General features: G+C 38.4%; 1 protein-coding gene across 1 annotated transcript; it reads right to left on the reverse strand.

Annotated features, from left to right (window-relative positions):
* Positions 1 to 15,923: 15,923 nt before the first annotated feature.
* PPP1R3A (protein phosphatase 1 regulatory subunit 3A) lies at positions 15,924 to 50,508 on the reverse strand. Its single transcript, XM_065861086.2, has 4 exons — positions 49,691 to 50,508; positions 28,623 to 28,681; positions 28,372 to 28,508; positions 15,924 to 26,142 (listed from the first exon to the last, which is right to left on the reverse strand). The coding sequence occupies exons 1-4, from the start codon at positions 50,482 to 50,484 to the stop codon at positions 23,650 to 23,652; spliced, it is 3,483 nt and encodes a 1,160-aa protein (XP_065717158.2). The 5' UTR covers positions 50,485 to 50,508; the 3' UTR covers positions 15,924 to 23,649.
* Between the last annotated feature and the right edge of the window lie 21,581 nt (positions 50,509 to 72,089).

Consider the following 72,089-nt stretch of genomic DNA (forward strand, 5'->3'; position numbering starts at 1 on the left):
ATAGGCGGTTCCAGGAAAGAAGTGCATTGCAGAAGTAGTCTGAGAGTAGGTGCTAGAATGTAACTATAATACATCAGAAAAAAGAAATGCGAAGTCAAAAAAGAATGTATAACTAATACAAAACGTAAATAAGGGGCAAGATAAAATCATATTTATTTTATAGTCACTATTCCACTATGGAAATATTTATTATTAATTTGAGTAAAACTAAAGATGTTACTAAAATGGGAAGGTTATTTTTATATACTTATATCGCTTCAGTCATATCAATATACTAGCTTCTAAGCATGCAGGATATACTTTGGATTTTTATTTAGTCTGCATGTTCTGGAAAGTCAGATGTCATGCTCTCCAGGACCTATTTGGATCATGCATGTTCCTGAATTAATGTGAAGCACAGATGCACTGAACATGTTGAAAATATTTAGTTGTCCAAAGCTACACAGCAAAGCTGCACACTGGTAAACTTATCAGGTTTAGACCCAAGACTGGATACAAGACCAACTCAACTGTGAAAATGCAAAAATATAATTTACTGACTATCCAAAACTAACATTATAAGTGTCGTGGAAGGTGTAGTCAGTGAAATAGTCATGAGATACATGGTGCTTTTCCTTATGAGTCAGACACAGGGCTTGCCGATGCTGCCCTGGACAAGTAAAGCTTCTACAACTCATTGCGGGCCCAAGACTGACAGACTGTGAAAGGGTAGTCCAGCTATTCCGTTTTTCTTCCACTAGTGAGTTAATTTTCATAACTCCCACTTCATGGGTGAGAAAGTGGGCTACTGAATGTTAACAGTATTTGGTTTATCTGGGCTTCTAAACTGAGATTGTTCTGCATGAAAAAGGTCGGAGTCTACCAAAATGACAATTTCAAGGACATTGAATATAGATTGTCTACTTCACAGGTAAAGCAGCAAAAGCATTTTGACATTAGGCTCAAATGCCAACAACACCAAGCTTCAGATTTCAAATTTGTGATATGATTTATAGGGAGCAACAGATAGCATGAAACAGAATCCTCTCCAATGAAAACTAAAAATCAAGAGGCTTGCATATCCCAGCCCACAAGTTAAATCTCTTTCTCTCTCTCTGATCCAAGGTATGGTCACATATTTCTCCATAGCTGAACAGAATAAGGGTGATTGGGTCCTCGTGTCCACAAGAATGTAAAATTCAAGCTCAGGATCCTGCTAATACACATACACTTAGAAAGATTAAAATGGTCTTGTGTGCTTTGATAGTTGCTAAGAATGATGGATATGCAGTGGCTTGTTTGAAATGTGGTAGTTGACTCCATTTGTGTGTTACTAGATGTTTGCAAAGTAAAATGAATTTCCCTAAAACATATTTGCTCAAACCTCCATGAAAGGGTAATTCTGAGGAAGAAACGTCTTTGTCACCAGGAGAACATAGAAAGCGCATTCGTGGGGCATTAGCTGCTTGTATATTTGGGTTTCACTTTAAAGATGATGTGCCATGGAGACACTCTAGGCCTAGATATAAGCCAGAGATCAAGGAAAAGGACAATCCTATAAGGCTGCCTTGAACAAATGGAGCTAAAAAGTGTTCGAGTGAACACATGGATTCAAACTTGGAAGTCCTATAAATGCTTAGTGGGGGAACTTTGCAAACCCATACCAGCCTGTCAACCACTAAAGGTTCATCACCACAGTGAATTTTGTGATTGCTCCATAGACAGTATTTCAGCTTTTTTTTTTTTTTTTCACTGAAACCAGTATTTTTCAAACAAATACAACAGATTCTTGTTGCCTAATTATACGTTCAAAAGGTCCAAGTTGAATACAGACAAATCACAGCTTTTGAGTTGAACATAGTATTTCAACATGCAAATATATCTTGGCATTCTATACAAGTTATAACCACACTTTTCCCAACCACCATGAATTTGTCATAAGTATCCTGATTTTATACAGTCAAAATCAGTGGGAACTTTTGCACAAACTGAGATGAGTGGTGGATCAAGCCCTGTGTACACTGACCTCATCCTACTCCCAACAAGACCTAGAGCCACTTTTGCTTTCTATATCTGCAAGGTGATAACCAATATGAGGATTCCAGGAATGTCAATTTCGCATTCTACATTGAAGTTGTGTCAGCCACAAAACTTTTTGAGGCTGAAGTACCGTAAAAGAGCACAGTAAATACAAGTTTCCTTTCTTCTTATGCCCCCACCATGTGCACACAGTTGCTTGGGTTTGAAGCTCCAGCAAATAATCTGACAACGCAAACATGAACCCTTTAAGTGTTTAAAATATCCTGATTACAACAGTATTAAATCTGTGTCCCTTTACTTGGGAACTCTGGTCTTGACAGGGACTAAAATGACTCTAAACCTCATTTCTTTTTCACACAGAATTTCATAGTTCCTGCTGTGTGGCATCTACCACTAATCTGACATGCCAGAACACTGGCAGAACAAAGAGGAAACCATTGTAAATGTATTTATTTTTTAAATCTGCATAAAATGGGTATTTCAAGGATGCACTATTCAATCTCTGACTGCAAAGTTTTGTCACCCCTAATCAGTCTTCACTGTAGAATTTTATCAGAAAATGCAGAAAGAAATAGTAGCATTTCATAACTGCATCTGGAGGTAATAAAGTGTGGGTCTGTATGAGGAAGCTACAACAAAATATGTCAGGGCATGAATATCAAGCACAGTGACTGCTGTGCTCTAAGACTCTATGTAGATGCTCTTCAACACTAAGACTTCATTTTTTTTCCAGTTTTACTTAATCCATTTTCACAGTGGACTCCTACAGAGGAATTAGTGTCCACATAGAGAACTATTCCTTAAAGGTATTCTGAGATATTTTCCAACTAGACAAGCACTAACTGTTAATATATTTTAAAATATATATTTCCCCATAGTAATAAAATAACAAACCTGAGTACTTTTTCAGAGGAAATTAGAGTTCCTCAGAGACTAAATCACCCCCATCTGCTGTTTTGCAACCCATGTTGTATGGCAGCCTCTCCTACTTAGACATGCTAAAACAGTGCATGAACAAAGAGCAACCCTGGCACATGCATACATTTCCCAAATTTACATAAAATTAGAATTTCCAGAACGCATAATGTGCCAGCCATCTCAAAGTATTGTTAGTCTGACTTGTCTTTGAACCAGGTTGGTACAGTATCGATTATATATGAAAAAGGCTGTTACTTTCCCTGTAATACATGCTGTTTTGCAGAAAATGTCACTAAAATTTTAAAAATGTGCCAGACTGTTCATATAAAGTGGCATGCAGAAAGCAGGCATGTTCTATTTTTTTCATTTAGGAGTGAAATTTTTGATGAAGTTTTTGGTGTTCCATGCCTAGAAAATGTGAAATGTGAGCAGCCAGCCATATTCCCTGAAGCAGGCAGCTGAGTTACCTGTTTCACTAACCAGAAAGACTCATGTGTTATCCATCAGGACAGGGATTAGCTGGTGAACCATGTCACTTCTAGTTGGGACATTTCAGATACAAATATTATGATGCTACTGTGTTAGTTAGTGTCAGAATTTTAGATTAATTTTCAATATCTAGAAATTTAATCCATAACATGAATTGTTCCAGTTCTGGTCTAATGAGTATTACTGGCATATCACGTCTTTATTGCAGTTATTTTTAAGACAGATATGTGAGAAGAGGGACTACACAGAGAAAGCATTTCCCTCCACTAGGAGTAGAGCAAGCCAGCCCAAACTGTATCCTGTCTGCTGAGGGTATAATGGGAGATTTATCATGAGAAGTTTATTTGTATTTCAAGTTTCAACAACATTAACAAAACACCATAGATTTTGGTAGAACTCACACTGAGACAAAATACAGTGCAAATTGTTTGAAATCATTAATTTTACCGATATTATTAGTAAAAGAAAAATTCTGTTCAGAGAAACATTGCCTTAGCATATATTAAAAAGGTACCCTGACATTTTTTAGAGATTTTTAGAATAATGAAACATGGAACATTGGTCATGTTCAAAACTGTGTGTTTCCAAAATGAATCTCAGTGTTTCTTGAATCGCCTCTTGCTCTGAATTGTACCAAAAAGGCTAATAATTCCATTTTGATACTCCATTTTTATTCTATTAAAGAGTGTGTTTTCATATTCGACTAGTTTCAATTAGCACATTTCATAGCACAAAAATGCCATGGAATGGAAATGTAAAGAAAAAAAAAATCAAGATTCCACTTTTTTGTATGTAAACATTCCCACTAAACCTATGGCTGGAAATAAATTTCAGGCGTTAGGTGTTAATCAGAAGTAGGCTAGTGGAGTATCTCACAGCATGTTGTTATTTGTGAACTCAACATTTGTAGTTTTGATACTCAGCAGCATTTGAAGGCAGCTGGGAGACGTTTTCACAGCCTCCAAATCTTCCCAGGAACTTCTGTACCTTTATCTTGGTTTTCAGTTCCAAAGTAAAAATAGATCTACTTATTTAGTTAGTTTTGCTCTTTGGAAAATATTTCTTAGTGCATACGACATAGAGGTTTTTTTCAGTTTTGCCCATGTAATGGTACTGTAGATTCATACCCTGACCTTACTGCCATAAATGTCTGTCTTTGAAGTTGAAGCTTTGATGCTGAAAAAGCTTGCACAGACATTATGCAGACATGTTCCTTTTGTCCTTACCAAATAACTTCTAAAATCAGTATACTTTCACTCTATTTATCTGTTAAACATGACAGGAGTTTGGGTTTTAGCGATTTTTGTTGTTGATTTGTTTTCTTACTTTTGCATTAACAAACTTTCATTTTAGTGAAAAAAACTCACATAGTCAAGGAAGTTGAAGTTCTAGGGAATCTTTTGTCTTTTTTTTTCTTTTTTTTTATTTAACTATTCCCAACCTAGTTGGGGACAAAACTTTTTCTAAAGTTGCCATGTGAATAAATAGGGTATGTAAAGAGCAACCATTACGCATTATTTCCTCACTCATGTGGAAACCCCCATAACTCACTAATGAAATCACCACTTGTGAGTCTTTCCTTGGAACTGGGTTAATCATCTTTCATGGTGAATTTTATGTCTCCTCTCTTCATGTATACGACTATCTCATCTGTATATACTGTATTTATATTTTTATGGTCCAGTTTCTCATTTTGTTGCATTATGATTAAATATTCTGAAGGCCTTTTGGATACAGAAAATATGTCATGATAAAGATTCTACTAGCCTAATTACGACAAAGATTCTTAAAGATTACTGACAAATAAAAACAATATTTTTTGGTTTTTTCACTTTTGCTTCCAAGTCTTTTAATCAGCTAACAGGAACAAGCCTATCAAATAGGAAAAAAAAAACACCTATTTTTATTTTCCTTTTCTAAAATCCCCTAGAGACATAATGCAAACTCCAGCTTGGTTAATGTTTTCTAAAATGTTTCACTCTGTGACATGGCAGCTATGCAAACTCTGCTGGAATAATACACTTTACAGTAGTAAACTGGTTTCAGATTAGTAATTTTCTGTACCATACACTTCTATTTTATTTTTGGTACTCCATTCTTCAGTAGGTACTACTTACAGCAAGCAAGAAATTCAATAAGAGATACTTTCAGTATTTTTATACAGCCTAAGGCAGCTCAATTTTCATGAAAAAACACCATAATAATGTAGCATTATATCATGAAGTTTAGGTGGTGTTTCTGCACAGAAGATAATAATCACGAGGGAACTGTGACTTATCCACTTCAAGTGATTTTATCTGTCTTTCGACCCATTGCTATTTCACAGGCAGAAAATAAGTCTGAGTACAAATATTGTATGTGAAATTGTACTTCTCCTTATCTTGGGAACACTGATATACTTTTCCACCATATCTGAATTAGTTTTACACAGTGCCATAATTAGGTTTCCCTTACAGAGTGCTAAACTAAACACCTGACCTGATAAAAAATGGGAATTACCTTCAAAGCCACACCCCACAAGTTGTATTTCCAATGTAAAGCAGATATTTGAAGTACATAGATGCCCGGGTGAAATGTTCCTGGATACAGGTGAAATTTGTGTTACAGAATCCAAGACTCTTAAATACACCACAAGCACAGCATTACAAACGTACCTTGGGAGGCCTGCAAATTCTAACTCTGCTGTCCGAGTGGCCACAACAAGGAGCACTTAAAGCAGTTTCTAAGGGCACTGACAGGTAAATAAAGGCAAACCCACAGCAGCCAAAGATGAATCACAGAGAGCATTTTGGAAGGTCAGAAAAAGCCACCTTCCTGAAGAGGAAGCACCTACGTTTACATAGTTGAAGGACTGAAGAGACATTAAATGGTGTTCTGCCTCACAGACACCCTGCCTAAAACTAGCAAACATGGGACCAAGACAAACAGGCCATGCAGTCGTACTTGAAGTCCTTTGGACCTATCAGGACATGGAAGCTAAGGAACAACTTAATAAATTATGGGGTTTATGTATTGTTTTGAGATATTGATATCCATGATGATCTGGTGTTGCTGTGGATTGTCCATGCTGCAGACACAGGCAACAGGCACGTGTGGGAGAGCATCACTTCCCAGCCCTGGTTTGTGGGTTCAGGAAGGTTTTGATTGCTTTCCATATGGCTCAGAGATGGAATGAACAAACCCAGACAGCTCTATGGAGAATGAGCTCATGCAAATCTGCAAGGCACTTTCAGAGCTGGAAACACTTAGAAATGTCACAGCAACAGCCAGCTGATCCCCCTGGAATCAAGCTGGCTCATGCCACGTTTATTTGCTCTGACCACATAGGACCTGAACTGATTCCATGTTGTTCCAGGAACTTTTCTCATGCTCCATGGCACTCTCTATTTACCCTGCAAAGGACACTTTTCATGTGAGCCCAGGACTATTAGGACACAGGAATCGTCTCAGGACCAGCAGTTTGCCCAGCCTGGCAAGTTTCTTTGAATGCAACACAACTCCTTTCTAGCTCTGTGGGAACCAGGGAACATCCAGGAAAATGAACAAAACCAGTAAACCCAGCTGGACCCAATTCCTTTCTTGGACGGACAGCAGAGTGCCTGTAGTCTCTTCAGCTATTTTATCTGAGTTTTAAAGCAAAATCAAGCACTGGCTGCCCATTATTTCAGATACGGAAAGCTGTTATTTCTCCAATATGCTTTTGTATTGAATTAACGCTACTGTGCTTTAAAAGGCTGGCAGGTGACTGAACTGCCCTGTAATGGCTTCAAAGAGAGACAGATTCAAGTGCAGAAATAGATTCTGGCTTGCCGAGGTGACTGCAGTGAATTGGTGCCAGAAGTATTGGCCTGAAGGAAAAGAATTTATGAGGTTCCACAAAATCAAAAGGACAGTTGAAGCCTGAGGTGCAAAGAAACGAGGCACCGCAGTCATATCTGAACCTGCATCTATGTGTGGTTTCCAAAGAAAATGCTGGGCTCTGTGAGTAGGGGGAGAACTGCAGAATCAGACATCAGACACCTCCTCAGCCAGCAGCCACCATCTGCCTGGAGCAGCAGTGCTGGATCATCGTTACCCTGTGATACTTTGTGACTGCAAAATTAGTCAGTTTGCAAAGAGCTGAAAGTATGAGTAGAATCCATGTAAAAGAAAAGAAATCACATAATAACTCTCAGGATGTCAAAACCATCAAGGTACCTGAGATCAGTTCCTCTCAACCACCAGAGGTGACCCTCCGTTGCTATTTCATTCCACATAGGACTTCAGCTTTAAAAGACAGTGTTTTCTTGCTAAAAACAGGGTGCTGGATTGTGCAGCTCTTCCTAGCTCTCCAGTCTGGGTGCAAATATCTTCTTTTATCTCAAATGAGACAAGAACAGCACCTGTCTTGGTCTCTTGTGTGGTGGGGAAGCTGAGCACCTCCTAGGGCACAGGTGAGTCATGTCTCAGATTGGGGCAGTGAGCGTCTGGAGACCCCAGGCATGTCATTGATGGTTGACTTTTAGACATGGATGGAGTCCTTCTTTCCAAACACAGTTGATTAAACCAGGTCATTGCTATTACTGTGCGTAAACATTTTTTAGTCTTACTCTACAATAAATGTTGGAAGGGTGGTTGTAATATCGACTGGAAGTAAGAAATCATCACCCTGAAAAGACTGAGGAAGACTGGTCTAGAACACAAAGAGGTTATTAAGGCCTTTGAAAAATATACCACCTGAGCTTGAGTCAATAGCCAGCAAGGTAATTAATAAAGAGCAAGACTAACAATATATTTGTATTCTCTTTGTGTACAAAATGTAGCCGAATAGACATAAAATCCATCCTGCCATTGTCTTTCTCTTCCTGTGGTTGTGATGGAAAGGAAATGAATGGATTTAAGAGTGGTTTCCTATACAGTGGTAGTCTTGTACAGTATCCCATTAACATTACAGAATAGGATTGGTACTGCAATGAATTATCTAGACAAGAAGCTCTGTACATACTTCTCTATCACTCATACAGGGTATGTGACTAGACTTTCATACAAATTCACCAGCTTTTCACAGAAATAAAATGTAAAATACAGCTACTGTAAATTCTTTCTCTAGGAAAGCTAGAGTCCTCTAGGTTTTAAGAATACCCATTTTGAGGAAAGTAAAATGATTTCTGATTAAGGCATTTTATGCATTTGTTTTGAAATGTTTGGTTTATAATGCTGTATTGCAATAAATCTCTCACTTTATATTACATTGTTGGGATGCATGCTGACAGTTGATTTTAGAGCAAGCCACTGCTGACAAGGCAGAATGCCCTCTCCTTACAGCTCCAGCTGCATGCTTCCTTCCTCTCTTCGTATCGGAGCATCCTTTTGTGTGGTCAGCTGCGTTCAGTTAGGAACTTCTTTGTTTTTCTGGCATTCTAGGTGGACCCTGATCTGAGTAACAACTTATGTCTAAGTAGATGCGTGCAAACCAAATCAAGTTTGCTTTATTCATATTCCAAGGTAAGTTATTAGCTCAGACACACGTAGCTACTCTGTTTCAAAGCCAGAGTTGTGTTCCAGCTCAGATATATAGATATAGATATAGATATAGATATAGATATAGATATAGATATAGATATAGATATAGATATATAGATGATATAGATGATATAGATGATATAGATATAGATACAAATATAGATATAGATACAAATATAGGTATAGATGATATAGACATAGTTATCTGTTTGTACATACCTTGAATGGTCCACTCCCAAGCAAGTTTTAAAGTTGTTTTAGAGTAACAAATGTTAACTTTGGGGGTTTAGCCAAAACAAACACAAAATCAGACAGAAGCAGGCCTTGCTGATAGCCGGTCTGCACAGTACTGTTCAAACAGCTGGAGCTCCTGCAGGTCCCGGCGCCGAAAGTCTTGGTGGGAAAGCATCAAGGCATTGCAATATGCATTGCAAGGTAAAGCATTTCAGCCACAGGGGACAAAAGATTTGCAACAATCGCTGTGTGCCATAGTGTTTTGAGGTCCTTAGAGCCTAATGCAAGTGATTCCCTGTTTACTGAAAAGACAGCTGAAAGAGAATCAAAATTATAGAGTGAAAAAATACAGGGCTGCATAAGCAAAGCCATTCTGAGTTGTCTGACAGTTCTGAGCAGCTGTTCATTGAATTTGGACTCATGCATTGACAATTCCTTTATTTATATTCCAAGTTTATCATTTAAAAAATGTTGCCAAATGCCACTTATATTCAAGTACACACTTTTTTGTCTGTGAAGTAACACGAATCTTTTGGAAACAAAAATACGGAAGGAAATGAGGACCTAGAGCAAGAAAGTTGCCAAGAAAAAAAGTGTTGCAAGTGTCCAAACCATAGATTACAAGAGAACCAGTTCAATGAACATTTTTTCCCTGTACAAATATTTGTTTAATCTTCCATCAAGTTCTTTTCTATATTATTCCCATTTTCTATAAACTGCATTTTGCATGCTTTAAAGGTGATTACACAGGAAACAAAATCATATTTTAGAATCTCTGAGAGGCAGGATTAATGAGTGGCTTAACCTCAGTTTCTTCGAATGGGCATTTATTGATCCTCACAATAACGTAAAGAAGTGAATGATGGAGAATTCACTTTGTCTAGCTCACTTCTCTGCTGTGGTGGACTCAAAAGGATTGAGGCTAATGGTAGTGAGACTGTGAAAGTAATATATGAGACCAAAGAAACTTGTGTCATTTAACATGCCAGGCATTCTTTGTTTCCTCTTACAAACTTACCTTTGCAGTTTGCAACTCTAGGTACACAAAGGCTATTTTAAAATGCAGAATTTTAATAAATTCACACACTAAACTTATGTGCTCACTTTACAAGGTCAAAAGCGTTTTATTTTCACTAACTCAGCTTGACTGTGTTGGACATTTAAAATTCAATGTATGTTTTTTCCACCAAATCTAGTACATAAGCATCAGCAATAATGATTTGGAAGCCACAGTTTCAGCTGTTATTCCTAATGTGACTATAGCTATAGAATCTAGGTGGAGTACTGATAGCCTTGTTAAAGATTCATGCAGTGCCTGGGACACAGCTCTGTTCTGTAGCTACATCAGTGCTGCTGGGCTGACAAATACAACATTGTTTGTCTCCCTGTGCTGTGACTCACAAGCACATCTCACAGTAACAAGTGTTCTTTCATAAAATAAGTTTCTGAGCACTGCAGGATGCAACAATAATTTGTGAAATAAAAATAACATCAAATGAAAAATTAACATTTAAACAAACCATCTGTAAATCTCATTCTCATTTAGCTTGGTTTACTGTGGAATTAGTAATTACAATATCCAAGATCAAACTGCTTTGAAAACACTGATGCAAACTTCAATTTATGCTGCTATGTCTTAATGTGAACTGTAACAATTCAAGAATTATTCAATCACTATTCACTATGTGATCTTATTTGTCCTAATTTTATACAAGTCAACATCCTAGCTCTTGGAAAGGATCCTAATTTACACAGGTGTGAGAACAGTAGTGGGCCCTTCTGTGCTAACATTGCAGGTGCAAATTCTGCGCTATGTCATGACACACAGTGCCCTGCTGACCACGTGACTACATCATGTGTGAGACATCACAGCTAATATTTCCAAAAGCAGCTCCTGTGCTCATCAAAGATGCCTGGTCCATATTCGATTTCAGCTGAGCACCCGAAATCACAAAGCACCTTCACAAATGTGCCAAATGTTATTCCTCTTTACTGACATTTCACTTGCCAGATGCCCTATCATTTTTTCCCACTGGCCAGCTTAAAGTCACCTCTTGACCTGACAGCTTGCTGGAAGAGCTTGTGCTGCAGCATGTCTAAGCCACCATGGAAGAAATGTAGATTCACTAAAGAAATACATCCATCCAAGCAAAATCTTTGCTTCTCATTCTGCTTGTTGTTTCTCGGCTACCTTTTGAGCAACTGCAAAGAAAGAAATGAGCATTACAAAGTATATTTAGTCCAAACTACAGGTCCAATATGTCCAGAACTGATTTAAATCCCAAGGGGAAGATTCTGCTATATTCACAGAGTTCTGCTCTGCTCTTAGATCCTGCAAGATCTCGTTGCTAACAATGCGTGTGAAGAACAAAGGAAATCCACACAGACCTTTCATGTGAGATATGCTAGGATATACGCTTGAGGACATAAAGCTGGGCTTTGGTGAAGGAAGCCATAATAATAAAGACTTCAAACAGCACACTGAACCTCAGCATCTCCCCATCCACAGTCTGTGGAAGGCAGGGGCTGATGCCATGCTGCTACTGGCAAATGTATTTCCCATCACGTGGGCCCACATTGCTCCAGCTGCGTGCAGGCCTTAGGCTGAACTGCAACCACCATCACCACCGCACATGGCTGATCCTCCACACCTACTTCTGACCCTTAAGAAGCTGTTTTGGTCAGAGCTAGATGCAGCCACATGTGGTGCCACGGGCTGCGTGTCAACAGGCAGCAGCATCACTGCCAAGAGCTCATAGAACTCACTCTCAGACGGCCAGAGATGTTCTGTAAGATCATGCATGTAGGGAAAGGCTATCGGAGGCCATAGAGAGGTGGGTAAGGCACATACTGTGACTCAGTACTCAGTGCAGCAACTGCACATGGATCTTAACTTGTTTTAACTTCATTTTTTCCCCATTTTATCCTTTGAGACTCTGAGATCAGCTTTATTTTGGGGCTGTCTCAGAATGGTCTGTCTCACACTTAGTGGAGTCATGTTTTGACTGGCGAAAGCTGTGTCCATATAGTTAAGCTGGTAATAAACTACTAACTTAGAGTGTTTTTCCCAGTTAAAATAAAATCCACATTTTTTTTACAGAAATAAAAATGTCTTGCAACTTCCTAATCACAGCTTTAAATGCCAAATTCTTTCAAAAATCATTATAAGCTAGCTAAAGAGAGAAATGAAAAAAATGTTTTATCGTAATTATACAACTATGAAGTTTTCTAATACAGAACTATTTCAGAATTTCCATTTGTTTAAAGTGCCTTGTAGATTTCTCCACAGTTTTTAAATTGCACAAACACCTGTTTGAAATTAGCATACATCCAAACAAGAAAAAAAGGCATGCATTTTTGACAGTGAGAATAATTAACTGCTGGGAAAGACTATCAAAGGATATGATACATTCTCATTCACCCTCTTTAAAACCTGCCTCTTTCACAGGCAGGTCTGTTTTTAAAAGACACCATCCCTTATCCTGGGATCATTTATTTGAAGTTCCACTACCTGTGCTATGCAGGAGATCATAATAATGATGGTCATTTTTTGCCAGAGATGTCAAAGAACATTTTGGCTCCTGGGACACTCACGTAGCAAGTCCCTGAGCTCTGACTCCTGTCAGCTGCCACCAGCCTGTAATCCCTCTTTCCTGCAGATAAAACAGCCAGCAAGTTTCAGATATATTAGTCCCCATTTGGTCTGCAACTGTCACGTTGCCCCTAGTACAGCCCTCCACCTGGCCTGGAAATCTCTTTACTTGTTAGAATAAGAATAATATAGTAATTGCTCTGAAAATGTTTTATAAAAGAAAAAGTTATCCCACATATTTTTATTAAGATGTAAGAGCCCAATTAGGAGGTGTTTTAGCCATCTTTCATTGATTTCACTACCCCAATACCTTTAAAAACACAGCTGTTTCTTCTTAGACTTAAATATTTGGACCTTCTTGCACCAAGAGTTGTTCAAATACTGAATTAAATGTTGTCCCAGCCCTGAATAACTTACATACCTGCTACAAAGCAGTGAGCCAAATTCCACTCCAGTGCAGAATTTTCCCCATTTCTGCCCTGAGTATTCCATCCCCTACTGCTCTGTCTGGGACTGATGACTAGACCTGCCTCGCACCTCAATAACCAGAGGAACCGGGAGCCTAGAGGATGTCCCGGCACTCACTAAAGGACAGAGCCAGTTGCTTGAGGGTTCATCACCTAAATCCAGCCTATCTTATTCCCAGCCTCCAGGAACTGGATGAGTATAGATCCTAAGCAAAGGAGTTATTGCTGGTCTAAACAGTACTTATAAGTCAGGTAGCACAAGGGGACAAAGGGACTGTGCCACAATGGCTTCTTTCTGCTTCCTCTCTATCCTCTCTTCTGCTTTCTTCTCATTCCACAGCTCAGTGGAGGCAACTGCAGCTCCCAGGCAGCAGGCAGGATCCTCAGAAACTCTCCTTGCCGTATCTGTAATTTTATTCAGCATTTTTAATTTCCCCTCAGTTTCAACGGACGAACATGTAGCTGTGGTCTCAAGTATGTTGTTATGAGAAAATATTCAGCCCCAAATACGTAGTCTTCATAATACAGAGCATAACTAATAATAGCAAGGAGGTGGTGTTAATACGGTGCAAGGAAATAGATTTTCACTGTAACAAAGACTGCAGCCAAAATTACCCCAAAAGTCATGCAGTATGATTTGTTAGACCTTCCAGTCACTCTCAGGCAACACAGAACTACTCCACAGGTTGTGTCCTGCGCATGTAGTTTTTAAATAAGCATTTTTTGTCAGTGCTGTCCAATGCTCAGATTTTTACTGAATGATTTTCCACTAATACTTTGAGAGAATTAATTCTAAGTATCACTGTGAAATTTTCATCAATTTCTTGAAATTGCAATTGTATAATTGCAAAGCAACATGGTAAAACTTATAGTTTGTACATTTTTTAAATGTAGAAGTCAATAAGAGCAAATCCGTGTAAAAAAATTGTCTAAAGTTCAGGCATTCCAGATTGGAATTTGTAGAATAATTCACTTGGCATGATTTTAAGCCTCTTTGGCCACCTTCAGTTCCCCGGCACCTTCACCATTAGCCAGTCAATATATAAGTTATTTCTTCCTTTACTCCAAGCGGATGTGGGCTCATTGTGCCAAAATTTGCACCAACCAAAGACCATTTCCACATCTCAGTAGTTCAAAGTAGTTCATCCCAGGGAGAGGTCACCAGTCACGCTTGGCAGTATGCTTGACCATTTTTGCCCAGAAGAGCAGCCCTGTGCTGACCCAGTGTATGAGCTGACCAAGCCCCTCCTGCCTGCAATGTACCATTTAGAGATATCTACAGTCACAGCTCAGCTTCTGCAGGAGCCTTCATGCCAAGAGGAGGAATTATAGCATGACTAATAAACAGCTTTGCCTTTGATGACAAATAGAAGGGAAAATATTGTGAACACAACAAGGTAGGTACTGGAAGGAGGACCGCAATTTTAATGTTGTGGTTAGAGGGGTTCTCCCTGAAATCTTCAGGATCTGTAATACTGGAAGAGTTTCCTTCCCTTTAGAGAAGAAGCCATTCAACAGACATGGCAGGGTCAGGAGTTTGACTTCTCTGCTTTTGCAGTCACTTCTGTCTAGACTCACCATAGCAGAGCTCTATCTGCTTGACCGCCAGCACCAGCCCATCTGGCACCTGTCCATTTTGGGCCATGATTTGCTTACCACTAATGTAATGGTAATTAATTAATTAATCCTAAGGGGTTTATTCACGAATGAATAAAGTATCTGCCATATCTTTGTATAAATATGCCTTTGTGCTAAGCAGATGTAAGAAAAGCCAAATGAAGTCTCCATAATGTCAAACTGAATGGGAGTGCTTGTGGAATATGAACATTTAAAAGGACCTAAGTATTAAAGAACTGAGTACCTGAAAAGGAAGCTCTCTTAATTACAGCCATGATGTTGAGACAGAAACAAGGTAGTTATTGAACGGGAACTGCAAGGCTTTATTGCTAATTTAATTAAGAGCAACATTAAAATTCTATGGCAAAATCTTGTCTGTTCTCATGCACCAAGGCTGAATAATACTAGCCTATATTCAATAAAGGTCTCAGGTGCCTGCAACAAGAATTAGGTGGAGCTGAGTTATGTAAAGTCAAAGTCATAATCCAGTGACCCATGATGGCTTTCCATTGTAAGCCTGGGTCCACAGTGTGCCCCAAGTTATGGTTTCCTCGTTATTCTCATCAGGAGATCTGACATTAGCCCTGGTGTCCCTTCCTCTCAGTGATGCCAGAGAAGAAAACATAGATGTGCAGAGGAGTGGTGGGGCAGCCCAGTCTTCCCCAGCCTCAATTTCTGACCAGGAAGCTCTCTGGGGGTAAGACTTTCCAGAGTATTGGCATCTCTTTCCCATTGTGTATACTTGGCCATGGCTTCTACCTAATTCTGGATTTATTTAAGCTCACCAGGTGAATTTCTGTTCAAAAGAGAGGTGAGTCCATAGTCAGTAGGTTTTTGAGATGCCTTTCTGAAACAACTCATTTTCCGTTGTATTGGATAACAAGCACAGAAGCCTCACTCAGGGCTCTGGGTTGCACTCCCAGCTGGTGGGCACCTGAGCCCTCCCCTGGGTCAAGCCCTGTGAACTGTGAAGAAAACTTGTCCACAACAGTATGGACTGGCTTAAATATCTCACAGGACAAATAAACATCAAAATTGTGATGCCTAGTGCATTACAAAAAATGTAGCTTTTTATCGACACAATAGAACATGGTTTAGCACTTGTTTATTAAAAAGTCAATTAATGAGATTACAGTTGTCATTAATCTAATTTATAATCAATGTTTATTGAATGTGTATGTCCTTGACTTTTGTAGAATTAAAAGGAAAGTACACGGCAAGTCATGCTATTGCCTTATGCAGTATCAGACAACACACTTTTGAAAAATCACAATATTTGCTTCTCACTTGATATGTCTACACTAAAAGATGATGTACAGCTGCAGGTGTATGTCTGTCCAGATCAGCTAGTCTAAAAGGTCGCAGCCACAGTTGCTAGTGTTGAGTTTCTTGAACTTTACGTCTTGCAATGTTTGATAAGTACAAGATAATAACAGCTTCTTTAAACATTTCTTCATGCCAAATTATATATCGTGTAATGAATAAGACAGTGTGCTCCTGTATGTGCAGTTCACCATAATCTTTTAGCATAAGATTGATGGCAAGTGTTTACGCTCTGGTACATAATTGGCTTAAGCAATTAATAATGATCACACGAGCGAGTGTGTGTGAAACATGGAAGCAGAATACCAGAAAAGCCGCTGTTAGCACGTCCCAACCACGTCATCCAAATACTCTGCATTTACAGCACCCTGCAAGAATAACAGGGGCATTGCCTTTGCACCCAGGAACAAAGCCTTCATTAATTTGCTTTCTATTACTGATTATTTTGTTATTACTAATATACAAGGAGGGAAATGAAAAAGCTTGTCTGGATTTGTGTTCTTTCCTGGAGTGCAGCATGTCTTAGAGAACAATGATGTGTTGATCACAAGTTCAACCTGACTCAGAAGAAGGTAATTCTCCAGTTTCTGAATCTCTTACCTACTATGGAACAATGCAGACACATGCTTGCTTCTTACTTTGTCTCTCTCTTTTCCAGTTCTGTCTCTTCTTTTCTTCCCTCTGTTTCATCGGTTTTATTAGTTATTCTACCATAATTCTACAAAAATACCACATTATATGAAAGGATTAGACACTAAAATTACATCACAAAATTGCATAAAAGTTCTAGTTAGTACTTAAAAGGTCCTTTTATTAAGCAAATACTTTGCTATGGATAAATCAGTAGTTTATCAACCAGTATTTTTCTTTCACACATAATCTCTCATAAAAGCCTGACTTCTGTCCCTCATAACATGAAATAATGATGGGTACAAGCCAAGTGCCCCTGTGACTGCTGCATTTCCCAGAGGTTTGTCTAATTCTGAGGATGGTAAAGACATTGCCTGCCATATCTAACTGCCCAAGCTATTCAACAACCAAGATTATTCAAGGAGGTAAGAAAGCTACACAAGAGGTCTCCTACCCTTGTCATCTATCAGTCATGGATCTTGGCTCATTCATAGTGCGGAGGGACAGACGGGCATGTAGTTTATACGAAGACATAAGGACTTTCCCCCAAACAAGTCACTGTTGTATTTAAAGAGTTCAGGCTACTCCTAAGTATCCCTGATTGCCCTGGGAGTTGAAAGTATCCATCCGTAATACAAAGGCCTTAATTAGTAAGCTGGCTCTTTCACTCTCTGTCACTTGGCAGTTCTCATTTCCTCTTCAAAGACACCAAGTATGGCAGTATGGAGCTGTCTTGTCTTCCCTGGAGAAGGCAGTGCCAGGAGCACAAGCAGTTGGCACACTCAGCCCCAGAAAGATCCCCTAGTGGAAAGGAGAATAAATTTCCAAATAAATACAACCAATATAGTGGTTCATCTATGTCCTGTGATCTCCCTGCCATCACACATATGCAAGGCACGCTCATGTACTGTGGTCCCAGGAAATCCAAATGTCCTCCTGCAGCCATCTAGTCTAAAAAGAACTTAAAGAAGCTCCTACATGTCTCTGAGCTACACTAGGCACCACAGGCATGGTGGGAGCTTAACTATCTACATATATTTTTTTATTTCTGCACCAATAACTGCAGGCTGACATGTACTCTTGTTTTGTCTTGATGCACATGCCATTGGGGACTGACCTGTATTAATGGCCACAAGGCAGATTCATGGCTCCAACCAGAAGCTGTCTCTCCCTGGAGGGCTATAGCATCCTGAGAAGGAGTGCATGTTTCTGGTCCTCAGAGCAATGCTCCAATCTTGAATCATTGAATATTAAGGTCAAGGGCAGGATATTCTCCACTATAATTCAATTAAGTGGTATTTGATAAGTTACAAAAAGAAGTTAGCATATACTTTAATTTTTACTACTTTATGTAGCTAATACGGTATTTGTGTTATCATCTGTCCAATCTACTCAGAACTTATTAAACTTTCACTTCTCTAGAGAAGGCTGTTCAGAAACTTTCCAATTAACCATTCTGTTTATTATTTCTCCATTTACCCTTGAAATCTAGTTCTCACCTTTCCACCCACTTGTCCTAGTGCCACCCACACACATATGCACACACATATCTCATGCGTACCACCAAGTCATACATATCTCCCTTGTTAAATGATTCAGCTCCCCTAGTTCATACCTCCTCAGAATGCAGAAATTATCAATTCCATGTCAACCTACCCACACCGTTTCATAAATATTATCCTCACTTGGCCATATGTAGCTTTGGTCAAATAATCTCCACTGATACCCAAAGAAGACCTGAGCTCTGGATTACCATCTCAACCCTGAAGTGCAACTCTGAACCTCAGAAGCATCAAGACCTCTTAGATCAGTCCCATCACTATCCATGTACCTCTATGGCTTCCTTTGCAGACAGTGCTCTCAGAAGAGCTGCAAGTCTTCAAAAGCTCAGCTGAGATTCAAAAAAGAAAATAGTTGTCTGACGTGAGACTGTGCTGGGATTTAAGCACCTTTCTAGGTCTAAGACAGAAATCCACAAATTCCACGTATCTTTAGACATTTACACATTTTGCCAATCCAGTTCCTTGGCCCAGTCTATGTAACCGAGCAGAGCAATCCTGATGGTGCTTGATCAGTAGGTGTCTGACCTAAAAGTACAGTTACAAGATCAAGTTCCTCAAAAAGCACAGTGGGCTCAGCCATGGGAGATGTTACCCTTTTTCTTATGACACCTTAATGGCTAGAACAATTCTTCAGTCCTGGTTCATGAGGCATTGGTGTAGGCCTGGAAGAGTGACTTTATAGACTAAGCTGACCTCACTGAGAAGACATGAAGCTCTTGGTGTCAGTTTCGTGTTTTATCTAAGTAGAATTTCACATAAAGTACACAAGTCCCAATCTATGCTTTAAAGAGTTAAACTTGTCCTTTCTTCAGTGCCAAAAAGCTGGGATTGTCTTCTGCGAAGTGTTCTGTTTCTGAAAGCAGCAGATTAGGTTCCTCAGTGCACAAGAGAGCTGCAGAATATGAAACCTGACTTGATAAAAACGTGTCCCTGCAACCCAGCATTAAGTGTTTAATTTCTGTGACAGGGGAAGGGTATAGAACCCAACTCAGCCATTGGGGTTTCCTATTAGAAAACTTTGGCAGGTCCATATTCAACACACTGTCTCTTTCAATTCTCATTCACAAGTCAGATGACTAGAGAGTTGAAGTGTTTTATTCAGAGGTGCCACTAAACACCTAAAATTTAGTATAGTGACTCCAAACGTTACCATATTATCCTACCTTTAGGGATCTCGTTCATACTCCGTCATCCTAATTTTTCATTTCCAATGCTAAATAGACCTTTAAAGCCTGTAGCCTGTTTCTGTAGCCTATCTACTGTCAAGACAAAAGTCACTAATGGATAAGAAGCAACAAAAAGTTGATAACAACAAATATTTGAAGCGTTAATGATGTGGTCTGTTGTCGCTAACTCCTAGCAAGGTATCTGGGTACAGAACTTCCTCCCACTCCTCTCCCTGTTGCCACAAATTTAGGTTTTATTACATTCAACAGATTACAGATGCCACAATATGAAAACTAATGTAATTATTGCAATTACAGTTCAGATCATAGCCATGGGACACATCTCTCATGGTATGGGATGTGCATACCTCATATAACTGTAGTAATGCAAGCAAACCCACTATATTAATTTTAATCTCTGTATTATATCTGAGTTGAGCCTTTCATGACCATGGGCCTGCCACACAGGATCATACCTTCTTTCTGTTGCACAGCCTAAAGAAATAACTAGAAACTACTAGGAATGAAAGTATTAGCTAGAAATGTTATTGAGGCCTAGTAGGCAGCTAAATATGAATCATTGCAAAAATGCAACACATCACTCATTACCTTTTACTTGTAAGTAAAAGCCGAATATTTTGCCAATGTTTTAAATGTGTTGTTTTCATACTATAAACAGAAGTAAGAGGATTTTTAAAAGATAGTTTATCAAATGATCAACAAAAAAGATAAAATTATTTGCTTTGTTGTTTTAAGTATATAAATACTTAAAAGTTCGGGCACCTGTGTTCGCAGATCAGTCTAGAGTCCTATTTTGCAACCATAAGGTACGATATGCTAGCTAAATAACTTAAATATAGAACATAAAATCCCATTCCAAATCTGAGAAATGCTAACAGTATTCCACTTGTATGTAGATGAAATATGTTTATTCTAATATTCAAATATTTACCCTAAATTCCAACTTTGAATGACTGTACGTGTTAAAATGACAGCCCCAGATGTTTAACCTGTTGGACACAGGAATACAGCTGTTTGAAGGTAGATTTCTGTAGAAAATCAAGTAACTTAACTAAATTTTAGTTGATATTTAGCAACAGGTTTAAGTATATTATGACACACACTAAAAGCCCACTAATTTTTAATGAATGTCTGTATTAATAGATCCTCTCTATTTATCCTCTGCATTCTTTTTGCAGGTCATATTGACTCTCCTGGGCAATCTGTAACATTTTTCTGCCATTCTCGAGAGGCTAATTCAATCCAATGACTTTCTTTCACCCATAGTCCTGGGCCCATCAATTATCCCTGACCCCTTTTCTTGCTCTCCAAATCAGCTCAGCTAGATCTTTAAAAACCAACCAAATGTTTTGGCTTGAAATAAATAAGGGAAACCACTTCCAACTTGCACATTGCATACAGAGGACCACCATACAAAGGTTCTCATGGCTCCAGGATAAAACAAGAGAACAACAAAAGATTCCTCAAAGCACACATTTCCTGGAGTCCCCAAGATTCAATTAAGAATGCAACCAGGCTTTCCCACTTCTGTGGTGGCTGAACTGCTAAGCTCTGCTTGCAATAAGGCAATAAGGAACCCACCTGCACACAGAGGTCCTTGCAAGCCCTGGGGACCAGAATGCTCCTGACAACAACAGTAGCCTAATGATTAAACTACATCCTGCTGGATGGAAGAGCCAGGTTTGGTAAAGTTGAAGATATTCAAACATGGGTTCGAATCTTGTGGTTTAGCAGATAGAACATTTACCTAAGAGGACAGGAACCTGGTTTTTGGTCCTTGCTCTGAATTTTATGAATTTTGCTTTAATAAGGTAAATTAGATTGAAGAAGGTTTTGAATTGAAAACCAAATCTAAATATTCCTCTTACTGGCATGGTGTTTTTAACTATTAGACTAAAATGTGTCTCATGTGCTTGTTCTCTCTGGCCCCAGGAGTTTGGTACCTGACTGTATGTTGACAATTTCAGTAGGACATATGCAGGGTGCTGTCTTCACTTTTTTAGCTCTCCAACTGAGGACCTTGATCCTGTCAGAATATATCAGACACTACTCAAGAGCTCATGCTGTACTGGGAAGCAAAGCAATATGTGACATCTCTGTCCCAGTGAAGCTGAAATTTTGAACCACTTAGACCAGGGACTTGTCACACTCTAGAGAGTGAACCACCAACAGTAAGGGAATGTCATGCTTTTTTTGAAAAGTGCCTATAAGCATCAAGAAAAGGCTAGGTTCTTTTAGCATTTGTGGTCTTCAGGTAAAGAAGGGCTTGTGATCACGGTTTTGGACTTACACAGATTCAACATCAATCCTACTTTAAGTCTAAGCCTAAGCTTTTTATTGGATCTAGCTCCTAATGCCTATTGAATTAATTTCTTTATCTCAATTAATATTTAGCTCCTACACACCTTTGAACATCTGGACCAGTACCACAGTATCATTCTGTGTCACTCCTGAATGTCTCTAGCCCAATACTGTCATTCATTTATGGATTGCTGTCAGAAGTTGTCAGGGTATCCAGCCAACAGCATGCACACCAGCAATAGAACACCCACACATTTGCTCACTCTGCTGAATGCACTGCTCCCAGTGTGCTCCACAGTACTGTCCCCCTGGAGAACATAAATGCCAAGATACGTCGTGTATCAGAGTTCCCTAACATCCTGAAACATGTAAATAAATTTTAGAACTATTGTAAAAGATTTATTTCAGAGCTAAGCAAAGAACTAAAAAACTTCACTATTATGTAGCTTCAGCTATATGTTGCAACTAAAACTTTCACAGTTGATGTGGTATTTCACAGTGGCAGTGAAACAAATATAGCTTAAAACAACACTTTTTCCTTCTTAAATTCTAGGCTGTCAGTAACATTATGTAGCCTTGGTGTTTCTTTCAACAGACTACCTACGATGGCATTTGTGACTATCACTCAGAATATTGCTGAAATGCAACATAATCTATCTATTCTTTTCTTTCTGGACAAACTTTGTGCATGACCCAGCTTGGGAGACCCACGATGATGGAGCATCAGAGCCACCTGTGTGCCTGCCCTGTGGGACTCTTGTGTGGAATCATCCTGGGCTCTCCTGCGGGAAGATACCAGGCTTTCCTGCTTCACCCAAACCACACAAAGTAGCCTTACTGGAAGTCTGGGCTATTCCCTGTATTTTCTCCTGGTGTTTGATTAGCCTCAGGTAACAAGCCATGGAAAAATGCAGTAAACCTAATTCAGACATGCTCAACACAGTCATGGCACTCCTTTGTAAAATTTATTTAATGCTTTGTAGATATGCTTAAGCAACACGATGAAAAAATGTGATTCAAAGGCTTTGTCTGTAATAACAATCCAGTGAAGTTCTCAGTCATGTTACACAGTCCTCATTTACAAAACCAAAAACATTTGCGCATGTGAGTGAATGGTAAGAAGCCTGTGGCTGTGGCCTTCAATCTCTTCAGGGTAGAAACAGCGTATCTATTCTGCTATGCAGTCACATCCTGAAAGTTACATGATGTTACCAAAGTCAAAGCCTTACATTTTTCAAACAGTGATACAGCTGGAGCTCTAAGTCAAAACAATGAAATATAAATTTGGAAAAAAAATGTTAACCTATCAACAGATGTCATACTTCTTAGAGCATTGGCTAATTACACTAGCAGATTATCAACTGAAATGTCAATATCAAAATACTGACTTCGTTTTTATACTGTTCCTTGTGTTATGTATGACACAAAACCTTAGAAAAAAAATCCCAGAGAAATATGAAGCTTTACTGCAATAGAAATTAATGCAAGAAAATGGTGGTTTTAAGTACTAAAGAGATATGAAGCATTGTTTCTTCATATCCTGCTAAGGAGCAACAGCTGTACCGGATTTTAACTTGACGTGCTTCAGAACTCATATTCATATAGGTATTTAATGATCCAAACATAATGGTCCTATATAGTATAATTACTTACATGAAGACTCAGCTTCATATGTAATCTTTTAAAAAGATGCTTCAGTGGAAAACTCACTTTGGTTCTAAAAATGAATAAGCTCTTTAACAGTGAAAATGCTTTGGAGGGGTTGGAGACTATTGACCATGGATCTTGAGCACAGTTGACAATAAATGTTATTCCTTCTTGACAGATTCCTTGTTTCTTCCTCCTTCGGAGTATAGCCAATACAAGGAAAACAGGTAGAGTGCAAGACAAACCATCAAATCATAGTGGTAGAGTGTTGCAGCAAATGAAAGAAAGAAGAAGAAATAAAATATTTTGCAAGCAATATGTTTTAAGCCTGGAAGCTCACTAGGTAACTTAAGTGCTTCACTCTTCTGGTTAGAAACATCTGCAGAATCGGAAATGTGCTGGCTTTCCTTCTGTGAGTCATCAAGCCAGTTTAGCGTTTTCTGCTCAGTTATTAAACGGTCAGATTGAGAGCTTCTCCCTCCAGCTTCTTCAGTAGGCTTACTAATTGAAACCTCTGGCCTTGATGACTTCTCTTGTTTGAACTCTGCTTGATGGAAACTTTGACCTATATTCCTTCCTCTTCCTTCTCTAGAAATCTCTATGTCTGAAGCTTCAGGAGAGATGTTTTTATTAATAGATGTCATTTCATTCGGTACACTTAAATTGTATCCTGACTCAGCAGCAACCTTGTCAATGACTTTGAATTCAAAGTGTCTATACAGATGCTCCCTATCTCCTGCCACAGTGGCCCCTTCACCAGATGCCACTGAAGAGCTTTTATAATGGTAACTTGGCACAGCATTTGTACCAGAAGGTGGCATTTTTGTTTCAGCTTCAGCACGTGAATAGGAAAGTGTACCAACACGGCTTTCTTCCCTACAGAGCACTTCTGCTTCCTCACTGTATAGATGCTTCTGGACACTTGGGGGATATTTAGATACTTCTGAATATAAACCTTGCTGCAAATCTGCTTTCTTTTCTGTGCTAGAAGCCTTTACTGCTTCTCCTCCAGGTAGAATATTGCCAATGTCTGGTTGCGCTTTGGCACATTTTTCCCTGCTATTGCGTACAGACATCGTTTCTCCTTGCAGTGTCTCATGTACACGTGCATTATAAATACCTAAAACTGATTCCTTTTCAAATTCGGTGTCATATAATACACCCACTGTGTTGAGTTGACAAAGAGCATAATGTGAACCATCATTTCTCCCTTCATGTGTATCAAATGCTGTTTCCTTTTCCTCTGTGGGCCTGTCACTTAGTGCAGTCTCTTGAGGTAGCTTAGCAATTACTGCTTTTTCACTGGCAGACATTTTTTCTGGAGCACTTTCTGATGTTGTTTTAATTATATAAGCTGTACCTGCCTCCGCTTCCTCTGTGATACCCTTCTCAGAGACAGAAGACTTTTCCTTTGTGGAAGCCGAACCCCAAGCCCCTGTGCTCCCCCTCGCTTCCCACCGAACCTCGCTACCCCATTCGTGCCACCTCTGCTCTGTGGGATTTGCTTCCCTTTCCTTTCCTATCAGTCTTCCTTCGTTTGTGTTGTCTGACTTTCCTCTGTCTTTTAACCTTGTGAATCCTCTGTGTTCCCAAGTGTCTTCAGCTCTCCTTTCATCCCACGGAGAGGATGCCGGGGGATCTGCCTGTGCGGGCCGGGGTGCCTGTTTGTTGTCTTCAGCTGACAGAGGTGTTGTGTTTAACGCTTTGGCGGTGTGTTTTCTCTGTGACTTGAAAGGCTTGGGTGCTTCCTCCTCACCGATTAGTGCTAAGTCTGCTATTTCAATGACTTTCTTCTCCTTACCTGCACCAGTGTTACAGTTCTTTGCTGACACTTCACCAAATCCTTTTTTTTGTGTATATTGGCTTTTTGCAGAATCTATTGAGGCATCATCATGTGCGAAACTGTCAGCATATAAATCTCCTCTTAAATGTACCTGAACTTTGCTTTCAGTCATCTCGATTTTTCCTTCATTTTTGTCAGTGTCTGACAACAATGATTCCAGAGTTTGGTGAGACATTTGTGGTGCCTGGTGCACTGGAGCTGGATTAGCATTGCCATCCAGCGTCCCTGCTACGTGTGCATTTAATTGCATGGATTCATCATGCTCTGGAGAAATGGTTTCTGGTCTCGTTTCACAGGCCCCTTTCAAGGCATCAGCAGCATCCTCACTGATGAATAACCTCTCCATCATCTTACTTCCTGAGGCACTATCTGTTTTACCTTTTGAAATATCTATGTGGCTCTCTCCTTGTCGGCTTGAGACAGTAGTCATAGTATCGATAGCCTCATTCTGTTTTGTCCCAGGAAAATACTTTGCTGATAAAAGGCTTTCACTGGTACCAGTACGATCCAACGACCGCTCACCGCTGTTTATCAAGCCAGCAGCTACTTCCTTTCCTGATGACTGAGTATCATAATCTCTTAGGGAATACTTAACTTTATCTTTTAATTCTCCTCCTGGCTCTCGTGAAGTGTTTTCGGATGAGGAGCTGATGGGCACAGGGTGTCTCAGTAAGTCACTGCTGCTTTCTATACAGGTTAGCTTTTTCTCCAATCTTTCAGTTTCACTTGGAAAATTAACTGGTTCTGTTGTGTATAAATTCCTCTCATCTCTGGAAGAGGTACCTCTAGCTCCTGTGAAGTGCTGATTTAGCTGAAACAATAGAATAGAAAAGAATGATCAAAAAGCACTTTGCAAAAATATGCCAAATTAAGGAGGCAGGATTTTGTTATGGAAAGTTTTGTTTTCAGTAACAAAGCTTTTATGGAAACGTGTTCCAAACCATTTGCAAAATTTGCATTGTATGTATTTTTTAACATAGGTAATGAGCTTTATGGTGGTGCTGAAAGGAGCAGGAAATAAAACAGCATTCAGAACCCTCTCTCTTTATTCATGAGTTCAGTAAGCTGCTAGTGCATTTTATACAAATTAAATCTGAAGAGAATATTCCCTTAAAGGGAGGCTAATTCATTCTCTGCACATTCAGTTCTAGGTTTGGAGAGAGGGAGGCGAGTGGGGGAGGATTGGCACTTAAATTAGGGCATTGATACAGTACATCAAAGCCTGGTAATGTACAGTATTGTCCAGTAAAACAAAGACACATTTCACACTGGCAAATACTGTAAGGATTATCTGTGCTTCATTTCTCCCAGGGACCATTTTATAGACTTCAAACCAGACTGTTTTTTAGACAATCTGGTAAGACATGAGTTGGAAATGAGATTAGCGAAGTAAAAGGCCAGAAACTAATCACTCTCCCTCCTAGCTCCCAAATATGATATTGTATTATTCAGCTATGCCTGCTTGTCATTGCACTCTCTTCTCACTTTAGCACAGTCACACTGATAGCACTGGCTGATCAATTAGAGGCTAGCTTCTCGGGCACCCCTTTATGCGTTTGCACTTGCTGTAGATACCCCATTACAGTTTCTCTTATTAATATGTTTTCTGCAAAGCCTCTGCAAACTATTAATAGTAAAACGTCACTCAAAGAAAAGTGAGGGAACTAATGTCTCTGCAAATTCTGTTTTAATGACCCTCTGCCAACCAGTGCTCAAGTGCATTTGAGTTCTTCAGTGATGCCAACTGTCAGGATTTAACAGCGAGATGCCTGTGTTTTTTTCCCCTCCTCATAACTGACATTTGCATGATCTCAATAATTATATGCAAATCTTACGATTTCCCCTTCTTCTCACATAAGGCTCATGTTACTTGTCAACTGCACAGCTGTCTTGTGAGCCAATGCCTGCGCATTTCAAAGATTTGGTTGTATTTCCATCTATTATAAGCCTTCATTGTTTAATTCATTAAAGGGCACATAGTGCAAATTAACATCTAAATTATAGCTCCCCCTTCATTTATTGTATGGACAATCCTGGCAATTGATAAACAAATGGTTATATTTGATCCTGCTTTTTGTAAAAGGGTGGACTGAGAACAGCAAGGAATTTTAGAGATCTTCCTTTTAATGTTTCACCATTAAAAGAAAAAAAAGGAGACATTGACTTTCAGGCAGTGAAAGGTCCCACAATAGGCAACAATTTTCAACTTTTTTCAAGTAAAAGACAAGAAAAAATTATATTCAAATAAGAGGAATTTATTCTCTATCAATAAGGAAAAAAAAAAAAAAAGAATGGTTCTCATCTTCCTCTCCTGTCTGATTCAGCATTCACATTTTCACAGGTGATAGCTATTATAATCTATGATTATGAATTTATGCACCCAAATGATATGAGCTGAGAACAGACACTGAGAATAATAGATTGCTGTACGTGTCTCATTTATTGCCATTTTTTCTTCCATACTGAAAAATGCAAGCCAAACCTCACACAAACATGCACATGCACAAATCCAAATAGACTGAATGTTCACTGAGTGTGAAATTTATTTTAACAAATTTTATGTCAAATACTGATATAGAATAATCTGCTACTATAAATATAAATATATTTATTTTGCTCATATAGCATGCTACATAGTTTTCCTTTGAAAACCCCCAAAGCAAACAGTACTATAAGTATGAGAATTTTACTAAATACCAAGCATTTATGGAAGAATATTCCTATCCTAGAAAGTAGGAGGAGAGTTTTTTTTGAAATGCTACTCTTCTAATTCCTTCAAACTGTCATTTAGAGCCTCTGGTAAAGGAGTAAAAGGGAGAGGTAATTAATTTAAGACTAGAAAAAGTTGCTGCACTATAGTGAAATCAGAGCACCTTCTATTGTTGAATCAGTTAGAGATTCAATGAAAGTAGAGACCAAGGCTTTACATTTGTAAATTAGTACATCAGTCAGCTCTGTTAAAAGGGAGCATTTCACCAGCTTTGAAGCGTAAATGGATTCATATCATTTAATACTGTAGATATAATTGTATAACACTTACCAGCAACTCTAATTCTTTTTCATCATCTTCGTGATCATCCTGGTTGCATTCTGCATTTTTATCCTTCATATTTTCATTAGCTGGTTTGGTGTCTTTATCTTCTGCTTGTGAATAAACAATGTCTGGGATGTTTGCATCTGAAGAGTTAACAAAAACATACTTGAACCATTTACATGAGGTTGTTTTTCACACTATTTTTTTTTTAATTAACATGTGCAGTAAGGAAGAACTAATTAAACCGGGTGTTGTACCTGAAGTCCTTGAATTATTCCATGTGTCATTGTCAGATGTTGCCAATATTTCTTCTTTGCTGTTAAACAAAAAGAAACTTCCTGTGTTATTCTGCAAAAAAAATATTGTTCTAATTTCTCTTAGACTCAACTGTAAAGACTACTAGTTAATTACACAACATTTTGAATGTTGTTTGATGTTCTGAAAAGAACAGCTTTATAAAAGGTAGGTTTTTTGAGTGACCTGATATTAAGTCTTGGTCAAAGAGAGAATTGGCCAAGAAAATGAAAATGTGTTGACCTTCAGATTACATTGCAAAGCTGATGGGTTTTCCCAGGCCTTTTCTGAGAAAGCAGCACAAAGGTGATTAGATGGGTCAGTGACAGGAGAGCGTAACTTTGGGGTCAGGCAAGGGTCTGGAAGGATATACGTGTTCAAGAAACTGGGCCTCTCTCTTGCTTATATTTTTGAAATATTTGTGTGTATACAGAGATTGCTGGAAAAGTATGTATTTGTTACCTGAAATAAATAAAAAAGATTCTCCCTGTGTGTATACAGTATAAATCCTGTTGCTAAGCTGTGCCTGGCCAGCAGGAATGAATTCTGCTTCCCTGCAGCTGGTGTAATTTCTGTTGTTGCTTTGCTGGCTGTGAAAACAAAGGCCAGGTCCAACATGACAAACATCTACAGAGAGATGCTGAGTGCCTACGGTCCTCATCAATATCAATGCAAAGTGATAGCAGTTTGAATCACGAGGTTATAGGGATGTAACCTTTAGATGAAAAGGAAAAAAAAAAAGTAAAAAGAATGTCACTTATGTAAAATGTAAATTATTATATCACTCCTAATGATTTCTCTATGAGGAGCAATTTTTTTTCTGTAGGTCTTAAGCTATGCGTTTTTCAACCAGCCGTCCACCTCTGTTACTGAAAATTGCTTTCTAATTTTCAAATATTAGTCTTTTCCCTTTCTACTTTATCTTAGTGTCTTTCCTTTGAATTGATATAACATTAACTCTGCCACCTAAATGTTTAATTCAGAATGAGGTTGCTAAATTTATACTCTGTTAAAAGAACCTAGACATCGACTGTCACCAGCTTTTTAAAATCCAACCTTTATAGGGAATGCCAGACTAAAGAATACAGAAGATCGTGTCAGTCTAGCATCTGATCTCTGGCCACCACCAGATACTTCGGGGGAAGATGTAAACTTCTTGTAGGAAAATACTTGGAGTAATTTGCACTACCTTATTACATTTTCTCTTGGCCTTTTGTTGCTAGAAGTTGTCCTTGAGAACAAGATTTAACACCCTCTCAACAGTTCTTTTTCACCCTTAATTGCAATAATGCTGAATATTCTTGCTATCCATATGAATGTCATGTCACACTTGAATTCTGGTACACGCATAAGCCTCCACACGTTTCTCACTCTCCCACTCACACAAAGATTTACTCTCCCCTGCCAGCAGTTGCTATAAACTGCATTTCATCCTGAAAAGGCAGGCAGAGCAAGGTCCCTATTTTCAGTAGATCTGTGGGATTTTTAAGTTAAACCATTAATGTTTATTACTTATACACCATTGTTCTCTTTTTCTTTTTCTTTTTTTTTTAATCTAATCAAATGCTTGCCTTAGTGTTACGTCTTGTTCGAAATTTTCATCTGCCCTTTTGCATCTTTTTCACCCACCTGCTTCCATAAGCCTAGACACTGTGTAGGTTGGGGATTAATCATGACGTAGATGCATTAAAGCATTTAGGTGCTAATACGATGTCTGCAAAACCCCCAAATCAGTAGCCAAGACACACATAACACATGAGCTGAGTCAGTCACCCCAAAATAATGATCCCAAAACCACATGGGCATAGCAGGAAACCTTCTATTGCAATCCAGTGGAGAAAAAAAAAAATATCTCAAAGCTTTGAAGGTTGCTGACTACCTGCAGTGTTCAGCGATGTGGATGCAACTTTTGGGAAGCAGGGATAGCATCCTTTGCTGCTAGAAGAGGCTCACATCTACTTCTTAAAGGAATGGAGTTTGACACGTATTTTTCTTTCAAGAAGCATTCCCAGAAGAAGGGGGTAGATGTTGATGCTCATATCTATCATAATAGTCTACTGGTTGCAAGAGCTCACATCCAACATGAGTGGCAATTTCAGCTTCTATCCAGCCCTGATGTGATTAAAAACACCACAGCACACACACCCAAAAATTACCCACATTACTAGGATGCAGACCATCGGGGGAGAAACTGAAGGGCAGATTTACCTACTGCTCTTGAGGTTGGATATACAAGCAGGATCCTTATTCTTTAGCTTACTCTTCATTCCTTACAGAAAAGAGAAACTGGATTCTGTCCCCTGTTCCCTGTGTTCCCTAACCAATGATTATTTTTGGTTATTTTTCCTTTTCAGTGTAAAACATAGACCAATTCTTTTAACAAGGGTGCTAAGGAGTACTTTTCTGAACCTTTAAATGAACAGGTGTAAAGCTGCTTCAAGCTGAATGCTTATGGGTGTGTACTGGCATGGTGTTTACCTTATCCAGCCTTAGTTGTCTAAGCACCTGTGCTCAGGCAGTCATGTGCATCACCCCTATCATCAGCTGTGAGAGATTAATGCTTCCAAAGGGAGATTCATTCCCTCTGTCAAGGACATCATGAGAAAGATGGAGCGACATATCCTTCCAAGGAGCTTCTCTGCCTCTGGAAGAGATTGACCATAAAGGGAACCTACAGTGACTGCCTTAGGCTGGAGTCATATGTTTTAGATAACTGAAACTGGCTGAGTGAATCTCACTTTTTAACTCTAAATTCAAACTGGAAACTAGATATAGAGTTTTAATGGCTGGGGGTGTAACACAGAGTACATGGTCTGAGTCCCTCAGTTTTATTTTTGTTGTGATCAGAGTTAAATTTGTCCTTAACTCTTGTTCTAGCAGCATCTGGAGACCTGGTCCTCAAGCCTATTTTCACAACCACAACACAGGTAATAAACAGCAATGATTATACAGCCTGACAGCCTGGATCCATGCTGTAAGGCTTGTAACATGAGTTCTTGAATGTTGCACTGAATTTTATGAAGATCGCTGGTTTATAGCCCAGTATTTGCACAGGTCTGTCCTACAAATACCTGGGTACAGTGAAAGTCAGTGTAACAGTTATTTTTTCTTATTTTTCTTCTACATCAGAAATATCTGCCCTCATGTAATTATTCTAGTGGGAAATCTAAAATTAACCTAAATTGAGGATATTGATACTGCAGTCTTTGTGAATCACGAGGACCATAAACCAATAGTAGTTTAACAGCACTACTGCAATCTAAGAAGTGGCATGAAGATGCTGAGACTGTGGGTGGCTACAAATGCAGAACAATCTCAAACATATATATACACTCTGAAGACTTAAATACTCCCCAAAAGCCAATAAAAATTAGCCCTTTCATCAAACAGCAGCAATTAGATGGGAGAAAAACTCTACTATCAAAACAGATCATCATTTGACCACTGTTTTTCCACAGCGTGCTTTCCCCTTGTGGTCCATGGAAAGCATTTGTCTAGTTGGCATGTTTTTTGACTGACTGTTTTTTCTTCACATTTTTTTCTGAAAAACTTGTAGCTCACTATCAGCATTCCATTGTAAAATTTTAAATTATAATATTAATTCAGGTTTTGTTTCCAAAATCAATCATCTCACTGTGTTGTGGGGGTGGTCTAAATGCACATACATTGTGTAGTAAGAGACACCAGATTTGTGTTCATTCAAAAATGGTTTGATTTTGTTTTGTTTTGTTTCATTTTTTAGTGAGCTGGGTATTCTAACAACATAATCTGTAAAAATTAATTATATTAGCTGGCACAGTTTCCCTCCAATGTAAGTACCTGTATACCTGCAGAAGTTCAATTGCCTTTTCTCCTTCAGATGAATGGGGTATATTTTCACAAAGAGCAACAGGAACCTAAGATTTTCTACCAGCTTCAAAAAAATACTTAAGCACATATGATTAATTCTTGATGGAACTAATATTCACTTGGACTGAGCGATAAAAAGAAACCAAGAATGAAAACAGGTTATCACAATAATTTTGCATGTAGAAAAAAAGACGGGAAGTTCAGGGACTAGTTAGCATGACTAAGAGGAATGAGAAGTTGATGTACGTTATACAAAGGAGTTCAGAAATCCCAAAGTTACTTGGAATTTGCATCCCAAACAGAGAAAAATGGTTAAATTTGAATCCTAAAGATGTGAGGAGTAAATAGAGAATATCTAAGTGTTGAGAAAAAAAGATTAATTGGTCAATAAACAATATTGCTTTGACTTCAGAAAGGGTTGGGTTATAGTAAGATATACTAAGGATTTGGATTGCATCTTTTTAAGTTAAACAGGAATTTTTTTAGAAGTGAAGTTTGATCAAGATTTCAGATAACGTACTAATAACCCCACAATGAAAAGTCTTCTAAACTTTCCTACCACGGTGTTAATAGTGAGGCAGAATCTTCTAAGAACAGAGATCTTACAGGGCATCACTCAGAGGAAAAGAGATTTAGAAAATGATACTATTTTATCCAGTCTGGAAGCAGAACTTGGTGTTTAAATACACTCCAGTTAAGACAAGCAGATAATCTCCAACACAAAATACTGAGAGACGGAATAGAAGAAATCACACATTAGTTTAAAATCTTTGTTACTCAAATCTGTCAAATTGGCGCTGATACTACGGCAACAGTATCAGAAGAGCAGGAGAAGTAGTAGCTATATTTAGGAAAAAGAAGAGAAGTAGTGTCGGGGCAACTGCCTGCCCAGGTGTCTTCAAAAAGTTTTCACAACAGATTTAGAACAAAACTTAAATGAGATAATAAATACAGATAAATGGAAAATGGCATAAAAATGCCGATCTCGCCTGATAATATCTGTCTTTGGTAAGATTGCTATATTTCCCTTGTCTAAAAATCAGTTATCTATTCTATCTGGACTCCATTAAAGCATTTGTTGTGCAGCCACAAGGGAAATTTATTAATTAAACTGGAGAAGAGGGAGATGAGTATGAGAGCTGGGCGGTGGGAGAGGGGCTCAGTGCCAAGTGGGGCGGCCCCATGAGCTGCACTGTGCAGAGCTGGCAGACATCACCGAGGAATTGGAGAGGACCGGTCATGTAATCAGGCTTAGTCAGTCATGTTATTACAGACCAAGGCACAAAAAGTCAAAGTTAAATTAAATTCGTAGCAGATAGGATGCTGGGAGACACCACCAACGCAGAAGAGGATTGAAAGAAATGGGTGGCCTGGAGGATCAGAATAATACATAAGGGATAAAATTCAAAATTATAAAGTGCCAGGTTACACATTTGGGGACTAGAAAGAAATTCTGACACAAAATGGGGGCTCAGAAACCGGAAGAAACAGATGAACAAGAAAAATCTGAGTTTGTTTTTTGCAGAAAATGTTTCCAAGGCACCAGTGTGAGCTGGCTGTAGCAACAAGGCAAAGAGAGTTCTGCAGTGAAATGACGGAAAAAGCATTCTCAGTAAAGAAAGACTTCCCGGAAATATTCATGTTGCAGCACCAGACACTAGTAGGAGCTCCACTGGAACATCTGTATATGCTGTTTGAGAAAGATTAATTCAAACTAGAAGAGGTGCAGAAGAGGGCTACAAGACTGGTGGGGTGAAATGTACGTTGACGAAGGAGACAAATGGAGTATTTCTATTTTCAGCCTAGCAAAATAAAGTTGAGAGGAGAAATAAATGTCTTTTATTAATATAGCAAAGGGGTAAATACTGAAAAGGCAGAAGAGATATTAAGCAGCAAGACTTTGTTAATATATTAAGAGAAAAAGTTAAAAAAATGTTGTGGAAAATTAAAAGATCTGTAAACATTAGAAAAGTATATCCTGCAATCTTTCAGTGCAAGTACTAGGCACTTGAAACTGAGAAGGTCTCAGTATGGAAACATGGATATATTTTTGTGAACAGGATTATGCAACACATTTCCTAAGGGACAAGACTTCATGGTCCCATACTCTCAGTCCAGCCATATTTCAAATGCTCCTATGTAGCTATATGCCCCGAGAGTTATGCTTTCAGGAGGGCATATTTCACAAGGAACAGCAGGTGCTTTGGTCTGGTCTGAAACAAGCCTGAGACTATAGCCAGGAGCTACTAATCTCTTCATAATGGGTGAGGTTGTTATAGCTTGTCGTGGTTTCAATTCACACACCAATATTTGGCAGAAGTTGTGTCTGTATATTTGTATAACCTGCAGCACTGTTCACTTTGTTCTGTGTTATATCCATTTATGCTAGATCTGAATACCTAAATCACAAGATACTTATTTTACAGAATGTGGGAAAAGGCTAAAATTGTTGGAGTATGAGTATGGAAAGATGAAAATGTACCTGTAAAACTCTTGAAATTAATGCAACCCGAATAATTTTATACTAACTCACATTTAAAAGAAAATGTGCAAATGTATTATTTAATCTGAAATTTAAAGAGGTATGGAGACCTTAAAGTATTTGAAGAATATATTTCTCAAATATTTAGTTAAAAATATGTAAGAGGGGAAAAAGTTTACAATATAATTTTATTTTAAAATCCAGACAGGCTTAGGCTGTCGCAGAATCTTTCATGCTTCTGGTGGATTCAAATATCAAAACAATCCTCTTCTGCCCTCTAATTGATGCTAAAATGTCCTCATGAAAGAAGCTGGCAATATTGAAGTTGTTAACTAAATAATAATTATATTTTAATTTCAATTCAAATTTCTAAACATAAGAGGAGCCTAATACAGCAGCAACCTTCAATGCAACTAGTGCTTTTGGATCTAATGCAAAAAATAGCTAGCCCTGCTGAAGAATGATGCAACTGGGATGTAAACAAGATAAAAAATCCTTGAAAAGAAGTAGTTAAATGTGTCTGCAATGTTTTACTGAGAAGCAGAAGAGCAAAAAGTAAATTAGTGCAGATAAGTGCTCAGGTTTGAGGTGTCACTGGAGCCAAATGGGCATCCTGCACAGAACTGTGACCCCACAGAGCTGGGAAGAGGAGGGACATGAAGGGAGGGAAGGGCTGGCACTTTGGTTTGGTTATTTTTGTATCATTAGCAGTAGATGTCATGTCAAAAGGAAGCAGGGAAGGAAATAGCTGCATTTATTTTATTTTAAAAAAAAAGCAACAACAAAAATTATTTTAAAAATCTTATGTGCACATTGGAAGCAGAAAGCCCGTAAAAAGTTTGGAGGAATTGAGTTAAAAGGACACTGAGGAGAAACTAAATAAAGGTTTTTTTCACATGTAATTCTGAGCCTCAATAACATCATATGCAATGTCATTCAAAACCCACAAACATGCAACAGAAAAACATTTCTAAGGAAGAAGGAATTTTGGAAAGCATTAGGAAAGACTGCGTATGTGTAAAGTTCTAAACAGAGTGTTAAAGTTCTATTAAATTGTTTGTACAACTCAGTAGAGTAAGAATTCAATCCAATTTTTTTTGTAAACATAACCTCCCGTAAGAGTTGGCTTACTGGAAAACAGCATTTTAAAGGTTGTTCTATTTATAATGGTCTTAAAATATCAGTGAGACAGGGGAGAAAATATTAGCAAAACCAATTCATGAAGAGAAGAAAATGCAAGAAGCAAAGAAACCTGGTACTATATGAAAAAAAATTAAAAACATAAGCTTGATTCTGATCTCATTATCATGGTGAGATTGCCACTGAAGATACACTTTCCCACCCTCTGGGATCTAGATCCAAAACGTGTCCTGACCTCTCCATTGTTGTTTGACAACTTATGAAAGGGGTTCAGGAGCCATCAAGGATCCTGGTGTGGATCTCCAAAGTGCAGACTTTGACTTCTTTTGTGATGGTGTCTCTGTACTATCTCTCTTACCAAATGCATGAACTAAATATTTAACGACTAAGGATAAACTCATTCTTTGACTCCATAAGGCTCAGTCCAAATCTCACTATGAGGACAAGTCTTCTACTGATTTGAATTGATACTCATGTCATCAGCTGTTGAAGTATAGTGTCATAATACAATCACTTCACAAATTCTTATCACATGTGGTTCTTAGTCTTAAGACCTGGTGCTGCCAGAGAATTCACAACCTAGCTCAAGAAGGGGAGGTACAACCTTGGTTTGAAGCCACCTTTGTGCTTCCTGGGTCCTTGCCCTCATGGTGGCACAAGCCAGGGTCCATGAGGTGGTGTGAAGATGACAAGGAGGCTGAGGATTGCCTGCCTGTGCATTGGTGTAAGAGGACATATGCCTTATTTCTCCTCTGGAGAATTTCTGCCAGAAGATACTGTGCCTGTTGGAGATGTGTCAAACAGCCTCTCCACTGGGCAATGCTTGACCTCTTATTTCTGGGTGCTTGAAAACTAAGAAACCACAAAACGGCTGCAGCAGACCCGCATGTGGTGAGACATCTTTACATGCAACCACCTGTGTGTTGTGGGGAAAAGCCATTAAGTGCGTGTTCAGCTTCCCAGGAGCAGACTGGTATCATGTACAGGGGCTCCAGTGCCCAGTGGTGTCCAGCAGTGTTGATCACACTGGAGCCAGCCAGGCTGGTGAGCAGCAGGATCTGGCCTTGCCCAGAGGTCTACCTGCAAGTTGTACCTACTCAGGCTTTGAGCTTCCCATGGCTAAAGAAGACAATGTGCCTTGATGAAGATAAGGAGCAAAATCACAGTTTCAACAGGAACTGGTGCTTATTTCCAATCTGTTTACCTGCACATTTTGTATAAATGAAGGCAGAATATTATTTTTATGAATGGTTTGTTCTCATTTGGAATTGACACTAATGAATGCAAGGCCCTTTCCCCTTCTTGTTTGTATCATCAAATTAATTAGCTCTATTGTGACATCAGTATTTTTCTCAAGCAGTTCAAGGCTTGAGCATTTTTATTTCTTTTTCTAAAGGGCATCTTCAGTGCCCTTTATCCACTATAAGAATCATGCACCACTTTTATTTTTCACAACTAATGCTGTTTATTATAAAAACTGATTGTGATGTGAAGATTGTTATACTGTGTGGCAAATTGCCCAAACAATTACTGTAAATGCATGAGCCATAAACTGTACTGCCAAGGACACTGGTAGGTTAGCTCCTATAAAAGAAACAATTAGAGTCTGAGGTGAAAATAATAGAGATGAGATGACAGTTATTGAAAAGGCAGAACATCCAGTTTAATGTTGTAAATATAGGTTTGTGGATTACACTGATGGTTTTAAAGTGTTCATGGCTTATTGAATGGAATAGAATATTACCTACTTTAGAATGAGGCCATAATTATTATTCCTTTTTAATTGTGATGTCTGATGCATTTGTGAGCAGTTGTTGAGAACATCCTCACATTATACTGATTCTAGTTCTAAATTTTCATCCTGCTCCAAGGGGGTTTTTTTTATTATTATTATTTTACTTTTTTTAGCATTTTGTTGTTCAGGGTCTGTTCTGAATAAAGTATTTTCTCTTGAGGAACTTAGAGTGCTTAGAGGGTTACAGTAATAATTATTTCAGTTTCAGCCTACACACTTCACTGCTTTAAACCATCATTAGAAGTTTCATCCCTCAGCAACTCCTGCTGAGACAGTCTTAAACTCCTAGAAGCCATTAGATAAGAATAGCTTATCTTCATAACAATTTGTATATAAAGGTATTGATAAGAATTTGCTAGCAATTAAGGAAATACATTTTTTCTTAGGAATCATTTAAATACAGAGTAAGGTTTTTCATGATTGCTAAAGAATTTCAATCATTCAAACCAGATTTGCAGGATATGAAGATTAGAGTGCACGAAAAAAGGCAGGCACCCAACAAGGAGACATGTTGCGATAGACTATGTAGATATGAAGAAAATACAGGAAAAGTGACATTACTACATGAGAAATTAAATGGTCCTCTGTTCTTTTAAGGTAAGACATAGGGATAAAACCCAAGTAAATACAGTTTAAATATTAGACCTTAGGGAGAGCACTAAACATCTGGACACAGTATTATTACTGGTCAAGAAGGCAGATGTGCTGGGCACATAAAGTCAGAACTGGGGAGCATTTCCCCAGTTTTGGAGGAGAGGACAGAGTGAGCAGCAGAGCAAAGATGGCAACAAGCAAAAGGCATTTGGTGTCAACACTGCAGCATGTGTGAGCTCTGAAGTACCATCTCCATTAGTAGAGAGGAAAAAAAAAACAAAAGTAGCAAAGTGGCTCTGAAGGAAAGTTGCAAAGAAACTAAGTGCTTGGTTGCACCACCTTCCTTTCAGGGAAATGCTCTAAGTCAATTCCAGGCTTTTTTCTGCTGTTAAGAGCAGCTGATCTTAATGCTACGTAGGGGCATCATAGCTGTGCTGGAAGCTGACAGTGCTGGTCTGAAGTTGAGGAAGATGCTGGGAAGCAGAGCTGGGGAGATGGCTGGGCTGTGGGCCAGGGCAGGTGGCTGTGTCCATGGCCTAAAATAACTGCCTTCTGTGAAAACTCAAGGTAAAGTCCTGGGAACTAGACCTTAGGTGCAGCAGAAACCAACTCAGTTGCACAAATTACAGATAGACCAAGGCTGCAAAGAGCAGTGTGAGCATGGCGTGGAGCACTGCTGTCCATGCTGGCAAAAAGCAGACAACTGAAGCTCGGTGAGCACCATTCCTCAGTTCTGAGCTCCTAACGCACACATCTGGACTTCTACTTGCCAGATGGCTTTACCTGAAAATATGACCAATTCCTAACTAAGAGAATTTCAGCTTCAAATGATCCCGCCTTAGGGAGATGTCATATTATGTGTGCCTGAACCACGACTCTGCCATTACATGTCATCTGTGGCAGTATCATTGTTTTCCGCTTACATGTTTATTTTTTTCAGGGAGTATTTAAAAGATAAAAGCACAACAGAAAAATAACTTAATTTAAACAAGGCAGAAACCAATAATTTAAATTACATTGTGAGATTCTGAACAGACCACGCAGGAAAATATTCAGAAATTAAAGCAAAAGCTGCAAAGAAAATCAACAGCCATAAATGAATAGCTGTGTGAACATTAAGTAGAAATTACTAAATAATGTTTTAAAATATTATGCCATTACAAGTGATCCTATTAGAACAAAAATGTACATCAAATCAGAGCCCTTATTACAAATCTAGGCAAGATTGATTTTCTTATATGACCTTCAATTTCCAACGGTGTTAGAGAAGGTTCAATCCAGTTCCTAGTAAATAAGTGCCACCAAACAAACAGGACTGACACTAATTAGCTCCCTTGTTGATAGTCAGGACACAGAGGATGAAGGCAGGGAGATGGAGTGACCCGCTCATCATTAGAGCAGTGGGTGAGGATATTCGCATGCTGCTGTGGCAATTGAGGCCTGCACTGCAGCTGCCATTTTGAAACTATGCTGTGAATAGGAGGCTGCATTATACAGAGAGTCAGTCTAGCTGCCTTCACAAGTATTTTGCATTAAAATAGAGCCATGACGAACCCCTAGTTAAATGTTTGAAATCTGAGGAAGGGAATATTAATCTGTGGTATTTCCCACCTTGAGGAAATTCCCCTTGGTTTTGGGCATCTCATCTAAGTAAAGGAGCTGATATCAGAAAAGGAGAAAAGGTGGTCCTGCAAAAGGACAATAAAGGACTGTCAGGAGCTTCTAAACAAGGAGAAATTGGAAAGGCAGTTTGGAAAGTGAAATGGAAAAAGATGCTTAGAATAAGCAGTATGTAGTATGATGATTAATAGTATCGAGAGGGACAATTGATCAAGAGAGAAGCTGTAAGGGAATTTGAGTGTTTTTTTTTCAGAAAAGATAATTCCCAGTAGGATTCAGGCAATGTTTGTAATAAACCTATTTTTATTAAGATTATTGGATTGGTGCTATCCAGGGGATTATATTTTCCAATTACTAATATTTTCATTTTTCAGTCTTAGTTTATGATTGGAGTAGGGACATAGGTGGCACAGAACAAAATGCATTGGCCTGGTTTGGGATGAGAATAATCATAGCCTCAAAGCAAACAGAGTCCCAAGAAATTAGTCTTTATTTTCTAGCTCATTAAAAAAGACCTTGAGTTTTAACAGCAAAACATTCATACAATTTTTTTTTTTTTAATATAAATGTATATCTGTCCATTTGAAGACTTTAGTGCTATGCAGTCTGAACTAGGAGCTGAACACCTATTTTGTGTCAGACTCAGACCTTTAATATAGCCCTATCTATCCCCAAATCTCATTAGTATAGGTATGAAGACTGAAAAAAACCCATGTATTATAAGTCTGTTATACCTCAAATTAATGTACAGCAAATATGAACAGAAATATTGCAACTTTTTTCAGCAACTTTTTATACCTCTGCCATGATTGTTGTACCTTATTACATTATCCACATAACAATGTTGAAAAGAAACCAGTTTAGTCTTGTTACACAACTGTTTTACACACGGATTGATCAGAAGATAGTTAAAGTCCTTCAACAGAATGGGCTGACTACTTCAGAAACAGAGACTTTCTTTAGGAAAGATTCCCCTGGACAGGGATGAAAGATCTAGTGACAACTCCATTGTGCATTAGTAAAGTAGGACCTTACTATTGGCATTACCTATCTCCTGGGCAAATAGGTTGAAAAAGAGGAAAAGGTGAATGAGGAGTCATATTTCCTGACGGCTAGGCTTGGCCTAAAGTCAGAAGATATGCTTCCGAAGTTGCTATTTTGTCTGGAAGGGGCATGATCTAGTATCAAAATGTAGAAAGAAGTTGAGGGCAGACTGCTCTGTTGTTCTCTTGCTTATTTCTCCCACTGTTTTAAAAGATGGAGGGAGAGAAAAGCAAGTACCATCAACAGGTCTTGTACTTCTCTCAAGATGGTGTCAGTTTTGGATACATCTGAGAGTAAAAAGACCTTAGCTCACGTGGCACCTGGTCTTTCCCTGGATCTCACATGGAAAAAGTAAAGAAGCAGCAGTTCCCTACTGGCATGTCAGAAGAGATTCATTTCCTAGAGGCTGACTGCAATATGCTGAGGCATGTAGGCAAGAAGCTGACAGATGCCTCAGAGAGACTGTAGATAGATAAATGGCAGTCAGGTGAGACTAAGACATAGATACCACCCGCGGGGAGGAGAACAGAATGGGTGACCACAGAAAGCCTTAGCCAGTCGTTCTTGAGAGAGGACAACTATGATCTAAATCTTGGAAAGCAATTGTAAATTCAACAAGTACCTCAAGAGGATAAAATTCCCAGGTGATATCATGACAAGAGGAGACTTTTGTAACCTTTTATTTCACATGCTGTCCTACTAGCACACAGCGAGAAGGCAGCTGTGTGATAGATATCAATATTTCTATCAAGAAGACCTGGAATATAACCTAGGAGGAACTGGTGCAGATTTACTAGAGTAACTGGAGAGAAAGAAATACTGACAAACTCCCTAAGCCTCTACCATAATATGAAGTGATCCAGGTTTGGACAACTTATGTTTATTGTCCAGCAGCCATAAACATTATTGCAGGGACAATAATCATCCATCAAAGCAAAATGTAAGTGCAAATCCATTTGGTGTACCTATGTGCAAGGAAAGAAGGACCTGTCAGCTCCACCTAGTTCATATTCAATTGTGTAGCTCAGTGCTCTTCAGTGCTCTTTTGGACTCTATTAGTAACCAGCAGTAATAAATCTCTGGGTTTAGTGTCAGAGTATCAGCTGGTTCCACAGATCAGGAGGAGAGTGGAGACACAGTTAGAAAACCAAGCCCCCCATTATGCTTTGGCATATCAAGTAATATTTTCCTGTGTGTCACTGAAAGCCTAGGGATCAAATAGCCACTTCTACCGTGCTCCCCTGGTATTCAAAAGGTCTTATCTCTTCCTTTGCCCTAAAGCAGGGACTGCATTTGACTTGCAAAGTATTTGTTCGGACCATTTTTGTACCTTTTGTAACTAGAAGATAGTCCATATTTTATGTTAAAAATACAGTGGGCAATTTGTTCTCTGGACTTACACTGGAGCTGAATCAATTGCTTCGATTTCAGAGCTGCAGTGCTGTGACTGGATCATGGCTTAAAGTTCATAATCAGAATAAACAGCTCAAATGACACTGGTAGTGAATGCAATGATTAAATATGACTCCAGTGCTCTCAGTTAATGTTTCACTGACTTTAAGCCTCTTTTTAAGACTAACATTTAGCCAAGTCAAGGTTAATGTAATGGAACTTTTTTTTCTTTTCCCAACTGAACATTTATGAACTGTGATACCTGAAGAGTGGACAGGAGACAGCATATTGAAATGGTCATTACCAGCCTGGTTCGATTTGCAAAACAGATATCTTCCTAAACAAAACAGTCATTGAACAATGGAATACAAGAGTTCATTGAGCAATAAATTTCTATGTGCCTGAAGGTCACTAATCAGTTATCAGAAAGAGCATAGAAACAATCTCCAGTCCTGTAAAAATTAACAGTCGAGGACCGTTTTGCACATGCAGAGTTCTACAAAGTTCAGTGAGACTCCTGATCTTCATTAAATTATTTATTGTGCTTCTTGCAGGATCAAGCCAGTTGCTGAATTAAGAATCTCTAAGAGTCAGTTGTAATAGTGTTACAGTATTGGTATATATTTAAATAAGTTGATGAAATTGTAGTAACTGCAAGAAAAATCTTACAAGTATAAAGCAAATCAATGCACGTATAATTACAAATACTATTTATCATACGATTGAGAGATGACACTCAGATTACAAAGTATCGGTTTTATATGGTTTTATGCAAACAAGTGAAAAAGCTTTATAGCAATCAATATTTCCCATACATTAGAACACAATTTTCTGTTCTGTAACATTGGCAAGAGCAGGTTCTAAGGTGGATCATGCAAGTGAATGAGAAAACACTGATTTTAAGATCCAGAGTAGATACTATGCTGAGATTGCCAGTAAAGCAACTTTTTCATATGTTGTTACTTCAAAGTTTTGAAACTTCTTTCATACTTCAAGAGCAACAAATGGATGGCACAGGGGTAGCACAGTTCACAACCACCAAATGCAAAAATGAGAAAGTTTTTTCAGTCTTCAGGTACTCTCCAATTAGGAGACCACAAGCATATTTAACAGGTGCCGATTTGCTCTGTGCATAACATCCTCATCAGTAACTTCCACCTGTTTCTTCAGCACTTCTGTGATAACATTCGTGCCACTAACTTTGATATCTATCTTTAGGGTCTTTAATATATTCCATAGTTCAAATAGTAAGCATAGCCAGTTTTTAAAATACTATGATTACACACAGAAAAAAGAACACTGAGCATAGTTCCTGGCCAAGTAGGATTGTTCCCTGTAGAACATTTTTAAAGTTAGCTTATTTTAAATTGCTTTGGAGAGTAAGGCTGCAGCAATTTCCTTAAAAGATAATTCTAGAATCACTATTAAGAAACATTACTAATAGCCTCAGTTCCACAGCTTGCTTGTATCCTGCTTGTCTGAATAATGTATTTTAGATCACCTTAGATAATTATCCTGTGTCCCCAGTAATCATGGTCCTCAAGTACCTTATTTTGGTGCTACCTACTTGTACAATTGACAAAGACTGGCAATGACCAGGATGCAAGCGAAGGGCTGGGAATACTAGGTCAGCTTGAACAGCAGAGCAATGCTGCCTTTAGCTGGCTCCCTGTGAATGGATAGCTTCTCTAGCAGCTGCTCTCCTGGTAAAAGCAGTGACTGCAGTCACTTCCTAATAATAGTCATAAACTTTAGTCAAATCCCATATCTGTATGCTGATCAAGGTGCAACTTGTGACTTGAGATGTCAGAAACAACCTTGAGATTAAATAGCAGTACACAAGGAAGATGTGTGTTTTAACACCTTTTCTGCTCTCCTTTTCCCTTTTCTATTATGATGTGCAATAATCAAAAGAACAAGGATTAAAAGGGAATATAATTTAAATGCTGTATTTTAAATGGACCAGCTGGGAATTACACAGTTGTTCCTCATAGCAAAGTATATGTGAAGCTATTTCCAAACACCTCCTCAAAAGTCTGTGATTTTTTTAGTCACATCAGGGGTTTGTGGGAAAAGCTGAGAGGTGCTGATGCAGAACTGCACTTCTTGGGGCAACCGAGGCACTGGTCTGCCATCTGTACAGGGAAAACTGACCGAGAACAGTGCAGTCCTGCCAGGCTGGATCTTCAGCAACTTACTTCCTTTGCCTTCCATCAGAAAGGTGATGAGACAGCAGCTGAAGATAGGAGAGTACTCATACACAGAAGAAATTTTCTTACTGGCAATTGCTTTCAGACCATTCAATATTTACACTGCTGAAGCTGGCATCAGCAGCCCACAGACCTGGGGTTTTTAACCTCTTCCTTCTCATCATGCATTGTACATAGAGCAGCTCTTGTACGAGACATCACCCTAGCTTGTGTTCTGTTTTAAAGTGGCATCATGGAGGGAAGTGAATTGATGCACTACCATTCAAAGAAAGGTACAGTCTGGCAATTATGAAAAAAAAGCACAGGACCAACATCAGTTCATCACTTGTGGGCTCAGAGAGGTAAGAGGCCGATAACTCTAACAGTACTCATAAAAATACTAGCTTCCTCCTTCCTTGTCAGAGGTCAGAAGTCCAAATACATGTTTTACCCTTTTGTAAAACAATTCTCATGCTTATCAGCCATTTTCCTTCTGCTCTTGCTTCCGCTGCTCGCTTGAGAGATGGCAAACCAGGACCAAGCACAGAAATGGGGCGCAGCCTCAACAGTGTCGGGGGAAATGGTTTGCAGGTCGTTATCACTGTGCCATGCAGCATGATCTATAGGAGTTTGCCTCATGCAACACCCCACCAGTCCCTGTCTGATCAGACCGATGCAGGAGCCTGGGGTCCACAACCAAATCATCTGGTCCAAACCTGAGGACCAGGAAAAATTTGTGTTCAGAATCATTATCCATGTCCCAAAAGCACAAGAGTCAAACAAAAAAAAAAAGAGTAGAGCCGATACAATTCATATACATTTTTTTGAATGGTTAGATATATGTGTATATATCAGGGTTGTCTACTGGCAGAAGGTCTCTCTTCCTTAGTGACAGCCTTAAAATTTTAGGAATCAATTTTTTTCCTCAAAATATATTTACAAGTGTGTATAAATCAAATGCACACTTTCAGATAGACTAAAACATGAATGAATTAATTCACACATTATTTTTTTCACAATATATTTTGTGCCTACGAATTCTTCCAAGATTTTTTTAAAACACAAAAATTGTTAAAATTTATATTGGAAAGAATTCTGGCTTGGAAAAATACAGTTAGAAGTAAATAATTTATGAAACTTTAAGAGAATACACTCTATTCATGTCTAGACATAGAATCAAAAGCAAATAAGGCATGGAATGAATAGGCAGGATTTTAAGTCATGCGTTTCTGAATATCCAAATCTAGGCAGTTTTCAGCATTAAATATTCCATGCAGTTTTGCTTTTGGTATGATTTTTTTCAGGTGCAGCTTTTGAGAGTTAAGTCAATTTTTATTTTATTTCTTAATATTGGTGTTAGAAGCCACCCCATCACCCTCATTCACACAATTTTGTTCTGGCTCATATTCTGAAGGGTAGCATGATAGCCATATTGTGTTTCCTCAGTAACTTCCTCTGAAAGTGCATATTATTCCTTTCACTTAACTAACGCAACTAATCCTCACTAATGACATTTAATGAGCCACACAAGTATGCCCTAGAGTGGATCGGACTCTCTGCTTAAAAAACACAATTGTTTAACAGTCCTATATTTTAACTGAAGAGGTAAATTGAACATTTTAAGAGAAAGTATAAATATCTCAGAGCCAAGATCTAAAAGAGAGAAAGAGAGAAAGAGAGAGAGAAAGAGAGAGAGAGAAAGAGAGAGAGAGAGAGAAAGAAAGAGAGAAAGAGAGAAAGAAAGAGAGAAAGAAGAAAGAAAGAGAGAAAGAGAGAAAGAGAGAAAGAGAGAAAGAGAGAAAGAGAGAAAGAGAGAAAGAGAGAAAGAAAGAAAGAAAGAAAGAAAGAAAGAAAGAAAGAAAGAAAGAAAGAAAGAAAGAAAAGAAAGAAAGAAAAAGAAAGAAAGACAGAAAGAGAAAGAAAGAAAGATATGTTTCTAAATTTTAAATAGTGGCCTAAATAATCCTGTTAAAATACCTTTCTATTCAGATTATTATGAAGAAATATTTAAATTAAGTTGTCCGGTTCGTGGGCATGGATAGCAATATTTCTTATTTGCATATTTATTGTGTAAATCACAGCTAAAATTGTTATTAGTTCTGAGTATATCTGTTTGCATTGCTGCAGCTCCTAAAACAAGCTAGTTATGGTCCAGGACCTCCACTTTGCTAAACATTCTATAAACATCCAGCACAGCATATATGTATATATATGCTGCAGAGCTTATCATCTGAACATAAAACAAGAGGTGAGAAAGAGACAGGCTGATGGAAGAGAGCAGAGAAACAGGCAGCAGTGTTCAACGTGATATGAAGGAGTCATAGCATAACAGCAACCTCACTTTGCCAATTTTGGGGGGTTTGTTTTTCTTGCGCTTTTTTCTGGAGATCAAAGTAAAGGAGTTTTAATGAGGGTCTGAAGGAGAATAATGAGGTACTTTTGCAGATGTCTGCAGGGTGTTCCTCCTCACTCAAAGGGGCAACATGTACAAAGACACTTTGAAAAACAAGTGAGCAATGGAGGTTGGCATCTTAGTTCTTTTGAAAGTAGAGGCCCTGATGCTGACCTCATTTACACTGGTGAAAGCTGTAACTCCTGTGAAGTCAATGAAGTCCCTGTAGCATAAAATTGGTCCTGGATTACAACCTGCCAGAACTGTCTTTCAGAAGCCTTGGCGACCACTGAAACCATATTCCAAAAATACTTTCAGCTCATTTTTGCATTTTCTGTAAGGTCTCCTTACATCCTTCTGCCTCTAAAGAAGGTCTTGAAAGAGCACGTTAGTTAACAGTTTCCCAAATACATGTAACAGATCTTAATGTAAACAGGAATCTGACCACTTTGATTTTAATATCACAAATATACGTGTGTATGTTAATATATGAACAAATATGCACACATATATGTACATATACATATATATTTATGTATATACTCACACACACACATATATACATATAGACATTCCTCTGCAGCCTGATATGGAGGCAGACAACTCTACATTTTGTTTAGAGACAAGATGATTTTATCTTGAGAAGTAGACATGTTATCTCCTTTCCCATTTTTTTTAAATACCTGTCTGCCTGACTTACGTGTAGTACTTTTAACATATAGATGTAACAGAAGAAACATTTCTACAACTTATGCTAGCACTAGGCATGTTACAGGAGACTTCAGGGAATTAAACTCTTTGGAGTCATTTGACCTTAGATTCTCAATTGTATCTAAAGTTGCAGGTCAGCCCTGAAAGCATCTGGAAGCCCAGGACTCACTAAATTTAGAGTCAGCTCTCCACGTCCATCATCTGCTCCATGTGGGCTACCTGAACTCAAGCTGAAGTCACACTGCCTGCATATGCCTGTGGTACTTGATATCACAGCCCTTCTGCAAGGCACTTCAGACTATCTTATTTACCCAGAATGAGTCATGTGACACTTCTTAAAGGACAGATACAACGTACAGACTTGGGCATAAATGTCAGGATCTGACCACACGGCACGTAAAGGCATCATTCCCTTTGCTCTGACGTACCGGGATGTTCCCCCATGGAAGCATCATCATGGTGGCCCTAAGGCTGGCCCAGGAGATGCTTACCAGGATAGCTTTGTGGACTGGCTCTGAACGAGGCCTCGGGTTAGCAGAGGCTGCTCTTACACCTTGGTGCTGATACAGGGACTAATGCTAATTGCACGTTTCTCCTCACAGGGTTGACGTGTGATTCAGGCTGGTAGAGGCTCAGTGCACTGAGTGTGAATTTTGGGAAGGAAATTTTGCACAAGGGAAGCCCTGGCTGTCTCCTCCTTAAGCTCCCTCCACTGCAGCAGTTTGATTTTGTTCCCCATTCCCCACTAGTTCAGTCCAGTGCAAGAGCACCAGGGAAATTACATGGCACAGTGTTACCTGGAAAGAGTACAGGAACTAAAAACTCAACATGGATTTAGTGCTGGGATCTAAGTATTGCAAAGGACACTGCAGGTAAAATATAGATGTGATTATGCAGAACTCCAACTGATCTACAGCAAATTTGGTGAGCAAAAAATTGAGACTTAGATCTTGTTGGGCAATATTGCTTTGCTTACAGAAAGAAGTTAAAAACAGAGTAGGAAGTCAAAAGTTACTGTTCCTGAGTGTCCCTCTTCATGTGCGGCTAAGTTACCAGTTACCTAATGCCACTTTACTGTACTTGCCTACATTTACTTAGAATAATATGGGACATATTCTATATATTTTTTCTTTAATATATTACCGGTTCTGCCTTATAGATCATTATTAATTTCACTATTTGTGAAATAGAAACATTAACCAGTGACAGGAAAAAATAATTATTACCCTAATATACAATGCGCAGAACAGCCCAACAACTTCCAGAAAAGTTTGTGCCAGCTATTCTAATTGCAGCAGGATCCTCCTCTGAATTTCCAGCTTCCTGAACCACCAGTGCCATTTCTGCTTCAGTAATTGCATGTAGAGAGTGAACCATGATATAACTCATGTGAAAACCCAGGATTTGCTTTACTTTTAAATTTTTGTTGACTTACCAAGGAAGTGGATGTAAAGCATTTTAATTGTACAGCTACCTAAGTCTGGAGTAAAACTCTCACTGATATCAGCTCAATTTAAACCTTACAAAGATCAGATTTGGTACACAATGCATAATTTACATACCCTCACATTACGTTTCAAATGAGTGGCATGCATGCCATATATTAAAACTACGATACTAACAAATCTGCCTGAAGAAAACTACTGGCTTATATATATAAGAGCTTTACTGCAAACAAATCTCCATCTAATTTATCATTTAAAAAAAAAAAAAAAAGAAGAAGAAGAAAAAAATATAGGCAGTCTTAGTTCCAACAAGCACACTTAGAACATTAGAATTAGCCATCTATATTGTAAGTTACTGAAGTTAAGGTATAACCTCACCTGCTTTGTGATGTCTTTAAGCATCCTTTAAGATGTCTATCAGTAACCTCTTTTTGTGGTTTATTATCCACCTTGGGTGCAGCTTCTTTCTTGTGACAAATCAGGGTGTAATTTTTGTCGTCATTGTTTGCCCAGAAGGTACCAACCGATGTCTCGTAGCGTATACAGAACTCCACCTTGGTTCCGTCTTTCTGGTAAGGAGGCACCAAAGAAATCTTAAAGCAGAACTGATCCGTTTCATCACCACAAGAATTAGGCATGAACTCTGCAAGGATGTCGTAATAACTGAGCCAGTTATTCAGTGTCATTCGAACATACACCAGTTTTTCAAAGGATACATTGAGGACTCGTATAATGCCGTTCATACAGGTAATCCCCGGCAGGAACACGACTGACTCCAAAAGGACTTTCTGCTCTCGAACTTTTTGCAAAAGTTCTTCTTGTGAAGCAGGTAACGTAAACAGTTGAGAGAAATAATATTCCTCCTGAGGGAAAACTTCATCTTCTATCTCATCATTTTGTCCTGTATTTGGAACTTCCCAGGTATCAAACTCCTTAACAGATACAAGATCAAACCCAAATGCATCAGCAAATGAAACTTTTCTTGCAATGGTGGTGGGGGTATCTGCCTCCTCTTCCTCTGAAGAAGCAGAATTCCTCCTTCGGGGAAGTGGAGAGAAACGAAGTTTAATGCTAGGTTTAACATCTTCATCCTCTGAAGAGAAATCATTAACAGCGGGGACTTCTAAAAAGTTAGCCCTGCTAACCTGACTAGGTCCTTCAGAAGACTCCATTGGGCTCTCTGATATAAACTGAGAGACAACTGTACAGCTAGTAGCAGTTGATATTTGAGACACTGTGGTTTAAAACAGGATTAATGTTACAGTTGACATTGCAAAAGGGAGTCAGGCCTATTAATAGATGCTATGATGGGTGAGCTATGTTGGCCTGTTCTCCATCTGACAGTATTAGGTGTTATAATTTCAGTGATACATTTCGAATATTGCATTCCCTATTTTTATGTGTCTCTACATGTTAAGAAGAAAAATAGTATTTAAAAACTAACTTTTTTGCATTGTTAAACTGCAGAAATCAAGCTATTTTAGTTGATCAAGTTATGTTGCACAACGAATTCAGCATATTACACAAATGAGGAGCTATTCATCTCTGACTAGCACGTATTCCTCATTAGGTAAATAGTTTCTATACCGTAAACTATTCCTGCATAAATTTTCAAGGCCATTTTTTTACAGTGTTTTCAGATATAAAAGTGCAATGTCACATTCTGCCCTGGCTTTGTACCATGCTAACTCAATGGGCCAGATCCTAGGACTATGCCAGCTTTTTCTAACTAAAGATTAGCTATCACAATCTAAATGGAGTATGCATGCTCTAAAACATTGAAGTGAGTACACTGGAGATGAACTTGTAACTCACCATTGTAAATATGACTGAATTCACCACTAATTACATTATGAAATCATCTAGTGCTAGACTGCATTTAGCATCATCCAGCCAAATGGGGAGAAAAGCAATTCATAGAATTAATCTGTGCAGCCAACCCTGAAACACAAATCCTGTGCCACACAGCTATAAACAGGAGGAAGAAACACACTACATTGTTTAAAGGGTTTTCAACTTTTGTGCGGAGTACCTTCCCATGATAGGAAATTAAACCCTGGCTTTTCAATCCACTTAATTAGCCGACATTTGGCTTTTACTTTTATGGCATTCCATGCATGGAAATACGCAGTCTTTATGGGACAAAGATCATGAACTCGAAATGTCACCTTTTTCCTTCATATTGCTTAACCTTGCCTATGTCCCCTGTGTCTGCCTCAAAGGATACACCTACACTATAACCTAATAGCACAATACAAGGTAAGAAATATGACAGGACTTGTTTGGAATTAGGCATGTCAGAGACTGACAGCATTAGTGGCATCATCACAGATTTCAGCAACAGGTTAGAAACCTGACTCTTCATACACATTTTCAAATGGCTCAGGACTTGCAGGTCACCTTGAATACTTTCCCCTGTTGTTAGGGTGACACTGGTAACTTTAAAGCTGATCTGGGTATGTCTGTTACCAGACAGCAAGATAAACCACATCTTTCTTGAATCCCTTTTTCTAATGAGGCATTCTCCCACACCATGAGAGCATCTCCAGTTCTTTCCATTGCTTCTTCATCTTTACCTCTCAATAGCTGTCCCATCTGCTACTGTAAAAATGTTGACACTTGTCTAGTAGCATCATACTTTGAGACAATGGCATATAAGGGGAGATTTATAAAATAGCTTTCTACCTTGAACTATATAATGTCTACAACAGCTCATAAACTTTGGGGATATTACTGATTTTGGACCAGTATTGTAAGATGCCATACTTCTCAACAAGGCCTAGCAGTAAAAAGTATTCAAGATTTCTTATTTAAAAATAGATGATAGTGCTATCCAGCCATGTATTCATGATTGTATAAGAAAAGAGTGAGATCTCCAGAGCTTCCCCCATGGAAGAGTCCACAGTTTCTCTCACTTGGTGGGATCCCAGAAACATCACTTCTGCCTACTCCTGCTTACTGCTCTACACATAGCTGCAGAGCTGATTTTCTGCATGCACATTTTGGCTTTGTATTGTGTGAATTAGGTTGAGTTTGGCAAATGAAGCTTCTTGCTGTAACGGCAACTCAATTTCTTCTGTCAACACAATCTAAGAAAACACTACTCACTAACTGTGCAAACAAGGAGAACTTATTTATGACATTGTTACCATAATGGTTACACCTACTTATGTGAAAAGCCATTTCCCCGTTTTCATTCTGTATGTTTCTTTACAAAAAACCGCACAAACAAATGCAAATGGGAAGGTAACTATCTCGGTGGACTCTGGGGGGTCATAGAGGTAAGAGATGCAGGAAGGAGAAGGACTGCCCACCAACTACACTTGGGGGAAGGATAGGTGTATTTCAGACCAAAGCATGCTTTGAGAATGGGTTTATTTCCAGTTGAAAATGGAAGGAGAAAAGCAGAAAAACTATGGAAACTATTACTGCTGCTACACTTTATGAAAATAGGTTGAAGTCCACTTAAAGAGGGTTTTGATCTGTTGATTGTTTTTTGTTGTAATGTGTTCTCTTAATGCTTGGTGAAACCAAACAGTAATTTGTCTTAGTCTAGTCCAGCACCAGTTCAGTCAAGGAAACTCTTTCAATTGGCTCCAGCAGGTACTAGGCTAGACATTCTGCCCAAGTCATCTAATCACTACATGCCATGACTAAGGCTGCAGGATGTTCTGAAAACAAAAATGTATTCAAATGTTTATTTTTTAAACCGAGTAATATTAGTGACTTTAACTGACTCAGATTATTCTACCTGTAACCTGTCTTGCCATTCATTGAGTTCAAACCCCTTATTTCCATAATGGATCTAAAGAAACATGGGGCTGGGAACCAAAGGGTTATTTAGCAGTTTAGCCTAAGTGCTACCACTGAGCAACAGTCTTCAGCCTGGTGACATTATCTAGTGAGAGAAGCAGCATGTACCTAGGTCAGTTAAAATAAGAAACAAAAATGTAGTACAAGAAATACGCAACATAAAAGAGGGAAAGATTCTGCTATTCTGGCTATAAGGGTGGAGACCAAAAACATAGCTGAGAAGAGGGGAAGGCCACACTCTTGTCGAAAGGAATTTCCTACCCATAAGCTTGATTTTCTTCAGTGCAAGGAGGCAGAGGTTCATGTCTGTTTTCCACCTGATTTAGGACTTGCCCAGGCAGTTTGTACCGGGTTAAACTTTTCATGACAGTGCAAGTATTTTATCAAAAGTGGCTATAGAGTTACTCCAAATTAAGCATAATTATATGTATAAGAATTGCTTTAACACTGTGAAAATATTGTAATGAGAAATAATATCATCTGTTCTCTGCATCTTACAAAATGATGCTCAAAAATAGCTAAGTGAGACATCAGAGTAACTATTTCCTTTCAGTCTGTAACAGCATCAGGCAATTTTAGAACATTGTAATGGGACAGCTTCTCTAATCACTTCTTTCCTAAAGCCTCATCCTCCTTACTATTTCTGAACACATCAAATTCAAAAGTTGAATGAAGACAAATGGTTTCCAGGTGTTTTTAAACACTGTTCAAGTAACAGTGGAAACAACAGGTAGAATTTAAGAAGGCTGTGTAGAAAATAAGGCAGGTCTATATGAGATAGCCTTTCTATTAAACAGGGTAATAAACATTACAGGGAAGAGCGTCACAGAGTTGGCAGGCTTGGGGCTTAATTAAACATGCAGCAGAACAACAAAAGCAGTAGCCAAATAGACCTTTAATTAAAAAATACTTGCATCTGTCTATGTTTTTGGCATATATATTATTAGCACTGTCCATTTGATCTTTCTTGGCCTTAACTGCAAGGAGAAAGAATACACACTGTGTCAACTGAAAAACAATTGTGTCTTAAGCATGAACTATAGAAGAGCAGTATAAAATCTGGTTCCACTTGGCTTCCTAACAGTGTATTCCCCAGTGCCCTAGAAAACTGCACTTCTTCAGCTGAATGTATGAGATGTATTACTGACTTTATTGCTATTAAATAAATCTATTAGGAAAAGGCATAAAAACATTTTCTACTTGCAGAGAACACCATTTTAGCTGACTGTCGAACGGTCAAAAGTGCTGAACAAGAGGCAGAAGAAAGATCTTAAAGGTTACATCCTTCAGAAAAAAACATTGCCAGCATATTGCAAGAGGTATTTTGAAACAACAATTAATTCTTAAAGTATGTAGAGCTAAGGAAGAAAGCACAGCATTTCACTCAAGGAAGATTTTGTCTCTAAATTTCACACGATTGAAGTTAAACATCAGTAATATAGATTGAGTGAGGACAAAGGTTGCCTTTAGTTGTTCTCCGCTCTCAGTTACAGATTCTACGCACTGTCGATTCTTTTTTACAAAACTTTGTGCTATGACTGCAACTGGTTTACTCTGTGACCCAGAGTAGAAACAAGTTCACTCCTTAAAACTTGTGCTGTTTTCACAGTGCCAAGCAGAAAAATTGCTCTATTAGTAAATACTAAAAAACAACCAAAACCAAAACAAACAACCGTCACCCCCCCCCCCTAAAACAAAACAAACACAAACAACAAAAAATACAACAATGCATTGGAATTCTTGCAAGGGGGTAGCCTGCATTCATACAATCATGGCCAAGTCACTGATAAAACTCTCTTTAACCTAACTTGATGACAGAGAATCAAACACTGACAGAGGAAAAGACAATCTTTGCACAGTGAAAATTTAGAACAGATTACATTACTGCAACAGAATTTCACAGTATCACAGTATCACAGTATGTTTGGGATTGGAAGGGACCTCAAAAGATCATCTAGTCCAATCCCCCTGCTCTGTTTCCCCCATTCATCTTTTCAAACCATTTCATTAATTGGCAAATCAAAATCATAAACAATGTAATTAGTCTGTCTGATAAAGTTAGTCCCTTCTTTGTTACAGCGTTTTGTGGGAAATCTTACATTTCTGACCATCCTATGTTTTAGCAGCACCGCAGAGAAGCAGTAACAAAAATGCTGCTTTATAGAATCATATAATGAGAGAGTAGTTTGGGTTGGAAGGGACTTTCAAAGGTCATCTAGTCCAACCCCCTGCACTAAAAGGCCACAAAGAGGTCTCCCCAGAGTCTTCTCTTCTCCAGGCTGAGCAACCCCAACTCTCTCAGGTGTCCTCATAAGGACACCTGCTTTAATAAGGTGTGTGTGGATATTTGAAGAAGAAACTGCTTCATCAGGTTGGAAAAAGTCTGGATAGTAAGAGGAGACTGTGCTTCCCTTGCCTCTGATTCTTCTTTTCAGATAAAGTTGGACATTGAGCCAGTAAAGGTGGTTGTCCCTCCAATGTGAAAGCTTTGCAGACATTTCAGGCAGTGACAAAGAGATTCCCACAAAGAATAAAGATTAAACAGGGAATATGCCTGACATTTTTAGAAGGAACCTTCATTTGGGGAGAAGGCTTTTAACCCTTTTGCCTTTAAAGACAGGAGTCAGAGGAAAACAAAAGTTAATTCCAGAAATGATGCAGAGAAAGGAGAAACAAGCAGGATGCCCAGAAGTGTAAAATTAATATTTTCCTTGAGGGCTTATCTGAAAAAAAGGGTATTTTTCTTGGAGATCAGGACTTTCAGCTTTTCCAAATGCAGGTCTTTTGGATCATCCTGTAGAATCTTCCTTTACTTACTGAAAGGATTGTTCATCTGTTCATGTATGGAACCCTTTCCAACACATTTTTTCTTTTTGCGTAGGATTTGAGTTCAAGTTTTGTGCTTTTGGGCCTTTAATACATTTAATTTTCTGAACACTTCTGTCTGGTTCCCTTTAATAACCTCAGTTTCCCTAGTTTCTGAAAACTTACCCTTAAAATTTAAAACCTTAATGAGCTGGTTTTGCTTATTCTTTATTTAAGTTGGATATTTGTAGGCACTCAAAATCTTGTCTCTGTGCCTAGTCCTTCTATAAAACCCTCTCCACTTACAAAGTCATTGTTAAAATAGCAGAACACGTGGTTGATTCTATGTTTCTTTGTTGGAGATATGGGAGAAGGAACATATAGTCCTTGTCACAGTGAGCGGCATTTGTTCTCCAGTTTGCAACTGCGGTGTTCCATAAAAATCCAAATCTCAGTAGAAATAACCTAATAATCTATAACAAATCCAGTATTTTGAATTGAAATCAAACTTTTGATGTTATTATTTTAGGAACCCCTTTAGACATGACCTGCTTACAGTTGCAGCAACAGAAACGGGATGATTTGTAATAAATAGTCTAAAGTGCCAGATCACACGTTTCAGAGCTAATCTCAACAATTTCTGCTGTGAACTGGTAACTGTTCAGCTGCAAATAAGAGAGAAGGAGAACAAACTGGGTAAATTAGTCATCAGAAGGTTATGAAAAGCCACCAGTAATGGAAAGATGGCAACTTTGGGATGTGCCAGGCAGGCAATTTCTGGTAGGGACAGAGCAGGTCAAATGGATGCCTTCAAAAGAAGTCATTGCTGAGACAATTAGTAGCCCATCATGCCATCACTTGGATTTTTAAAGAGCCAAGGCTGTTAAAATACCAGGCACATCCCATTCCCTATGGTTAGCAGGACATTCCTCTATTAAATCTTGCAAGCAAGTAGGTGGCAATTCTGATGTGACACAGAAATGCTGGATAATCCATGTGAACGATAGCATTATGAGACTTGTTTCCTGATCTAAAAACATTGTGTCCAGCAACTGAAAAATGGGCTGGTGGATTTGAAAGCCAGAGAAAAGGTTTGCAGGTGCCCGACCAAGATGGTCAGCCAGGATGTGAACTTGAGGCTCAGAGGGAAAGGGATCAGTTTAATGAGTGCCCTCTCTCTCTCTTTGCCACAATTAGCATCTGAAGGAAGCAACCGAGGGTTATTTTCAAAATCCATCAGAACCTGAACAACAATATCAAATTCAGTCTCATAATGTTGAATCTTTGAGGCTGTTGTTGATGTCTTGCAACACAGATCTCATGCGGGAATACATGTTTTGAAGATCAAAAGTGACCCAAGAGAGGACAATGCGTCTTCTTTCAAAGCTTCTACCACTTTCGTTTTGCGTTAGAACATACATATTTAAACGTATTTAATTACCTTCTTTGACAAGTCACATGAGATGAGTATCTTGTCCAAAACAGTGTCGGACCTCAGGAGGCTGAGAGCAATGTCAAAGTTCACGCAACTGTTCATGCTTTGAGGGTCCCAGAGCACAGCGCTCACTTGCTCTGAGTGGTACTTGCTCCCTCAAGTGGTCTCCTGGGTCAGCAGGATGGGTCACATGCATGTTCAGTATGAAAACTAGTTGCTCAATTGGGATCAGGGAGTTTATAAGAAAAACAGGGAGCAATTTGTGGGGGTTTGGTGCTTAAATTCAGTTTCACCAAGAATAGGTATCCTCCAGCTACAAAATTTGATAGCAAGTTTCATTCCACACAGTACTTTCTTTCAACACGTAAAACAAATGTTTATTGTACTAAATACAGCACGTTTGACTAAGTGTAGAACACAGGAACATACATGTTGGTTTCAATTTGTTCTGCATATCACTGAAGGGTCTAATCCTTTCACAACTCTATCTAGCAACCTTCAATTTTTCATTAATCATTATGTTTCAATGGGGAACACTGAAGCGTGTTTTCTCAGATTATAATGAAGTGAGAGGCTAACGTCATGGTCTGTTTATCTTCATACTTAACATAGTTATTTTGTATTTTTTTTCATTCAGCTAGGACTTGCACCTTGACATTTGTAAACATAGGCAGTTCAGTTTTCATTGTTAAGGATGTTGACTTAACAGAGTATAAAATAGGAATCTGGGTACCTGAGAGCAGCACATTTAAAGACTGACTTTCTGTTCTCCTGCTGGTTATATTCAGTGGACCAATTATCCAACAGACTACTTGCAGTAAAATATCAGGACACTTAAAATAAATGCTAGACTTTGTGCTGTTATAATGAGTGAAGACTTTTCTGAAAACAATGAAGGAAGTCTAGACATCTGTACAGTAGGAGGAGAAGAGAAAGAAAAACTGATTCACAAGATTGCACCCCGAATTTCCAGCTCTCACATACGTGCCACGAAGGGTCTTTCTGTGACTGTGGATGAAGCAAGATTTCTGGAAAAGCCACCCCTATCTTACATAGCCTTAATTGCAAAGGCAATTCTTTCCTCCCCTGCAAATAAACTGAATTTAGCTGCTATCTACAAATATATTGAAGATAATTTTCCTTTCTACAGGAACAAAGGTCAAGGCTGGAGGAACAGTGTAAGGCACAACCTTTCACTAAATGATTGTTTCATCAAGGTGGGAAGATGTGAGGATGGCAAAGGAAACTACTGGAGTATTCATCCATCAAACTTAAATGACTTTGTTCACGGGGACTTCAGGCAACATCGAAGGTCACGAAAGCGAAGATGCCAAAAGGAGCTAGAGCGTTGCCTTGCTGTGAATTATTTCATGCCATGGGGACACTATCCTTCCTATCCAGCACCAAACTGGCTTTACCAAACACCTTATTTTCTGAATCCTCTGTGGAAAATGCTGCATGCTGACAGACAGCAGTTTATGCATGAGTACCAAAAATGGAATGTAAACAGTGATTTAATCACAGGGAAGTTTTCATCTCCACTACAGACTGACAAACCACACAGCGTTTCTGTGGACTGGTTTTATGGCTCTCCTGTTCCTTCAGTTATGCAGCAAAATATTTTCCTAAATATTCAACAGGCCTTCCCTAATTCCCTTCTCTTCTCGAAAACAGCAGCAAAGCATTCAGACACATCTGTAAGTACTAGAAAGTACTTGAAGTGCAGTAACTTTGCAGGAAGATTGGGACTCTGTCAAGATACCATGTATTAATAAATATTGCAGAGTTTTTAACATCTGTATATGTTTAAAGACAGCAAAAGAGCTTACTTATATACTTATGTAAGCCAATGATTACCAATGATTATTACCTAAGTATATTAGCTTTGAAAATATTACAATGAATACTGCTTTTAGTAATTGACTAGTCAATGGCTGTGCATAGATTATTTGGTACAAGAGTAAATCCATTAGCACTGACTGCCCAATAAACTTATTTTTAAATTGCCCTATATTAATCATATTACTGTATACTACTGCTCTATTAGATTCAAATTAATACATGTATGTGTATTTATAACTATATATTCAAAGATGTACACACATATATTTACTTCTATATTGAATAGGAAGCATTAATACATTTTTGTCAGTTGTGAATGTCTTTGAAACGTTACTTGTCACCTCCCATGCTGTTGGAAATACTGAGTTATTCTTCTTTCTGCTCATTTAATTTTGTTCATTGATTTGGACTCAGTTGGCACCATTAATTCTGATGCATTGTATTGATCCAAAAATCATAGTATATCTATATATTGTTAGCAGTTAAGTGGATACTCACTTCTGTTTGAATAAATGTTCAGATGAATAAATATTCCAAGTGAAATAAAATTGCAATATCATTTTTAATATGTTTTTGAGTTCTTCAGTGCACAACCACATATTAATTAACCTACTTACTTGATTAGTTAATCACAGCATGACTAATTACAAGTTTACCCATTAGTTGGGTATAATGCATCTAAGAAATTTTCATTTTTCAGATAACATAACCTACGCAAAATTGCTTAAGCTTATATCTATACTTTTAGTTTACATAGTTATATACATATACATGGTTGTTTACATAGCTATAGAGTATACGATGATATAAGTACTCATTTAAATACACTTTTAAAATGTACATATCTATCCAGCAACCTCATTATAACAGGAACTTCTAATCAGGAAAATGTAGCAAGCATTATGGTGAAAACACCCAGCTTTTGCTAAGTTATAGACTTTCAGAAAAACTTGTTTTGAAATATTTGCTCACTGAAAATGCAGAATTGAGTAGTAAAGCCCTAAAGACTCTGCTGTGCCTCAGTTACAAACAGCCTGAGCCTGTGGACAAAACTTGAGATCTGGACAAAGATGGGGGAAGGTGGGGTTCAGGGGCTGGACAGATGAGGAGACTGGGCTGAGGAAACACTGGAGATAACTGGAGGATAACTGGACGTGCTGAGCTATGAGAAGTCTGAGGAATACAAACTGTGAATGCCAGGGAATTATACTCAGATGAAAATGAAATCTAGGGATAAGAAGAGTCAGGGCAGGTTTAAGGAGCAGCAGGTGGGAAAAGTCTCTGCTATGGTTTATCTACTAGAATGCCTGGGATGCAATTTAATACTCACAGTTCTTTGGCTGTCAGTAAATTACTTTAAATCACACAAAAAAACAAGTTATTCCTGTTTATTCTCACTGGCTCCATTAGCTTACGTGGCAAAAGCTTGTGAAGTGCACCTGAGGATATGCCTGGGACACAATGACATTTAGTTTCATCTTCCCTGCTAAATAAGACTTGGAGGAGGGGAGTAAGTGTATAACATGACACTTTGAGGTAATGTGACCTATCACTTAATGAGCCATCCTTTAAGCCTAGAGTAACCATTGGAGTTTGCTCTAGAGAAAGAATTGCATTTTAGCATACAAGTGATGGTGGTGGTGGAAATGTGGTATGAACCAAACCATACTCATGCTTCTAGATCTTCATCCCAGTTCCCTGTGGGAATGTGATAACAGGAACTCACATGCAAGAGGAGACATTCTTCTGCTCAGATGTTCAAATTTTATTTGAGACCACTTTGAAATAGTTTTCATACCACTAGTGGTACACATACCACAGCCTGAGAACTCCCATCTTAGATATTTCCAGTCTGATTATGTAGTTGTCAGTATGCTAATGATTTTTTTTAATGTGTTTTAACTTTTTGTTTCTTTGTATAGCACCTGCATGCCACAGTGAAAGAGGATTCTTTTCATGTAATGAGCAACTATTTATTCTGTGTTCATTATGGTGGCGTGGGTATCTGTGGCTTTCTTACTGTGCTCTGAGGACAAAATGACCCAATCATTATTTTACTGTTATCTTTCAAAGCCCTAATATAATTCACTTTCAAAATACCCTGAGAGATGAGGAGCATCTTGAAACATAGGCTTAAAAAGACTGAGGTTGAATGTACACTCTTCCTTTGAAATCACTGCATAGCATTTTATGTGCCCAAAGCCCAGCACCCATTGCCCTGGCTTTCTGCTCTCAGTGTTCAGAACATTCCTCATGATCCCAAGCAAGAAGGAAACCAGCGACCATGTGTAAAAAGTTTCATTTCAATAACATGCCCAGAAATACTGTGGCAGATGAAAGAGTGGAATCCATCTCTTCAAGGCAAACTGTAATTGCCATAGTATAGACAAACCTTTTTCTTCCTGTAATCCTCAAGCAAGTTCTCCAACTTCTGCAGCAAAACCCCGCATTTCTTCATTACATGATTCTAATTGATCTACAAAATAGGTCTACTTTGGATATCAATTATGGCAAGAGAAAAATGGATGTTTTCATATAATTAAAGGTATTATTGTAAAGGCCTTCAGTTGAGGTAAGAGCCAAGTTAGGAACGCACAATTTAAACAAGATGCCATTTTTCCCCCTAGCTTCTGAAAGCTTGACATTGCAATCTTAATAATGTTTTTCATCACAGCTGAAGGAGTAGGGTTAGTATGTCATTTTGTGATGAAAATGTCAAAGTACTAATTTGCAAACAACTTGAAGTAAAAATTCAAAAGCAATAAGAAACAAATCAGATTGTGCATTTTACCTAAATTCCAAACCCCCAAATCCACTTAGCATATGAAAATAAATAATTTTCTGATCTTCAAATATCATCCTACAATTAGGGCATTAAATTTCTGATACAGGAAATTACCATTTAATGAGAAGACAGAAAGGTTCTTGAAAATTAAACGGATGAATTACATGCTTGTACAGGAATGTCTGAGGCAGTAAATGTGGTGTAAGACACTCCCTTAGAAGTAAAAATAACAGCTACAAATGCTGAATTACAGAAAATCTGACAGGGACACAATATCCAAAAATTGTATGTTGACAACATCAGCATTTTCCAGCTGAAATGCCTTACTGGGTTTGATAAAAATGTCAGGAGCTCAGAATCTCAGCATTTTGACCATTGTCACCTCTGTTCTGCCCATAAATAAGACAGAGGTCATCTTTTTACAGCAGATCTACTTTGGGAATACACAGATGAAATGCTAGCATACGACATAAATAGCTGGAATGGAGGTCACGTGTGCTGTCATAAGTAGATACTGCCAAATGCTCTCCTCCTCTCTTTGTAGTAAAAAAATTGACTTCCACATAATGAAATTATGTTTGAACCATACATTTGCTAACACTTTCAATAAACTGTATCTTAATGATGAGCAATAAGAGAACTAGGCCTGAACATTATAACCTTTTAGTAACAACACTTCACAGATAATAATTTTAAGCCAGATAATAACATTCTCTTTGCAGTTGACCTTCACCAGTTTATAAAAATATTTATTCTAAAAGTTTAGTAAAATGTCTCAGTCTATAAAGCCCAGAAAGTTAGTATACAGTTTAATTTCTGCTACATTTGCTGCCCAACACAACTTCTGACTCTGAGCCTTGTCTTCTTTCATATTGAAAATAACCACTGTCCAGGGGCATAAATTAAAGATTTGTAGAAAGAGAAGCCCCGAAGCTGTATAGTCACTCAAACCAACACACACTGATTTATGCTCACCCAACAGTTATCCATTTCTTGTGCTCCCTGTAGCAGCTCATGGAAGACAACTCTCTCTTTGGAGACAGCCGAGCACAAATACCTCTTCCAGAGTGGTGAGGCTTGTGTATATGGATTCATGAGGATACACCAGGTTTGGCCTGTAGTGACACCATGAGGGAAAAAAAAGAAAAAAGAAACACTTAAAACCTCTTTGAGAGATGCTGTAACCAGAAATGGGATTATGAAAATGAAAATGCCCCAACCACAATCACACAGGAACAATATAGCATCACTACAGGACACAGTTACGGCTGGTTGATTTAAATGTGACCTGCTGTACATAAACCTCTGAACTACTTTGAAGTGTAATTTTAACCAGGACCTTCCCAGGTTTGTATTATCTGAATCCTGTATGTTAAAACAATGACGCAATCATAACATTCTTAATCTATATTATATGCCAAAAAGTGGTAATTACTTGAAAATTTAATTCCACCTCTCTTAGTAAGTTATAATATTGTGCCAAACTGATCATGTGGACATGGGTCAAAATACACAATTTTTGTACCATAAATCCAGTTTTGCAACTCTTTAGCCAACACAGACTCCTGACCAGAAGCATCCAAGCACCTGAGAAATGCTCTGGAAGGGCCACCTCAAATGGCTGAAAGGCACCGTAGCACCTCACATACCACCTTGCCATAGTGGTGCCTTGGCACAGAGAATGTGGCTGAAAGCCAGAGGTCAGACTCTAAGGCTGCTATAGTCTATGTTTACACTATGTTTAGCTAGGAAGTTGGATATAAAGTCCGTGAATGGTTCCTCTGCATCTCACCTGATCCCAGTACAACTGAGGGCCTGGGCAGCTGCGTTAACTATTTCATCTCTTCGTCCTCCTCCAGTGTTTCGTCTGTCCTTCGGTGTCTGTGTTCACTTTGCTGTCTCACAGTTCCACTCAGAATTTCCCACGCCAAGTTCTCCTGTGGCCCTACTCTGTTACCTTCTCATGTATGGCTCAGCCAACCCTGTTAAAGAAGAACTCTGGATCCCTATATTCCCTGTTTGTCAGAGATGGAATGAAGCTTATGTCAACATAGTGAAATAAAACTTCAGCAATAAGATTTTAACAACTACTGTAAGAACAATGTAGAAAGAAGATCTAGAGCCTGATTCTGATCCTACCAACGACCATGTAAACAAGAACTAATTTCATTGGAATCATCAGAGCATAAAGTTTGTAAAACTCAGGCTTTCAGACTTTATTTCTATCATAAACGATACTGTACTAATTTCCTCGTGACCCTGACAGATTTCTTAACATAATCTATAGTAGACTTGCCTCAGCCTTATCAGCAAGCAAAGTCGCAGTTAAAGGATTTGCTCCTGGGAAGTTCTTCTCTCCAGATAGAGCTGTCAGTTATTTGAAAGCCCTTTGGAGGTTTCAATACTTAAGATTTTTATTTAACTGTTTTAACATTCATTTTAGTACTGTGTTTTCAGTACATAGAGCTTATCTATGTGTGTTCTTTGAAGACAGCGCATGTTTTACACTACTTTTGTGTTAATGTGTCTAAGGTCTGGTATGTCTAGAACTGAGAATGAACATCTGATCAGGAATAAATGAGCGCAAGTGCCAGGCCTGCTGGAAATTCAAACAGCTGCCTCTCTCCAAGTGAGGCAGAAAAGCAATGGGGGAATCCTCAGCACCAGGAAAAAACATCAGATAAATTTGAACTTGTAGTGGAAAACAGCCTGAGAACAGGCTTATTTTAGAGAGTATTGGTTTTATTTTGGAGAAGGAGACATTTGCCTTTTAAAGCAGTGAGTTGCAACAGAACAGCTTTCCCACTTTCATTAGCAAGAAAAAAGACATTAATCTGCGTAATGGGAAAGTGTCTCCATGCTTGCGTGATGTCCAAATGGGTGTAAGAGAAAGTAAAGATATGAGATGATAAAGCCAGAATATATATATTCTTTAAAAAACAATAACCTCCTTTGTATATGCTTAATTTTGCAACTAGAGAGGGAAGGAAATAGAGGGCCACCTAACTTGTAACACAAGCTGCATCTCTTGAATGTCACGCAGAGCTGAGAAATCCTCACCCTCAGCCCTTCCCCGCATGCTGGTCTTCTCTAGGAGAGCCCAGCTCTCCACACCCAGGAGAGCACAATTCTGCTTCCAAATAGCTACTCTAGGGACACACCAGAATTTTGGACACAAGATACAGCAATTTCACCCTAAATAAACTGATTTAACGTAATTCAAGTGGTTTGCTGTTGTATACATCAATTTGACAGCGAGTCTAAAACGAAATAATTAGTGTTACCGCATTCTGTTCCAAGCAATTCAAATACTCCAGTCTTCTAGTGTTGACGTTGACAGATATGTATGTATTTCTGTACTGTAAACAGATTAGATTTGGCCATATGTGCTCAGACCAGAACTATTGATACTAGAATATTAAATTCTATTTTAAAATAAGCATTTAAAAATAAAAATATTTAATTAGAATCCTGTATTATTTCAATATCCAACAAATTACAAAAAGTCTAGATAACAATTCAAAAAAAAAAGCAACATCTCTAGAGCCTGGGATATACAGTTCCACTACAGAAGAAAAATTTATTATCCTTCTTTGTTCCTCTTCCATAAAAATTCTGAAGCTGTGGATCACAATCTCGTCTGTTCAAGGCTTTGGGAATGATTTAGTAATTCTGATACACATGCAACATGCTGGAGTTCTTCATGTGTAGTAGTAATACATGTACATACTAAGAACAATAAAAATATCTCAATAATCAAGTAAAGCTGCCATTAAATGCAGTCGAAACAACATGTACTCCAGTGTTCCCAAACTACATATGGATTCCATAAATTAAATTCATTTTCTTTCTAACTTTTAGCTTTCTAAGAATATTTTCATGGCTACTGTTATGTGTAAAACCAAAGTAAAATTACAGGAATAAGAAGAAGCTGTGAAGGAAAATCCATGTAATTAGAGATCATTCTAAATCTGGGGGCTGCAGAAGGAGTTTGAAAAAAGCCTACAGACACTTTGAAATTGATTTTGTCTAAAAAAGGTCATGAATGTATTTTTATAGAAAATATACATATGCTGAACTTAATGACCCAGAAGAGTTTATAGTGTTAAGAAAGCAACTTTGCACATGAACTGACCTATTAGTATCTTTCTAGTAAAAGACACATTTTAAACAGCTCAGTTGTAAGTTATCGAAATTGTTAGCAGACGTTTGCAGTATGCATATGCGCATGTATGCAAGCACATGTGTATGTTTACGAATGTTCAAAATCTCATTCTTAAATGCTTTGTCATTTTGCAATAAGTTGAACCACTTTATAGAAAAAGTACAGCTGCTCTAAAAAGCAAATCAATGATGCTCCAGTATTAATAGCTGGTATGTTTGCTGCCTTCGCTGCTCCTCATATTCATGAAAAAGAAGCTAGACATGTGGAGATAATTATCCCATTATGTTAGTAGTTTCATCTCAAATATGAGATTAAAAACTGCAATTCTGTTTAATCCCTGTAGCCTGTGACACAATCAAAGAAAAAAGGCAATGAGAATACAACTTGCAAATCAGAAGTAAAAATGATGTCATAAAGGATGCTCCATCACTTAAAACCTCTAGATGTACATCTGCAGATGAAGAAATCATTGTATAAAACATCAAGCATCGGGTTCACAGCACAATTCTGAAATGCAAAGCAACAAATTAAACAGCACACAGTAAGAGTCAGTATCAATCAGGACAAAATTTATGTCATGCTTGAAAGCCTTACTAGAATTCATACAGCAATGCTTCAGTTACTGGATCTTTTGTTAATTGAGATACAACAATACATACCAAAATTTAGTATGAAATGGCAGATGTGCTACTAGCTGATAATTACTTTGCAAATCTGAATCATATAATAGCTTTCTAACAATTAGAGTAATCATAGTAATTTTAAGGGTGGAGAGAACAAGGATGATATCAAGTTTGCAATATAAAAAACTGGAATTAATACTTGAATAATCTCCATCATTAATCAAGAAATAAATCCATCTTGCAAGTGGATTTCTTGAGAGCAGTTAATAACTGCCATCACACTTTCCTGAGCCCGCAATCCAAATATAGATAGAAGAATGACTGATATTAGTTGTCTGAAAGTGACAATTCCCTTCTGAATATCACCAGAACATGTGACCTGTATAATATGAAGTTTTGAAGTTAAATGATCTTATACGGAAATAATTCAGCAGCTAGCTTGATGACTACTGTGCATCACAAGCATTTGGACTTAGGTAGACCTGCTGTACTTTAAAGCTGAGAAAAGTGGTATTTTTGGGGGTGTATTTATTCAAATTAAAAATCAAAATTTGGTTTCTCCCAATTTCAAAGCATTTAACAGCATTCCTAGTACCTTCAGAAGATTTGAACCTCAGTTTAAAGGAACATGCACCACCCAACAGGTCCTAGGATAGCTAGATATTGCATGTTCCCACTGCCCAGTTGCAAGGGGCAGCTTCCTGCAAGGAGGGAACCCTGAAATGCAGTCGCTGCTGCAACACACCCGTCAATATTATTCCAAATACACAGTAGATCAGGGGCCAGAGATGTCCTGTGCCTCTCAAAGGACTTTCATAAACATACAAAGCCAGATTCTCACTCATTCATGCCATTTCTCCATTTCTTTTTCCTCTTTGTATCAGACCACAATCAAAAATGGACCATATTCAAGACAATTTTCTGGCCTTCTGGGGACCTGAGTTGTGAATGTTGAGATTTCCAGTAACACTGCAGTTTGTTAAGAAAATAATCTAAGCAACAGCAAATTTTAAAAAACAAACAAACAAACAAAAACACAACACACAAACCCCCCTACTTTGGTCATGATAACTCTGAGAATAAAAACTGGAATTACATTTGTCAAATATATAATATGGTTTATTTTTTCATTAATAGACTGATTCTTAACTCATAGAAGTCAGTTCTGATTTTCGTGCTGTTGTGAATGACTGTGAAGGGCAGCAGAGAACAGGCCCAATGTACTACAGTGAATACATCATTTTACAGATTCAAAACATGTCTAAATGCATTTCTTAAATCTATTGCCAATGTGCAGTCTGACAAACTCTGCAGAGGCCAATGGCTGTTTGTACATCTAGGGTACCAAACATTTCAAACAATAAGCCAGGGGAGAATGTAGGATGTGAAACCCAAGTCCTATCTCTCAGTGACAAGAAGACATCTATTCATATAGAACAAGAACAAATGAAACGAACTCTGAGAATTAACAAAGTAATCTGTTAGCAAACAAAAGCAAAGACAAGTTTCCAAGATCCAACATGCCAGGGCAATTAATTGTTTCCTAGAATGGCAGTTTGATGTATATATGTGAAAAGGAAGTGGAAAGGCTAATTTTTCTAGCTATACTTCTATAGAATTCTCTCACTTGAAAGACCAAAGAAGAAATATGGCCTAACATAGCCAGAGGATGTTGCTGTGAATTTATGCTGTGATTTAAATAATATCTCACAGAGGACAAATACTAAAATAAGAAACAAAATTTTTATTCTACTGGAAAATAGAATTCTGTTTTTTAAAAGCATTTTTTTTTTTCTGAAAACTATTACACCAGCTACTCTGAAAAGCAAAATTAGTCCTTTGTCTGCAGCATAGAAAGCTTCTCTATAGTATCTTAATGAAATACATAAGATTTGACTTTATTAGGAATTGACTCTTCCAGGCAAAGTACACAAGCAAACCTATTACAAAATAATGGTGTCTGGGATTTTACTGAAGGGTGTAGGCCAGCAGTGATATAATGTCTGTCTCTCTGTGGCTACGTGAGTGGAGACATTTTTTTCAAATATACTTTCATGAATTTTTATGTTCTGTGATTTACAAGAGAAGACAGACTAAATGAAGGGTTTGCTGTACCTGCTATGTAGAGCTGTATACTTTCTTAAATGTGTGACTGCCCTAGCATCTTTCTGACAATTTGTGGCATTTTCCTGTGCTGTGGGAGGACTCTAGTCTGGGTTGTAGTTGGGGCAGTTTAGCTCCAGCCAGCAACTGAGACCATGCAGCTGCTCGTTTAGTCCCACCTCCAAGTGGGATGGGGGAAAGAATTTAAAGAGAGGAAAGGAAAAGAACTCACGAGTAGAGATAAGAAGTTTAATAAGACAGCAAAGGAGAAAGGGAAAAAATAATACTAGAATATACAAAATAAGTTATGCACATTGCAATTGCTCACCGCCCACAACACCAATAAATAGCTCATCAGTTCCCAAGCAGCAGTTTGTGCACCCAGGCCAACTCCAGTTTGTATACTGAGCATGACATCATATAGTAAGGAATACCCCTTTGACCAGTCTGGGTCAGCTGTCCTGGCTTTTCTCCCTCTCAGCTTCTTGTGCACCTGCAGCCTTCTTGCTGAGAAGTCCATGACTTGGTATAAACATTGCTTGGCAACAACCAAAACATCAGTGTATTATCAACATTCCTTTCATACTAAATCCAAAACACAGCACTATACCAGCTACTAGGAAGAAAATTAACTTTATCCCAGCCAAAACCAAGACATCCTTTCCCTGGCAGCTAACTGTCCACAAAGAGATCCTGGAAAAGGGAAAAGCCCTTCTTCCTTCCTCTTTCTTCTATGTCCTTTGAACTGCTGTCTTTGAGAATTTCTCTTCACTTCGATCTTGGATTCAGAAGGTACCACAAGATTCTATTTTTTCTTTTTTAATATTTTGCAGTTATCTCCTGGTGTACAGCATGGTCAGTGCAAGGGGAATTGAAGAAACCAAGAACAGGACTTCTAACAAACAAGATTTTATATAGACAGAGCCACCACACCAAGTCTGCAGCAGGGTTGGGGACATTTGTTCTGTGGGGAGAAGAGACAAAGTGGGGTGAAGAGGGACAGGCTCTGGCAGAAAGTCTGTCCATTCCCGAATCACTGAGGTTGCTCACTCTCTGGCTAATCACAGACTCCAGCTGCCTCTCGAAAATCTTGTTCAGTCAGGAAGACAGGAGAAAAGAGTGGTAGTGAGAAGAGTGTAGGAGCTGAGCTACTGCATTTTCACAGTTTCATCACTACTTTGCATCCATCATGTCAATGCTGTGAGTCAGGGAACTGGAGGCAGTGTTCAGAAAAAGTACTGGTTCAGAAAATGGTCACCTGTAGCTCTGAAGAAAAAGCTATAGATTAGATAATGTCACATCCTGTCAGACCTGTGACCTTCAATTAAAGCATGTGCAATTATGCTTTTCAGTCCTCTCAACAGTGATATCCATCTCAAAATTAGGTATTTTCATAGGCAGGAGGTTGGTTGCCACTGGTTTTGAAGGGAGGATACTAGGTCAATCTTTCTAAGGTCCCGGTTGGATCTGGGTGATCAATAACATCCCGGTATCCAAAGTTGTGCCTGATACCAGTCTCCTTCATGGAGGCAAGTGACACAAGACTGACACAAGAGACTGAGACAGGACACACAATCCTTTTGTGCATTGATCATGTCTGGAACAAGATACTGGCTGATCCTGGCAGTCTGTGTCAGCAACAGTCTAACTAACTGCTCAAACATGACAAGTCCTTAGCTTTTTCTGAGAACATCTTCATATTCTTTATTTCAGCAGAACTCTGTATGACATCACAGTGAAGGCTTTGCACCGTTTTCTTAGCAACTTCCTCCAAAATGTTTGAGTGAGTACCACTGAATTCCATGAATTTCTTGTCTCTACTTTTACAAAGAAATTGAAGAGCTGGAAGATGCTCACAGAAGCACAAATATAGATATGACATACAGATATGAGCCAGCACTTCCTGAGATGTAACTTCTAGCCACCATGATGAAGCAATAGTAAAAATCATTTGGGTAAACAGACCAGTTAGTCAAGACAGGGAAAGAGTTTACAGTGAATATCAACCTCAGAAATCATCAGTGCAAGCTAACTTACTGTAAGACTAAATCTCTGATGGCTCCAGTGGAGTAAAATCACAGGAGTGATCAGTCAGCTACACCACTGCTATTACACTGCATGGATGCAACCCTGTTTAAACAGATGTAATTCATACTGCATGAGTAAACTACACACGTAGATAACTTTCACTCAGATTTTCCTAGTGTCAGGGTTCCCATTCTTCAAATGCTGATGACTTGGTTGGATCTGTCAGCAAGGGTTATCATCATGGCAAATTGAAGTGGTGGGTTTCTCTGGTGACATGGTTCAGAAAGTTTCAGAAATAACTGAAACTCCTACAACACTGCAAGTTCACTAATGGGGCACTAAGGTGTGATTCTAACAGGTAAGAAACACGGGGCCCTGTTATCACCACGAAATCATGCAGCCCTGGATTGGGCTTTTTCATAGATTTACTGTAGGTATTAGCTTGCTGAAAAGGTGCTTATCAGTCTTGCGTTAAAGACTAATGCTGTTGTGAGAGAATTTGAGAAGAGCATTACCAACACTCTTATTTATCAAAAACCTTCCTGCAAAATGTAGTATGTCTTCAAATGCTATCCTGATGCTCTTATTTGTCGAAGAGTTAAGTACATGCTGATTTACGGATATATTTTCTACATACTTGCATCCCATTTTTGTCATTTGCATGTCTAATCTATGTGCAATGCACTGTTAATTTACCCTGTAGTATTCCCATGGAATATAATTTGTATGCACATAAAATATCAATGTAATATCTAGAGATGAAATCCAATGGAAACAGTTTACTCTGAAATCCAGTCTTTTTTCTCTTATTTTTCCAGCTCACTGACTGTTGCTTTTTCAAAGTACTCCTAGAGCTCTCTTGCACAACCCTTCATTATGCTGCATTATTTCTTTATTTGGGAAATAAAACTAAAAAGTATTTTTATACAATCTAATTGTCCATAACTGTTGGGATGATGTTAAGACAGTTTTTCAGGAGAGAAAATCCTAATCAATTTTATTTCAAAAACACATTGAAATTCCACGTAAATTGGTGCCGGAGTACAAATGCTACTCAACTGGGAATGGAGAGGGAGGGAAGAGAAATATATGTTAACTCTTGCTTTAATACAAAGGATGTGAAATACGTTTTATTTGAATCAAATGCTATTTAGCAACTTAAGCATCTGGAGCACATC

The sequence above is a fragment of the Patagioenas fasciata genome, chromosome 1, assembly GCF_037038585.1.
Source record: "Patagioenas fasciata isolate bPatFas1 chromosome 1, bPatFas1.hap1, whole genome shotgun sequence".
Taxonomy (NCBI): Eukaryota; Metazoa; Chordata; class Aves; order Columbiformes; family Columbidae; genus Patagioenas; species Patagioenas fasciata.

Coding starts and splice junctions, on each gene's coding strand:
- PPP1R3A (XM_065861086.2), bottom strand. CDS start 50,484: ATGGAGTCTTCTGAAGGACCTAGTCAGGTTAGCAGGGCTAACTTTTTA. Junction 28,682..49,690: donor TTAAAGACATCACAAAGCAG/GTGAGGTTATAC, acceptor TTTGTTTAACAG/CAAAGAAGAAATATTGGCAA. Junction 28,509..28,622: donor GAATAATTCAAGGACTTCAG/GTACAACACCCG, acceptor TTAACTCTTCAG/ATGCAAACATCCCAGACATT.